This window comes from Lolium rigidum, chromosome 2 (genome assembly GCF_022539505.1).
Source record: "Lolium rigidum isolate FL_2022 chromosome 2, APGP_CSIRO_Lrig_0.1, whole genome shotgun sequence".
Classification (NCBI taxonomy): domain Eukaryota; kingdom Viridiplantae; phylum Streptophyta; class Magnoliopsida; order Poales; family Poaceae; genus Lolium; species Lolium rigidum.
Window position 1 is genome coordinate 196,286,852 of NC_061509.1, and position 72,089 is coordinate 196,358,940.

Here is a 72,089-nt window from a genome sequence, read left to right on the forward strand (position 1 = left end):
CACAAACTGAAGCCTCCGTGTTTTTTTTTTTTTGAATGGTAAGCCTCCGTGTTTCTGCTTTTGGCAATAACCTGGCACTTACCTCATGGATCAACCGCCCACTAATATTGTTTAAGGTGCCTGCCGGGAACCTTGACTTCTAAAGTTATGGAAATTCCAAAAGCAGTTTCTCCCATGACTGCGAAAGAAACATGTGTCTCCAAAATCAGTTGCTATCTTGTTTGATACAGTATATTATATGTCCATCAACTTCTTATGTGGGCTCAATCAATTTCATCACTTCCCTGGATAGTTAAGTAAACTTTGTATTTAAAGAGGTATTGTCCAATCATTAAGAAAAAGAGAGCTGGTGTGCAGGAACACATGACACGTCATAAGAGGACCTGAATTACAATTTTGCAGGTGGACTCTTGCCACATCTCATGGATGCCGTTCATTAATTCGCGGCGAAAATAAATCGCACCCAATGGTGATGCTTCGAACAATGGGTGATATGGGCAATAAAAATGTAATATTCCCATGCATACTATAATACAAGATGTTATTACAACAAGGGACCGAAAGAATATTTAATTTGTGCTTGAACTTATTTTCAGTAGTATCATTCAAGTAGTTGTTGGATAGTTAGCCACGATTTTCATGATTAAATCTAGAATATTAAGCATGCCAACAACAACTACTAACATATGAAACTCGAATATACTAGATGCATTAATCAACATGAATAGTAGCAAGGTAAAAGGTACAACATCTATCGCTAAACAAATCGAGATATGCCGTATGTGCCGCTCTGGTGGAGTTGGTGGAGGTGTAGCAGTTGCCATTGCAGCGGTAACATTGTTGCTGAAAAAGTTGTTAACGACGGATCGAAGTAGACGGCGTTGAAGGTGACGCTGGCAGCATCGTCCGACTTGGACGGAAGACGACCCGTGATGAAGACCTTGAGAAGTTGCATAGAGTACTTCCCAAAAACCTAATTCGCCTTCTCCCGTACAGGATCGCAAAGGCAAGCGATTCCGTACACCTGCTCTCCCGTTCGCCGGTGCATGCCGGCGGGCGGGTATTTCTGCGGTAGCCGGGCAAAAGATTATATAGGCTCACTAAACCCTAGGCAACGTGAGCCACGTCCATGTCTCACGTTTCGAGTTGGTTACAGATAGCCCACGATTCGGGAGCGGCCCGAATCGACTAATTGGGATGCGTCCATCTAGGACTCTATTTGTTTTCCTGAACTACAAAAATAAAGTAAAGTCTCGACTTGAGGCTCAACTCACTCACCACTCACCACGATCGTGTCGCGGCGCGTCGTGATGAGACAAGCGAGGAGGAGGAGGAGGAGGAGGAGCGCGCTTGTACCACTACTCTTCTCACTCACTTACTAGTGATGGAACAACCTACCTTATAAGGTGGTCTAATTTTCTCCCAACTTTTCATGTGGGACTAAACTTTTCACCTCTTGCCACTCCCTTGTGAGCTGCCATCAACTTGGGTTCAAACTCACATGGGCTGCCACGTATGTGGGCTTTCAGATTTATGGAAAAATCTGAAATCTAATATGGGCCACTCATATGGGCCTATATTTCAACAATCTCCGACCAGATCTCAAATTCTCATTTAGAGATTTACCAATACTCGCCGCTTGTTTATATACAAGTGTTACAGCAGAGACTGTTAAGTTGAACTTCCGCCTAGAACTTTAAGCTACATCTAATCACACTTAAACAATGGACTAAGCCTTGAGTTACAAGTTTTATGTGAACAGGTTTGACTCAAAGTCATAATCGGTACATGAATGCCAGTAGCCTACCTCGCGAGTGAAGTATATACATCATACTACCTCCGTTCTTTTTTAATCGACGCCCTGACATACATGCATGTAGTACTTGCTAAGCATGGCTTGGCGTCGATTATTTCGGTCCGGGGGGAGTACTTCTTATTCTCTTCATGAGTTTAGTAGATCACCCAAATCTCATAGATTGTGATATTTAACAGTTGAACTCATATAGGTGTATTCTTTTAAGAATGCTTTGTAGGGCGGGCAGGGGTGGACATAAAAATCGAAACCCGAACACCGATGTATCGACGTGTCACGTATACATGGCCGTTTCTAGGAGTAGTGGTGTGTGTTGTGTGCATGGTCGCAACTCAGTGGGCAACGTTGTGGTCTAGCTATCTAGTTATTTCCTATCACTTTGTCAAGGTTTCTCAATTCGATTTAAAACCAAACACCGAATCAAATTACTGATTAACCAAATTATTGGTTAACTAGAAAACCGATATAATTTCGGTTCTCATTTCCTATTACCTGGATTACTTAAAAAATCGAACCGAATACCCAAGCCTACTTACATTCATTGAGAGTTGTGCATCTTCATAGATAGGATTACATAATAATCTCCTCAGTTAAACCACTAGGTCGATGTTGTCTAGGTCTTCCTCCTTTAGCTTGACAATCCGCCTAGCACATAGGAGAATTTCGTTCGTGACGTGCTCTCCTTTTGCGTCGTATAGCTAGACTTGGTCGTTGTCGGGACTGCCACAAAGGCGGACAGCCCGTAGTCCTTGCTGGTGATAGGCTTGTTCTTCATGTAGAAGAGTGATCATCCCTAGAATTTCACTGAATCATGGTCGGGTATCTCCGGGTACGTACGTTACGTGCGGATTTTAAAACTAATGCTATCGCATGTAGCTAACTCACCGCCTTTCTCTATAGTCAGACGCTTGACGTGGTAAAGGTATAAAAAAATCTAAGCTCGGCTTAAATTCGAGTTGCCCTTCGCAGAGAGAGAGAGAGAGAGACTAATCCGCTAAGCCAAAGAATATTGTTGGGCGGCAAGTGATGGGGCTAGATGTCGAAGTGACGGAGTACCTCGATGAAGAACTCCGAAATCGGGAGCGACGAACTGCACTCGACTTGGGTCTTAATCAAGATGCACTCTCCACATTGAGGATTGGGGCGCTCCTCCTTCTCCACCACCCACCAAGAGGTTGCCTCAATGAAGCCACATGCCTCCAAATTTTGTAGGTCAGCCAGCTTCAGTTTGCAACGGTGGCGGGAGCCTTTCTCCAAGGCGTCCTAGCTCGATGCGTCTTCTCCCTCTTCACCTACCTCCTCTTCAAGGGTGGCCTCAGATTTCTCTGGCACCTCCACCTCTTCCATCTCCTTGCGCCATGGCGGCAAATAAGCTGATTGGCACTCTAAGCTCTTCTCTGGTGGTGTTGGGGAAGCAGTCGTGCTTTTGCCACCTCCGGCGGATGGCGGTGCCTTGGCCATCTCTGGTTCGGCCTAGCTTGCGAGAGGGATCTGATTCTACGCCTTCAATCCGGTGAGGAAGCTCGGCGGCGCATGCTGGGTTGAGATTATGTCGATATGCCGGTGAAGATGACCTTAAACGGGCGATGCGATGAGCGGCGGCAGCGGCTAGGGTTTTCTCGTTTGGAGTGTGCTGCAAAGATGGGGCAAGAGTGGAAGTGAGGAATCAATAATGGACACGCCTATTTGTAGGGAACCTATCCTCGGTGGGAGAGGAAATAGACCGCCATGTTTCAAAGATGTATCCCAAGCATTCAATCAGCGGATTTGTTTCCTCGTGTGTTTTACTTGGAAACTACATAGAGATTGCTCCTTCCAGAGAAAAGGGTGGGAGAAAGGCACTGAAGAGTCATGACAACTTTATAGTTGTAATGATGGTGAATGATTCCTCTAACATCATGCCTGCTCGAAGCCGACTACAATTCTGCATGGGAGAATGTAACTGTTGGCTAACTATCTTGCTAGTCAGCTGTCGTTGCCTAATCGACGGTACTTCGGAGGAGGGATCCTCACGAGGGGGAGAAGAAGTAGGGGCCATAGGGCGGAGAGTCCTCAGGGCGGTGGTACGCGATTTACCCAGCTTCAGAACACCTGCTCGAAGACAGGGCCTACTGCTGCTTGTCTAGAATTATCTGGGCGCTTTTGCGTTGTTACAATGAGTTGTGGTTGTGTCTCTAGGGCTCCCAGGATCCGGCTTATAAAGTCGCACGGATCTAGGGTTTACATTGGAGAGTCCTAGCCGGAATACAAGTTACCTAACTACGGTAAAATATCTTGCCATGTACGTCAAGGATCCGCCTTCCTCCAAGGTAGTACTGGATCCGGATACTTCATGGTCCTTCACGAATCCGGCCTCCTTCGTAGGCCGGCTAAGATCCGGCTCCTTGCTCATGGGCTGGTCTTCATCCATCTTGATCTACAAGACTGGGCCGCCCGATGGGCCATATCACCATCTGTGGGCCACCCGGGCTTGCCGGATGTCGACCATGCCGTTGATATACCCATAAAGTATACCCACAACAGTAGCCCCCGAAGTTCTCCGAGATTCATCATTCCTCCGACTTCATTCAACCGGATCCGAAGAGAATCTTGAAGAGCTTCCAAAACTTTCCTTGTTTCCGATCCCATTCAACCGGAAATCATTGTCCTTCTATAACGATATCTTCAGCGGATTTTTCGCGCACGTTGCACTGAACTTCCTTTTTTCCCGCGCTAAATTTTCGGAGATGCAAATCTTCAGCCGGAAATTTTGGAGCTTGCCCAGTTCTAGTTACCGCTGCCTCGATTTCACCGTTTTAACCTAAGACACGTGGCGGCCATCCAACGGTGTGACCGTTCCGTTTCCGCCGTTGGATCCGGCTCACGAATCTCTGCGCGTGGTCTATAAATACCCGCCGCGTCGGTAACTTTCCCATTCGTTTCACCGCTTATCCACTTCATATTCCTCCTCCCGACAGCGCCGCCCACCGGATCTGAACTCCGGCGAGCTTGCCCATGGAGAGCTCCGTCTGCCGCCACTCCAAGACCATCCTTGACCTGAGATCGCCATGGTTGATCGGGAAATCCGATCCGCCACCGATTCATGGTCAAGCGGAACTCAATGCGCTCTGTCCGGCGACCTCTTCCTCGCTGGCGCGACGAAGCACTGCCGCGCCATTAACGGTACGTCCGCCGAACCCGTAGAAGAAGAAGTAGTTTAGACGTAGATTACTCCCGGTTACTCAGCTTAGTTTATCACATGGGTGCAGCCGGAAGCATGTCACCTAGTTCACCAAACTATACTGCTAGTTCTCCGAGTAGCCCAGAGCCCAGTTCATTAGAACCAAGCTGTCCGGAACCACTAGCGTTCATGCCACTGCATATTTCCAACACAAGGTTAGCTCAACCATTCTCCGCATCTTCCATCAACGCATTAGGCCGGATCCCAACTGTCCAAGAGATCCAAGAAGAACTTGAAGGCCAAGCAAGAATGGCTGGGAAAGTGCAAGAGGCGGAGTTGAAGAAGGCTTCCAAGGCCCGGATCCGGGAGGGCGAGAAAGGGCAATGGTGGCCTTGCGAGGTCAAGGATTCGGAGCTCAGGGACCTCCAGAGCGAAGGCATGATTTCTCTGCACTGGAGTTTCATGAAAGATTCCGTTACTCCCAAGCCGGATGCGGACGAACGAGTCCTTACGAAGGCCTGGGTAGAGCGCGGTCTATCGCTCCCCTGCTCAGAGTTTTTCCTATCCGTCCTTTCCACCTACAGCCTTCAGCCTCACAACATCTGTCCCAATTCATACCTGCTCCTTTCGAATTTCGTGACGCTCTGCGAAGGGCATCTCGGAATTCGTCCCGGCGTCCGCCTGTGGCAGTTTTTCTTTCGAGTTAAGAAGGAAACAAAGGACAAAGCTATGGTGAACTGCGGAAGCATGACCTTCATGCTCCGCCCAGGTAGGATGTATCCGCCTCACTCCTCCCACGAGTCCGTCCGGTACTGGAACGTCAGATGGTTCTACGTAAAGAATATCACAGTTTCGGGTGTCCACGAGGGGCTGCCCAAATTCATCAACAAGCCTCCGGAAGAACTTGATAGCTGGAGCTTCATCCCCACCCTGGCCCACTTCCCGATCTTGGAGAAGGCTGCACGAAGGATTTCTTGGTTAGTCCACGATGGGCTAACCGGAACTGAGCTTACGTTGAGCTGGTTTTCTCACCGGATCCAGCCGCTGCGGTATAACTCGCGCTTAATCTGCACGTACACCGGGGCGAATGATCTTCTCCGAGTCACCCGCCACGACCTGCCAGCGGATTCTCTCAAGAGGAGGATCAAAACACTTGTGAAGATTGGTCGGGGCCAGCCAGTCCCGGAATTAGTGAAGGACATCAAGACCAATGAACAGTGTCCTCCGGTAAGCATCTGTACTTTGCTATTTTTAACTTCTCATTTTGTGAAGTGTTCTAACTTTTTCTTGTTTTCCTCTCCAGCTCGATTCTTTGGCGGAGGAGGACTTCCGCACCGTGCTCAGAGTCCCCGTCAGCAGCGAAGCGGCGGAGGAGGATCCGGAGGACGATGATGAGGAAGAGGAGCAACCACCCAAGAAGGTTGCCCCTCGACCCACCAAGCGTCCCCGCGCCAGGATTTCTGGCTCCGAAGCCGGAGCCAGCGGCGAGGCCTCCGCCAAGAAAGCCAAAACCAAGCCCCCTCCTCTTGACTCCAAGAAGGCGGAGCACGAGCGCCTTAAACTGCTGTCCACAACAGGAAAAATTCGCGCCCGCTCATTCCCGGCGCTACGTAAGTTTCCGAGATCGATGCTTCTTTTTTAACTTGTACAACTTGTTACTTATTTCCTTCACTTGCTTGTAGAAACCCGACTACCACCACCACATGGACCAACGTCCAAAAGTCCATCACGAAGTACATGCAAAAATCTCCGGCTGTTGGTCCACCTACTCTAGCTCCACCAAGCACTTCGCATGCTACTCCCCAACTGTCTCCGCCCCGAGCTGATCCTTCTCCCCCTCCTGCTACCGAGGCTCATGTGGAAATAATTCCACTGAATAGCGAGAGGGTGGGCGGAGAAATCTCCGGAACAAAACGACCTGCTCCCGAAGAGGCTCAGGTACAAGGCCAGGAAGAAGTGGAACATAACTCTTCAGGAAAGGCTGAAGCTGCGGCTAGTGATGCCGTAGGTTTTCCGGAGAACTTCGGCGATCCGACCAACCTTACCTCCACCCCCAAGGATTATGCGACCAAGTTCTTCAAGAAACTTACTAAGGCGGAAAATTGGGATCTGGAACAAGATCTACTCAACGCCGTGCTGAACAATGCCTGGGGGAAGCCTGATGTTGAATCGTCGGAGATTCAGAACTTCAAAAAGGAGGTCGGACAATTCTGTGACCAGCTCCTCTGCAAGCGCGAGGTACTTCCCAGTAGCCCCCAAGTATGTAGGCGGAAACTAGTCAATTGTTAGCACCTAAATACTTAGAAAAAAAATCAAACTGAAGAAGATTTTAAAGTGCCGTAGTAGCCCCCAAGCGTTATGGCGGAAAATTTTCCGGCAATAATGCTTCGAAAGGATCCACTTTTGTATAACGTAACCGGAATTTACTCCTACTCTGCGTCTGTTACAGGAACAGCAAGCGTTGCATTATGAGCTACATAAGAACATCGCCCTGCAACGCCGCGTCACCCTGAGCCAGGCGGAGAACATTCAGGCTGGTAAAGAAGAGAACGCAAAACTGAAGAAACAGCTGGCGGAAGCCCAAGGTTGGTTTCCGGCCAAACTTACCATTAATTCAAATTCCGACTATTAAATTGATTTTAACTTAACCTTGGGTAGGTGCATCTTCTTCCCTCGCCACAGCCTCTTCTGAGCTCGAGAACCTGTGCTCCTCTTACCAAGATCTAGAGACGAAGCTTGCGGAGGCGGAACAGAAACGGGAGCAAGCGGAAAAGCAGGTGGCGGAGAAGAACTCCGAACTTATCAAGAAAGAGGGCGAATTCGCCATGAAAAGAATGGTTGACAGTGACACTATTCAAAAGCTGCAGAAAGAACAGAACGGGCTTCGGAAGTACATGGACACGGCGGAGAAACACTGGGACTTACTCAACGCGGATGTCATGGGTACGTACCTGGAATTTGCCAAATAAAATTTATCCTGTTGAATTCAATCTTATGCTTATCTCCAATTATCTCATGCAGAGCCTCTCGGATATGACGAAGAACATCGGAGCCAGTTTCCCCGCGATGACCTTCTCCAGCTCGCCGGAGAGGACTGCAAAGACCTCATCTCAACCTGCCGGAAGATTTGCCATAATTTGGCGATTAAAAAGAGCCGTACTTGCGACGTCCGCCAGCTTATTCAAAGAATGGACTTTCTTCCGGAACTGGTTGTAGATCTGCAATCTTCATCAGCCCGAGGCGCTGCAGCTATGTCCTTGGCCATGTGCCTGGCGCACAACCCGGAGCTTGATATAGAGAGGGTCACTTCCGGTGTTCCTCCATCTTCGGATTTCAATGCGCTCCTGAATGCAGTTAGCCGCTACGACACCCGCATCGCTAGAAGCATCCGTCATGATGAATTTTATGACAAGGTAGTACTTCCTGCCGACGAGCCTCTTGAAGTGGAGCTTCATAAGGAACACGAGGCGGAGACTCGACCTACCGAATCAGGCGACATGAGCCAATATACCTGGACCAGCTCCAAGGAGGCCAAGAAGGGCAAATCCAAGGACAGCGCGGCGTCTCCGAGCGAAGATGATGATGAGAGTGATGATGATGACGCATCTTCTCCGCCTCAAGACGAGCCAGAAGCAAGTATCGAGGGCCGTTCTTCTCCAGCTGTGGAGAATTGAAAAACTTATTCCTGCGAGAAGAAAACACTGCATCATTTTGGCCGCATCGAGGGTTTGTAAAATAACTTAAATATTATTAAGTAGCTAGGGACAAAACGACTGCATGTGGGCGGAAAACTTATCCTGCGATCCTTTTATATGTTATGAATGCATGTTTCGTTCATTGAAAAAGCAAGTGCTAGTTTCTAAGTTTTCCGGCTTGCTCACTTGATGTTCCACGAGCCGGAAGATCTTTAGCCGGAAACACTCGCCTGCGGCGACGAAGCCCAATGGCGATCCTTCAATAACCGCGGAAACAAGCCCCCAGGCAAGGTGTCGGAAGTCGCTACCAGGAATCCATGAGTTCGCAACGAAAAATTTGTCCACCAGAAAACTTAAGCTTACGTCCTAAAGGACGATTTTGAAAATCACAACTTTCATACACGCCTAGGCGGAAATATCCAGCTCTGCGGTTTTAGTCGGAAAACATACACGATCCAAAAATGAACAAGTAAAGGAGGTAAAAGACTCAAAGAGTGAACCATATGGTTTATTTCATTGATCATGTATAACTATTACAGAGTATGTAATGCGAAAAAATTGCTAATTGTGGAAAGGACGTAGCTGTGTTATATTCCAGGGACGATCTGTCTCATCATAGATGTCATCCGGATCCTCTCATTTTCGTTTCCTGTACCAATTTGCAGGTCTATCATTTTTCTCGCGGAAATCAACGAGGTAATAAAATCCGTTGTGTAGCGCTTTGCTGACGACAACGGGTCCTTCCCATGGAGATTGCAATTTATGCTCTTTCACCTGGCGAAGGCGGAGGACCAGGTCACCTACCCTAAACGAGCGATTCCGAACTCGAAGGCTGTGGTAGCGTCGGAGTTTTTGCTGGTAATGGTGGAGCGCTGGTCAGCTAAATTCCGAGCTTCTTCGATCAGGTCCACAGATAGATGTCTGGCCTCGTCAGATGTATCTTCGCTATAGGCGGAAACTCGCGGGGAGTCGTGGATGATGTCGGAGGAAATCACACCTTCAGATTTGTATACTAGGAAGAAGGGTAAACCCTGTTGATCTATTAGGGGTAGTTCGTAAATTCCACAGAACAGCATCTAACTCCTATGCCCAAGCTTCGGCTGCGCGACGCAGCGGTTCTTCGAGGCAAGGTTTGACTCCGGCTAGTATGAGGCCATTGGCTCGCTCGACCTGCCCATTGGACTGTGGATGCGCCACAGATGCTAGATCAAGCCGGATCCCAACGTCATGACAATAATCCTTCAGTTCTCCTTGAGCAAAGTTCGTGCCATTATCTGTGATTATGCTGTGTGGGATGCCGTATCTCACTACAAGGCTGCAGATGAATTTTAGTGCCGTAGCACCATCGGCTTTTCTCACTGGCTTTGCCTCGATCCACTTACTGAACTTGTCAATATCGACCAAGAGGTACTCAAAACCGCCAGGAGATGATTTTTTCAGCTTCCCAACCATATCAAGCCCCCAGACCGCGAAAGGCCATGTGATAGGGTTGGTTTTGAGCTCCTGAGCTGGAGCATTTGGTTGAGTAACGTAATACTGACAGCCTCAATAGGTTTTTACTAATTTCTCAGCATCTTCTTTAGCTGTGAGCCAGTAAAATTCTTGCCGAAAAGCTTTTGCAACGAGGGATCTGGGAGCGGCGTGATGCCCGCAATCACCAGCATGAATCTCTCTGAGGATCTCAATGCCATCTTGATTTGAGACACATTTCATAAATACCCCGTTTGCATTTCGTTTGTAGAGCTGTCCATCAACTATTGTGTAGGATCTTGCTCGTCTGACAACCTGTCGCACGAGGACCTCATCCTCTGGCAACTTATTGCGGTCCATAAGGTAATCCAGGAAAGGCTTAGTCCAGGCTGGAGTGATTACCATCACCTCCTTAGCCGGAGATACTGCCACATCTGGGTTTTCCGGGTTAGCGCCCTTTACTGAGGGTATCCGTAAGTGCTCAAGGAAAATTCTGGGAGGAATGGGTTTCCTGCCGGATCCAAGCTTGGATAGCATATCTGCCGCTGTGTTATCATCTCTCCGGACGTACTTTACTTTGTATCTGAGGAAGCACTTGGCGATCTCATCAACTTCGTCTCTATAGGCCGCCATAACGGAGTTTCTGGCGTTCCAGGTTCCGGCTAAGTGTTGTGCCAACAAGTCGGAATCTCCACAGCATATGATGTGTTTGATCCCAATTTCCTTAGCGATGCGCAGACCGTGTAGTAGAGCCTCGTATTCCGCCATGTTGTTGGTAGCTTCGAAGTGAATCTGCAGAACATACTGCAGTACTTATCCGGTTGGGGACTTCAGGGTGACTCCGGCTCCTGAGCCTTGATGCTGCTTGGATCCTTCAAAGTGCATGACCCAAATTTCAGGTTCCGGCTCCAGTTCGGCATCCGGAGCTTCTGTCCAGTCAGCGACGAAAATCCGCCAGAATCTGGGACTTGATCACAGTCCTGGCTTTGTAAGTGATGTTGAAGGCAGATAATTCTATGCCCCACTTTGTTGTGTGTCCTATCGCGTCAGCGTTGTTAAGAATCGTTGACAGTGGAGCCTTGCTCACAACTGTCATGGGGTGCTCTTGAAAGTAGTGTCTCAACTTCCTGCCACCTAGGAATACACCGTAGGCTAGCTTCTGAAAGTGAGGATATCTTTGTTTGGATTCCGTCGCATCCTCGCTAATGTAATACACTGGCCTCTGGACTCCATATTCGTGACCTTCTTCCTTTCGCTCCACCACGATGACGAGACTGATAACTTTGTTGGAAGCTGCCAGGTAGAGGAGCATAGGCTCTGACTCTTCCGGAGCTGCTAGAATAGGTGGGGAGACGAGTATTTCCTTTAATCCCTGAAGCGCTGCGTCTGCTGCGTCGTCCCAGGCAAATTTGTTTGTTTTCTTCAGCAGTTTGTACAGAGGTAGTGCCTTTTCTCCAAGACGGCTAACAAACCTATTGATTGCTGCAACACAACCAGTTAGTCGTTGCACATCTTTGAGACAAGTTGGCCTTTTGATGCACAGGATTACCTTGATTTTTTCCGGGTTAACTTCAATGCCTCTATGAGAGACGATGAAGCCAAGGAGTTTTCCGGCTGGTACGCCAAAGACGCACTTTAGCGGATTTAACATCATCTTGTACCTTCGGAGATTCTCAAAGGTTTCTGTGAGGTCGCTGATCAAGTCGGATCCTTTCCGGGTCATGACCGCGATGTCGTCGACATAAGCGTGTACGTTCCGGCCAATCTGGTCCTTCAAGCACCGCTGCATCATACGTTGGTAAGTGGCACCTGCATTTTTCAAACCAAAAGGCATGGTGACATAGCAGTAAGTGCCGAACGGAGTGATGAATGAGGTCGCCTTTTGGTCAGATTTCTTCATCCGGATCTGGTGATACCCGAAATATGCGTCAAGAAAACACAGAAGTTCCGCCCCTGACGGCGAGTCAATGACTTGGTCAATGCGCGGCAAAGGGAACGGATCCTTCAGACAATGCTTATTCAAGCCGGAGTAATCGATGCACATTCTTAGTATTTCAGAATTATTTTTGGGTACAAGGACGGGGTTTGCGACCCAATCAGTGTGGATAACTTCTACTATAAAACCTGCCTCTAGTAACTTTGCTAATTCCATCCCTATGGCGCGGCGCTTCTTATCTCCAAAGCGCTGCATAGCTTGCTTCACCGGTTTAGCCCCCGGATTTATATTGAGGTAGTGATCGGCGAGTTCCCTTGGTACTCCGGACATGTCAGAAGGTTGCCATGCAAAGATATCCATGTTCGCGCGGAGGAACTCGACGAACGCGTCTTCCTATTTTGGGTCCATGTTGGCTCCGACCGACACCTGCTTTGAGCTATCTCCTACCTTGAGGTCGATCTTCTTGGTGTCTATCGCGGCCTTGAACGAAGTTTTCTGTTCGGAGATCTGCTTCTTGGTGGTATGAATCTCTTTGGATCCACCGCGGCTCTGTAGCCTTGCAGCTCCTCTCCAGATATCATAGATTCTGCGAAGGCGGCTTCGCCTAACTCGCACTCGTGAGCTTTCTTATAGTCTCCGGATATGGTGATCATACCATTGGGACCCGGAATCTTGAGCTTGTTGTAGATGTAGCATGCTCTTGCGTGAATCTTGTGGTAGGTGGGCCTGCCGAAGATGACGTGGTAGGAGCTCTTGAAGGGCACGACCTCAAATGTGGTCATCTCTTCGTGCAAATTGTTAACATCGCCGAAGGCCACGGGAACTCTGATGTTGCCCAGGGAGTTTGCTTTCTTACCCGGAACCACGCCGTGAAACTCGGTGTTGCTGTGTTTGAGCTGTTCCTTGGTAAGCTTCATTCTCTCCAGAGTCTCCAGGTACATGTTGTTCAAGCTGGCTCCGCCATCCATAAGGCACTTGGAGAAATCATACCCGTCAATGCGGGGACTTACAACCAAAGTGTAGCACTCCTTCGGAATGACGGTGGGGTGATCCGACCTATCAAACGTACACGGAGTTTCCGACCATCTGACATACTGCGGCACAGCCGGAACTGTGGCGTTCATGATCCGGAGCGCTGATTTTCTGGCGTGGACTGTCGGGGTTCCGAGGAAGGTGTGGTATGCACCAGCACTCTTTTTGACGAAGGGATTGGATTTGTGAGCTGCGGAACCCTCCTTGGGATCCGGCGAAGCGGCATCCTCGTCCATCGCCTCGGAACTGTCCTCGTTCTTTTCCTTGTTCTTGCCCTTGTCTCCTTTGCCGCGTGGGCGGTGCTTCCAGGCTCGCTTGTAGCCTGCTTCCGGGTCGACCTTCAGGTCATTGACCCACTTGAAGTTGCGGTTACTATGAGAGATTTCCCGGTAGCCGGATCCATATGTGCCAGGCACGACATGTCTCTGTATTCTTCGTAGGTTTGGGGAGCGCGAAACCCAGCAGCTGTAACCTTATCAGCACGCTGTTGGCCCCTGCCGGCTCCGCCCCCACGCCCGCGGCCTCTTCCGCCTCCCTGACCTCCGCGTTGGAACACCACGGCGACCATGTCGGATCCGCCGCTTTTCTGGTCTTCGGGATGATTCTTCCGCTTGTTGCTGTTGCTGGTGCCGCCATTATCGCGGTTTTTCTTCTGCTGATGAAGGGGTATGGTTGTGGCAGCAAGTTCTCCACCTGCGTCGTTGTCAGTGGCGGTGTGATTGCTTGCAATGCCGATCATGTCATCCAATGTAAGATTGTTTTCATTAATCAGGCAGGTGAGCTTGTGCCGGAGCAATCCTCCTCTCTGCAGTCCACCAATGAAGGCGTGCATAGTTGTGCGATTATCCACATTTTCGCACTCGTTCCTGGTTGCCAACCATCGTGTGAGGAAGTTTCGTGATGTTTCGCCTTTCTTCTGAATACATGCTTGCAGGTCGCTTGTTGTGGCAGGCCTCTTGTACGTACCCCTGAAGTGCTTCTCGAAGGCGATCTTCAAGTCGAACCAGCAAAAGATGGTGTTCTCCGGGCGGTCACCAAGCCAGATTCGAACTGGACCAATAAGGTACAACTGAAGCATGCGGCAGGCTATTCTTTGGTTCCCTCCGGCGAAGCTTACTTCATTGAAGTAATTCTCGATCCAGGTATCGGGTCTTTCACTGCCATCATAGTGCTTCAGATTTCCGGGTAGCTTAAGGTTCAAGCCCTTTGGATAAGGCTCCGCTCGGATCATCCTGCCAAAGCATTTTGGGCCAATGTATTCAAATTTGTACTCATTGAGACGTTCCCTTGCGTCGCATGAGCCATTCGGGGGGGGCTTTTGAGCAGGAACGGGATCTCCGGCCTCCGCCTCCGCCTCCACCTCCTCCACTAGGTGGTGGGGAGGGAGATCTGCGAGGGGGCCTGTTGGACCTCTTGCTTCCGCCTTCAGATTCTCCACGCCCTTCCCGGTGCTGGCTCCAGCTTCGGTGGCTGCCCTCGCAATGATGGCGGACGCCGCCTGATACGTCTCAAACGTATCTATAATTTCTTATGTTCCATGCTAGTTTTATGACAATACTCACATGATTTACATACACTTTATATCATTTTGATGCATTTTCCGATACTAACCTATTAACAAGATGCCGAAGCGCCAGTTCCTGTTTTCTGTTGTTTTTGGTTTCAGAAATCTTACACAGGAAATATTCTCGGAATTGGACGAAACAAAAGGCCACGTTCTTATTTTTCCAGGGGCTTCACGGAGTCCGAAGGAGAGACGAAGGGGGGCCACGAGGAGCCCACACCCTAGGGGGGCGCGGGCCACCCCTTGGCCGCGCCGCCAGGTGGGGACCCCACCTCGGGACTCCACCGACATCGCCCCTTCGCCTATATATGCTCCCAGATGTGAAAACCCTAAAACACCCGACGATATTCCACGAAGAGTTCCGTAGCCACCGCCATCACGAAGACAAGTTTCGGGGGACAGAAGTCTATCTCCATCGACACCACCGCCATCTTCATCGCCATTGCTGTCTCCCATGATGAGGAGGGAGTAGTTCTCCCCCGAGGCTGAGGGCTCTACCGGTAGCTATGTGGTTCATCTCTCTCTCCCATGGTGTGATCTTTATGTGATCATGAGCTTTGTATCACTATTAATCTATGTGCTACTCTAGTGATGTTATTAAAGTAGTCTATTCCCCTCCATGATGTAAAGTTGACAGTGTGTGCATCATGTAGTACTTGGCGTAGGTTATGATTGTAATCTCTTGTAGATTATGAAGTTAACTATTACTATGATGGTATTGAAGTGATCTATTCCCCCTTTCGTAGCTATTGTTGACAGAGTGTATTCTATGTTAGTACTCGGTCTAAATTGCAACGGTATTGTCTTGGATTATGATTTGATGAGGATATCCCTATGAGTGGTGTTTGTCAAGTACTTGATGAACTTTGAGCGGAGCTTTTGTAGCCACTACATGATTAGTGATTCCAATAGGAGAGTAATTCAGAGTAGCACAAGTGAGGAGAAGTTATTTATTTATTTTGTGATCATTGTTGAGAGTCTCCACTAGTGAAAGTATGATCCCTAGGCCTTGTTTCTAAGCATTGAAACACCGTTTCCAACAAGTTCTGTTACATGTTCGCTTGCTGCCATTTTTATTTCAGATTGCAATTACTACTTACAATCATCCATATTACTTGTATTTCACTATCTCTTCGCCGAACTAGTGCACCTATACATCTGACAAGTGTATTAGGTGTGTTGGGGACACAAGAGACTTCTTGTATTTTAATTGCAGGGTTGCTTGAGAGGGATATCTTTGACCTCTACCTCCCCGAGTTCGATAAACCTTGGGTGATTCACTTAAGGGAAACTTGCTCGCTGTTCTACAAACCTCTCGCTCTTGGAGGCCCAATACTACCTACGGGAATAGAAGCGTGCGTAGACATCAAGCTATTTTCTGGCGCCGTTGCCGGGGAGGTAAGGTAAAAGGTATTCACATCCTCCGACTACTAAGCTATTTACTAGCATTGTTGCCGGTGTGTGAGTGCTCGAAGCTATTTCCTTTAGATCCTGCAATTATATCTTTTTGTTTCTTGTTTTTATTTTTCACTAGTTAGGCTTAATGGAAAACAACAAAAATATTAGAGATCTTTATAGTATTTATATTGAATTAGGACATGAGGTGTTTGAAGAGAAAATTAAAAAACCCATGGAACTTTGTTTGCAAAATAGTTGTAGCAATGTTATTAGCATGAACTCTTTGAACACTATTATTGCTAATGCTATGGAAGAATTTAAGCTTGGGGAAGCTGGTTGTGATATTTTTAGTCCCCCAAGTTTTGAGGAGAAAATTTTCTTTGATGATACTTTGCCTCCCATTTATGATGATTATAATGATAGTGGTATTTTGGTGCCACCTACTATGGAGGATAAAGTTTATTATGATTATACCATGCCTGCAATTTATGATGATTACAATGATGGTTATGATAGTTTTACTCCCACTATTACTAATAAAATTGATTATGCTTATGTGGAGAGTAATGATACTTTTATGCATGTGAATAAGAATGTTTCATGTGATAGTTATATTGTTGAGTTTGTTCATGATGCTACTGAAAGTTATTATGAGAGAGGGAAACATGGTTATATGCATCTTAATAATATTAAGTTTCCCCTCTTTATGTTGAGAATCTTGAAGTTGCGCTTGTGTTGCCTTTCTATGCTTATTGCATTATGCTTACATGACTTGTTTATTTACAAGATTCCTTTTCATAGGAAGTGAGTTAGGCTTAAATTTGTTTCTTATTTGCTTTTGATGCTCTCTTTTGCTTCAACTCTTATTTCTTGCGAGAGCATCATTAAAATTACTGAGCCCATCTTAATGGCTATAAAGAAAGCACTTCTTGGGAGATAACCCATGTTTTTATTTTGCTACTGTTTTGTTGTGTCTTGAAAGTTTTTACTACTGTAGCAACCTCTCCTTATCTTTATTTTATTGCATTGTTGTGCCAAGTAAAGTCTTTGATAGTAAGGTTGATACTAGATTTGGATTTCTGCGCAGAAACAGATTTCTAGCTATCGCGAATTTGAGTAGATCTCTCTGTAGGAGAGTCTAAAAAATCTGCGAAAATTCATGAGTGATCCTCAGATATGTACGAAACTTTCATTCAATTTGAGCTTCTTCATCTGAGCATGTTAAGTGCCTCTAAAAAATTCGTCTTTACGGACTGTTCTGTTTTGACAGATTCTGCCTTTTATTTCACATTGCCTCTTTTACTGTGTTGAGTGGATTTCTTTGCTCCATTAACTTTCAGTAGCCTTGGGTAATGTCCAGAAGTGTTGGGAATGATCGTGTCCTCTTTGAACATGTGAATTTTTGATTATGCACTAACCCTCTAATGAGTTTGTTTTGAGTTTGATGTGGAGGAAGTTTTCAAGGATCAAGAGAGGAGGATGATATAATATGATCAAGAAGAGTGAAAAGTCTAAGCTTGGGGATGCCCCCGTGGTTCATCCCTGCATATTTCAAGAAGACTCAAGCATCTAAGCTTGGGGATGCCCAAGGCATCCCCTTCTTCATCGACAACTTATCGGGTCACCTCTAGTGAAACTATATTTTTATTCCGTCACATCTTATGTGCTTTACTTGGAGCGTCTGTGTGCTTTTATTTTTGTTTGTGTTTGAATAAATTCGGATCCTAGCAATCCATGTGTGGGAGAGAGACACGCTCCGCTTTTTCATATGAACACTTGTGTTCTTAGTTTTACTTTTAATGTTCATGGCTAAAGTTAAAAGCTCGCTGCATTTATTGCTATTTGGTTGGAAACAGAAAATGCTTCATGTGGTAATTGGTATATTGTCTTGAATAATTTGATACTTGGAAATTGTTTTGAGCTCTCAAGTAGATCATGTTTAAGCTCTTGCATCATGTAGTTTAAACCTATTAATGAAGAACTACCGTAGATCTTGTTGAAATTTGGTTTGCATCATTGGTCTCTCTAAATTCTAGATATATTCTGGTAAAAGTGTTTGAACAACAAGGAAGACAGTGTAGAGTCTTATAATGCTTGCAATATGTTATTATGTAAGTCTTGCTGTACCGGTTCATACTTGTGTTTGCTTCAAACAACCTTGCTAGCCAAAGCCTTGTGCGAGAGGGAATGCTGCTCGTGCATCCAAAACCTTGAGCCAAAACCCATGCCATTTGTGTCCACCATAACTAGCTACTATGTGGTATTTCTCTGCCATTCCAAGTAAATTGCTTGCGTGCTACCTTTAAAATTTCATTCCTTGTCTTTGCAATACATAGCTCATGGGAAAATAGCTTAAAAAACTATTGTGGTATTGAATATGTTGCTTATGTATCTTATTTCTTATAAGTTCACTAGTAGGAAAACCCTTATAGGCGAAGCTTAGTTCTGTGGCGCACCGTTTTGAGTGCGCCACAGAAACTTATTTTGTGGCGCACGAAGCTCGGTGCGCCACAGAAATAGCTTAATTTTGTGGCGCACTACTAAACCGTGCGCCACAAAAACTTGGTGGGCCCCACACCCTGTCACCCCCAACCATTGGTTTTACAATTTCTACGGCGCACAAACCTTGGTGCGCCACAGAAATTACTTCTTCTGTGGCGCACGGCGACAGTGCGCCACAAAAATAATGTTTTCTGTGGCGCACTTGTCTCGGTGCGCCACAGAAATACCGTGTACTATATCAAGGCCGTACCCCTCCCTCGCCACAGAAGTTCCTCTCCCCTCTCTCCCCGCGCGCCGCCTTCCATGGCGAGCGATGCCGCTCGTCGCCGCCGCCGCGCGCCTTCCTCCGCGAGGGCCGGATGCCGCCACGCTCCACCCATCCCCGCCACCAGCAGCACAAGCCGCTGCGGCGTGGAGGAGGAGGGCCGGCGCGGCGTCAAGGTGGAGGAGCCGCCGCCGCGTCAAGGTGGAAGAGCCGCCGCGACCTCCACCCTCGCCGTCGTCGTCGGTGAGCTCCTCCACTAGCCTGTCCAAATCGTCGGTAAGCTCCCTCCCTCCCCTCCTCTTCCTCCCGCGCGAGCACAACGTGCTCGACGAAATGCTCGCTCGGTTGGCTCTGGATGCATTGCCGCTAGTGATGCTTAGTCTGTTAATCTTGATGCTACTTGGTTCATTTGTTGGCTGCGGATGATTGCCTTGCTAGTGATGCATTGCTACTCGGTTGGTTCATTTGATGCTACTTGGTTCATTTGTTGTGCTCAGTGAGGTTAACTCGTTAATCTTGATGGCTTATTACTATCTGGTTCATTTGTTGTGCTCGAGTGAGGTTAGCTGTTAACAATTTTCTTGATGGGTTCATAGGAATTTGATGCTACTTGTTCATTTAAATGCTTGTTGTGCTCAGGTGAGGTTAAGCTGGTTCATAGGAATTTAAATGCATGAAATGCTACTGCAGTGGGCTTGTATACATACATATTTATAGTTGCTCTTGGTTGGCCTGGGATTAGTTTTACTGGACCCCAAGTAATTCTCTGTTGGGATTAGTTTTCCGGACCCCAAGTTTTTTGGACCCCCGATGATTTACTTGATGGATTCTTGTGAGCTTATGGTATGCTTATAATGCTGCGATTAGTGGGGATGCTTACTGGATCATGTGCATATAGTTCATATAGTTCCCTAAAAATAAAGAATGCTCCCTGGCCAGAAGCTTGATGTCTTAGCTCAGCCAATGATGCAAAGGTTGAGGCAAAAACTTGGATAAGAACATATACTAAAATGTGTGATTTAAATGGAATGCTTATGATGGTTACTACCAAGTGATGAATAATCCCTTATGGTACCCCAGCTTTGTTTTGAACTCAACTGAGTAATGATAAATTTCTATTTCTTGTGTTGGCTTTGATGAAAATAGAGATATCCACTGATAGGGGATCATGTAAATGAATGCCGCTTGTGGTATCCTTTGAAGAAAAGGACGGTTTCGATGGTTTTAAAAGGCTAGGTGGTGCTGGGTGATTCGGTTGGTACCAAGACTTGTCTCATCTAGTTGGTTGGGATATGCTATGTGTTGTTGCTTGTTTAGGCATATCTATCACTTGCTGGATTCTTGGTTCTTGATTGGCCTCTCTTTTGCAGCATCACTTGGTCTATATACCAAGTGATGAATAATCCACTTTGGACATCTCGCTCCATGCATGCTATGTGTGTTTGAGCATCTTGACTTATGTCCCTATGATAATGGATCATCAAATGTTTCCCTTTGTCCACCAGTTCGCCTCCTTAATTGATGCCTTATGATCCAAATGATCCAAGTCCCTTGCATGATCCCATTTGTCCCTAATGTTGCTTAATTAAGATGAATAAATTCCCTCTAATCACCATTTGGAGATCAAGACTAGTTTCTTGATATCCATTAGTCTTGTCAACTTGCATGTGTTTGCATGTATGTGTGAGCTGTGGTATGAGTGTCACTTGACTATTCAAGTTTCAATATTGGTTACTTTTCCTCTAGTGCAAGAAATGGTTGAGCGAGTGTTTATCCACTTGTTGGCCTTTATTCTTGGGTAGCTCAAAGTGTCATGCCTTCTGCTGGATCATCAAATGTTTCCCTTAATTTGTCCCTGGTTGCCTCCTTAATTGATGCCTTATGATCCAAATTACTATATTATTGGATTGAGTGATATAGCTCTTGCTTGTTTTTGCTCTCCAAATGCTATATATGTGTATTTGACCATGCTTATAGTGGATTTCTTTTAAGGACTCTAGCTAGATTAGGGGAAAAAGTTGTTGCTTTGTTTACCTATGATAATGGATCATCGTCATTCCCTTTGTCCGCCAGTTGCCTCCTTAATTGATGCCTTATGATCCAAATGACCCGAGTCCCTTGCATGATCCCATTTGTCCCTAATGTTGCTTAAGATGAATAAATTCCCTCTAATCACCATTTGGAATCAAGACTAGTTCTTGATTTCCATTAGTAGACTCCAATATTAAAAGTGTCTCCCAAATATGGAGACAAACATTTTAACATTACCCCAAGTGATTTGCCTGTCGCATTGATTAGATGGTTGGTCGATCACTCGTACACTCGGGGGTGGAGCAAGTGAGGCTTGGTGTGATGGCACAAATATCAATATCTTGTGCATCCTACCTGGCCTCACTTGCTCCATCTCTGGATGTTAATAATGTTGTTTCGACCAACAAAGTATGAGGCATTCCATTTAGTTGATACCACTTGGCTCTTTCTTCCATTTTAGTGTCGATGATTAGAATGTTCGGTCAGTACTACTCATGAGTGTAGGCTAGTGAGCCTGGTGTGATGGCACAAATATCAATCTCTTGTGCATCCTACACGGCCTCACTAAGCATCCGGGATGTTCGTATTTGTTTCAGACCAACAAAGTATGAGGCATTCCATTTAGTTCATGCATACTAGCTTCTTAATTGCATTGGCCTTTCTTCCATTTTTAGTGCCGATGATTAGAATGTTTGGTCACCTATACGCGCAATATACTTTGTAAGCAGAGCCCCCCCTACCCAGCGCGGGTTCGGTGAGCGAGTCCTTGATGAGACAACAACGCCGACATGCCTCTCCGGCGCAGCACCACTTTTTCTCTCGCCGTCCGGTACGTGAGCAGGTCCTTAATGCCAAGACGGTGCCGGCCTCCCTAGCATCATGCCGACCCCAGTTGTCGCGCTTCGAACCGTATCGATCATGCGTCCCTGCACTCTTCGCCTTCTTGCCGGTGAACGAATAGACTAATCGTTGGAATAAGGAAGCCGATGACGGCCGTCGCAGTTTAATCTGCGGCCAGAAGCTGTCATCGGTTTCCTTATTCCAACGATCAACCTATTGGTTCACCGAACCAGAAGGCGACAGTGCAGGAGGCGCAGGACACCACGGCCCGGAGAGCGCGGCTCGCACGGCCCGGCATAATGCGGGCAGGCAGACAACCTGATCCTTGCATCAAGGACTCGTTCAGCACCGGACAGCGAGGGCTAGGCGTAGTTCTGCGGAGGAGATATGGATCGAGCGTTGTTGTGTCGTCAAGCACCGGGTGTGAACGCCGGCGGGGAAGGGGCCCTTATGCAAAGTATTTGTGTTGACCAACAATAGCAAGAGGGCAGATATTCTATTTGTCATTCCATTTGCTTTGAGAGTTTTCAAAATGCCGATGATTAAAATGTTTGGTCACCGTACACTCGGGGGTGGCGTAAGTAGAGCCTGGTAAGATAGCACAAATATCAATCTCTTGTGCATCCTAGCTGGCGCTAAACGCACCATCCCTAAATGTTAATACTTGTGTTGACCAACAATGTATGAGGCACTTATTCCATTTTGTCCTTCCATTTGCTTTGATATTTTCAAAATGCCGATGATTAAAATGCTTGGTCACCGTACACTCGGGGGCGGTGTTAGTGAGCCTCGTGTGATTGCACTGAGTATCAATCTCTTGTGCATCCTACATTTCGCTAACTCAGATCCCAGGAATGTTAATGTTGTTTCGACCAACAAAGTATGAGGCCCTTGTCATTCCATTTTGCTTTGGTATTTTCAAAATGCTGATGATTAAAATGTTGGTCATAGTACACTTGGGGGTGGCGTAAGTGAGCCTGGTAAGATAGCTACAAATATCAATCTCTTGTGCATCGGACTTGGTCTCGCAACGACGCCATCCCTAAATGTTAATATTTGTGTTGACCAACAATGTATGAGGCACTTGTTCCATTTTGTCGTTCCATTTGCTTTGACATTTTCAAAATGCGGAGTGAGTTAAAATGTTTGGTCACGCGTACACTCGGGGGCGGCGTAAGTGAGCCACGGTAAAGATAGCACAAATATCAATCTCTTGTGCATCGGACTTGGTCTCCCTTACACCGTCCACGAATGTTAATATTTGTGTTGACCAATAATGTATGAGGCATTTATTCCATTTCTCTTGTGCATCGGATACTTGTTGGTCTCACTTTCTTCCATTTTCATCATAGTAGGGAGGCCCCGGATGGAAGGACCACCGATGCTAGCGAGCCTGGTAGGGTAGAGATGACGGAGCCAAAGGAGGAACGGGATGAAGACTACTTTGTATCTCGAAATTGTGAACTTCGGATGAATTAGAGAGTTGTATGCAAAAACATTTGACACTTGCCACTATATATGTATCTCGATCGGGCTCTAAGTAATGTGATGATGATGTCCATGATATATACGTGCAATGTACATGATATTTATATTATATACTGAATGTTCTTTTGTATATAACACTGTGTATACGTATTGTGTGTGTACGTAATTAGCTGTGTATAAAGCGCATATGTGTAGCGAGACGACACAAAATCGTGTATAATACAAGCAGAATGCGTAGGCGCACTGAGACGCAATTACGTAGGCGCACGCTTTTAATGAGCGCACCTGTTCAATGCTTATTGTTAAATGTATTAACACTTGTCAAATGAAATCAATTTCCCCAAATCAACAAGTTACAAAAGAGATCATGTCGAAATTTCCCTAGCTCACATTGCCTAACCCTAAGTGCAAAATGAGAGAGAACCTCGATCCCTCTTAGGTTTAGTTGCAATAAAGCGCGAAAATTTCCCCCGTTTTGCGATGAAATGCACATCCCATTTCTAAATCTACCCTTCGTTGTTCCTATGTTCTGGGTTATTACACCGGATCCCAAGGCAGGGTCCGCAGGTAAATCCAACCCATTCGATAAAAAGAGTGTGGGCGCGTACCACACCTTCCTCGGAACCCCAACAGTCTGCGCTACCAAGTCAGCTATCCAGATCCTGAACGCCACAGTTCCGGCTGTGCCGTAGTATGTCAGGTGGTCGGAAGTCCCGTGCACATTTGACAGGGAGGATCACCCTACCATTGTGCCAAAAGAGTACGCCTTGGTTGTAAGTCCCCGCATAGACGGGTATGACTTCTCCAAGTGCCTCATGGATGGCGGAGCCAGCTTGAACATCATTTACCTGGAGACTCTAGAGCGGATGAACCTTACCAAGGAACAGCTCAAACACAGCAACACTGAGTTTCATGGCGTAGTTCCGGGTAAAAAGGCGAATTCCCTCGACAGCATCACACTTCCCGTGGCCTTCGGCGATGTTCACAATTTCCGCGAAGAGAAGATCACGTTTGAAGTTGTGCCCTTCAAGAGCTCCTACCACGTCATCTTCGGCAGGCCCACCTACCACAAGTTTCACGCAAGGGCGTGCTACATTGATGTCTACTCACGCTTCTTTTCCTGTAGACAGTGTTGGGCCTCCAAGAGCAGAGGTTTGTAGAACAGCAGCAAGTTTCCCTTAAGTGGATCACCCAAGGTTTATCGAACTCAGGGAGGAAGAGGTCAAAGATATCCCTCTCAAGCAACCCTGCAACCACAAAGTAAGAAGTCTCTTGTGTCCCCAACACACCTAATAGGTGCACTAGTTCCGCGAAGAGATAGTGAAATACAGGTGGTATGAATGTATATGAGCAGTAGTAACGGCACCAGAAAATAGCTTGATGCTACAACTGGCGTGTGGTTGATGGTGGAAATATTGCAGGAAGTACAGATGCAGTAGAACAGTAAACAAGCAGTGATAACAGTATTTGGGAACAAGGCCTAGGGATCATACTTTCAGTAGTGGACTCTCTCAACATTGATCACATAACAGAATAAATAGATAAATGCTATACTCTACACTCTCTTGTTGGATGATGAACACCACTAATTGTGTAGGATTACACGAACCCTCAATGCCGGAGTTAACAAGCTCCACAATATTCGATATTCATGTTTAAATAACCTTAGAGTGCACGACAGATCAACACAACCAAAACAAGTACTAACATAGCATGCACACTGTCACCATCACACTATGAAGGAGGCATAGATCACATCAATACTATCATAGCAATAGTTAACTTCATAATCTACAAGAGATCACAATCATAACCTACGCCAAGTACTACACGATGCACACACTCGTCACCTTTACACCGTGCGGGAGGAATAGACTACTTTAATAACATCACTAGAGTAGCACACAGATAAATTGTGATACAAAACACATTGCAATCATAAAGGGATATAAATAAGCACTTCACTATGCCATTCATAATAGTGAATAAGTATTCCGTGAAATATAGCCTAAGAGACCCACACGGTGCACACACTGTCACCTTTACACACGTGGGACAAGGAGTCTCCGGAGATCACATAAGTAAAATCCACTTGACTAGCATAATGACATCTAGATTACAAGCATCATCATATGAATCTCAATCATGTAAGGCAACTCATGAGATTATTGTATTGAAGTACATAGGAGAGAGATTAACCACATAGCTACCGGTACAACCCTTAGCCTCGATGGAGAACTACTCCCTCCTCATGGGAGATAGCAGCGGTGATGAAGATGGCGGTGGTGTCGATGGAGGAGCCTTCCGGGGCACTTCCCCGTCCCGGCGGCGTGCCGGAACAGATACTCCTGTCCCCCAGATCTTGGCTTCGCGATGGCGGCGGCTCTGGAAGGTTTCTCGTACCGTGGCTTTTCCGTATTGAAGTTTTAGGTCAGGGACCTTTAAATAGGCGAAGAGGCGGAGTCGGAGGGGCAACGAGGCGGTGACACACAGGGCGCGGCCAAGGCCTGGGCCGCGCCACCCTATCATCTGGTGGCCCTGTGGCCCCCCTCTGGCGGCTCTCGGGTGTTCTGGAAGCTTCGTGGGATTCTAAGATGCTGGGCGTTGATTTCGTCCAATTCCGAGAATATTTCCTTACTAGGATTTCTGAAACCAAAAACAGCAGAAAATAGGAACTGGCACTTCGGCATCTCGTCAATAGGTTAGTTCCGGAAAACGCATAAAATCATCATAAAGTATGAACAAAACATGTAGGTATTGTCATAAAACAAGCATGGAACATAAGAAATTATCGATACGTCGGAGACGTATCATACATCTACAACAAGCTCAAGATTCCGGGTCCTAATGTTATGATCACCGTATCCGGAGACTACAAAAAGGCTCATGAGTGCGAGTTGGGCGAAGCCGCCTTCGCAGAGTCTGTGATATATGGAGAGGAGCTAAAAGGCTACAGAGCCGCGGTGGATCCGACTGAAATGCAGACCACCAAGAAGCAGATCTCCGAGCATAAAAACTCCTTCAAGGCCGCGATAGAGACCAAGAAAGTCAGCTTCAAGGATGGAGACGATTCCAAACAGGTCTCAGTCGGAGCCAACATGGACCCCAAATAGGAAGACGCGCTCGTCGAGTTCCTCCGCGCTAACATGGATATCTTCGCGTGGCGGCCTTTTGACATGTCCGGAGTACCAAGGGAACTCGCCGAGCACTACCTCAACATAAACCTGGGCGCTAAAACAGTAAAGCAAGCTATGTGACGCTTTGGAGATAAGAAGCGTCGCGCCATAGGAATGGAATTAGCGAAGTTACTAGAGGCAGGTTTTGTAATAGAAGTTATCCACACTGATTGGGTCACAAATCCCGTCCTTGTACCCAAAAAGAATTCTGAAATACTAAAAATGTGCATCGATTACTCTGGCTTGAACAAACATTGCCTGAAAGATCCGTTTCCCTGCCGCGCATTGACCAAGTCATTGATTCGACGGCAGGGGCGGAACTTCTGTGTTTTCTTGATGCGTATTCCGGGTATCATCAGATCCGGATGAAAGATTCCGACCAAAAGGCGACTTCGTTCATCACCCCATTTGGCACTTACTGCTATGTTACTATGTGTTGGCGTCCGAAACCCACTGGCGAGTAGCGACGGGCAACACGTAGAGCCGGGAGGCTCCCAGAACTGCGGCTGGCCCTGGTCCCTCGAGCGACGGCCCGCAAAGCTCCGGCACGCACGCCGATGCTGGTGCAAGGGCGTGCCACCTGACCTATACCTGGTCAGGAAGGTGATGGATTTGCTTCGCTTAGTTTCCTGCATGGCGTACACGTAAACATTAAATACGAGCCTCGATCGGCTCTCAGGTTGTCCTGTGAATCGGCTCAAGGAGCCGATCCACCCATGATTCGTATGAGGTCTACGATAACATGGTGGTCCTGCTTGATCAATATTAAGCTAAAACGACCTACGACGATTTAGGGTTTTCACCACATAATCGGAACATCCTACACGTGATTGAGCCTGGCAGCCACGCAAGATGATAATAAACCAGCCCTAGATAAGGCCTAAAAACCAACATGAAGTTGATTCCCGGAACATCTTATCTAGGGCTAGTAAACTACACCCTATGTGCTACTGGATCCTTCAACCCGTTTGCAAGGCCTAACTATGTAGATATTAAACTAATCCTTGAAGAACAAGGAGCAATCATAACGGATCGGATCTACTAAACAAGGATCAAGCAAGGTGCTGCCCTTACACCTAAGATAGATGTAAAGGCAGCTAGACGTCTAAGGGTTGCATGGATAAAAGCATATAACACGGTAAAACAATGCTAACCCTAACACATCTATGATAACTACGTTGCTCGCCATCAACAAGGCTTCAGCACGAGCAATGCATGAACAACGAATAAACGTATACTGCCTAGATCGCAAGATGCGATCTAGGCAGCATGATGCTTACCCGGAAGAAACCCTCGAAACAAGGGGTTGGCGATGCGCCTAGATTGGTTTGTTGTGAACGTGATTGTTGTTTTCCTCAATAACCCTAGATACATATTTATAGTCCGTAGACTTTCTAACGTGGGAATAATCCCAACCGTGTACGAGCCAAATTCTACCTAACCGACACGTATCCTACTATATTTACAGATACACGGGCAAACTAGCCCAAATTTCTTGTACAAGGCCGATTCATGTATATTTTCCGTGTATATTCTTCAAGCCCATCTTAATCACGGCCCACCTCTGATCCGGTCAAATTCTGGTGATAACACATGCCCCCCTGGTTTTGGAAATGATAATTCCGAAACCACTCTGCTTTTTCTTCGTCGGGTCATGTCGTGGCAGAGCAGAACCGTCGCAGTATCTTTCATCATGATGCCTTGCCTTCTCAACTTCTCTGCAAGATTTGATAGCTTTAGCATCACTTCCTCGGAAACTGTAATGGCATTAAATCTCCACTATGCTCCCCTTATTTAACTGTGCCGAACAGTTCGCCTCTTCATCCCCTTGTTCTGTTCTAGCCACCGGCACCAAAAAACCCTCTTTCCCTGTAGCAATGTCTTCCTCTTCCTCCGTCTCATCGGGCCTCTCTTTCCAGTCCTCCTTCTCCAGCGACGACTTTCCCCCAGCCGCCATTAGTTCAGACGACGACCTGTCCATGACCCACGGGGAGGCGGACCTCCGGTTCCTTATCGAAGGGGAACTGGAGAGCGAGAGCGAGGACGACCTCCACTCCTGGGCGAACTTCACCTCCTCCGACGCGGAGGAGGAAGAAGAAGAAGAGGAGGAAGAGGAGGAAAAGGAGGAAGAGGAGGAGGATGAATCCTCCTCCTCCGCTGGGTATCCGCCGGCAAAGCGCTTCTGCGCTTGGGCGGACAGCGACGATGACGATGATGACGAGGAGGAAGAAGCTCCGGCCGAGGGCTGGGGCAGCAGCGACGATGAATTCTCCGGAAGCAGCGCCGACGGCAGCTACGATGCCGACGACGAGGCCAGCGAGGATTAGTAGTATAGGATTAGTAGTTCTTGAGCAATCGGCTCTTCTTTTGTTCCTCCTTCCTTTGAGCAATCGGCTCTTCATTGTAAAAAACCCCTCTTATTAATGAAGAAGTGCGTCCAATCAATTTTTGCCGATAGTCAAAGTCAGATAATCCCCAAAAGAGCCGATGGCATCGCACAGGCCTTTACCATAAAACGCGAGAAAGGCCAACCCAGTTGCCCCTCCAAACGGTAACCTGCGACCTCCGTCTGAGAAAGCAAACTCAGATCCCCAAATCGCTGCCCGAGCAGCTCCACCTCACGGCCACACGAATCTCAGATCTCAACCGCGCCATCCCAACTCCACAACGCATCTAATGGCGGAATCATCCAACGCCAACGCCATGGTCTCCGGTCTGAAGGTAATCCTTAACCGCCTCTCACCATTCGAATCAATGTTAGGATTAACAGCAAACACCTGAATTAATGTCCTATTCCGTTATTAATTTTAGGTTTCAGACATCCTACTGCCGCATCCTTCTCTCCCAAATTCTATGTGTCTTGGCCCCCGTTCTTCCGAGAGTCCCGCTCATTTAATCTCATGCGAGGCCAACAGAATCCCCTTCGTGAACCAAAATTTAGATCTGACTTCCTGGGCCGACTGCCTGCGAGCATGGCCTAATCCTCCTGAGGGTTGGGTGGCATGGTACAGTAGAGTGTCTAAAACCCATTATGGCACCTGGGAAATGATAGGGATAGCCGATGCTTTGTCATTATCATTGTCTCCTCTTGAAAAGAATGAGAACATTCTGAAAACCATCGGCTACTTCTGGTCTGATGCACTGAATTGCTTCATGTTCGGTCATGGCCCTATGACACCAACTCTGTTGGACGTGGCCATGATCACAGGCCTAGACATTGCATCCTCAAGCCCTTCTGCTTTTAAGCTGCCAAAGGTCCCTTTCACCCTTTCCTCCAAAACAGAGTGTACAAGCTGGGGTGCCTACCTCAGACGTTACATGAAAACCAAAGGCCCTGTGACAGAGAGAGAACACACGGCCTTCTTGAACTTCTGGTTGGAGCACTTCATATTCTGTGGCCCCTCACTTGCCCCAACCAAGAATTACCTCTCCCTGGCCTATGAACTTGCCAAAGGCACTCAGCTTGGCATCGGCAAGGTATTCCTTGGAGAGGTCTATCGATCTCTTCAACTGATGTCTGTCAAACTGTTCTCCCAAAAGACAGTTAAAACAGGAGGCCTCTAGTGGTTTATTCAGTTATGGGCTCAGCTGTACTTCCAGAACTAGATCCCAAACTTCCCACCTTTGGCCACCTGCACCTTCCCAGATGCTAATGGGAAGGAGATCCGATGCACTAGCTACGGCCAAGCTCTATATAGCCTCCCAGGCAGCAGGCTGATCCCTAAGGAAGCATCAGAGTGGTTCAGGATTTTCTTCCAAGGCTTGGACAACCCCCTGTTCTTTCCTTATACTGAGTCTGAGAACTTTGAGAATCCAGTCTCCTTTAGATTAGACAGCTTTGCCGATGACCTCAGCACTCGGCACTTGTACTCTATCATGATTCGTCCTTGCTTTCTCCCAGTTGGCATGAGTACCTCAAACAGGATCATCAAGCCTGGTTATGAGTCTTACCAACCGGTGGTAGTAGCCCGGCAGTTTGGTCTCGGGCAAGTGTCTCCACACTTCTTTCTTCACCACCTGACAGCAAGCAGAGCTGAACTGCCTGACATCCTTACTGGCCAAAGGTGTTATTCCTTCTTTGACGCCCTGGCCATTCCAATTCCTCACAACCTCCGTTTTACCACCACTACCGATGGTTTTGAGACTTGGTGGTCCATGTGGAAGACCCACGTCTTCAGAAGAGCTCTAGGACCGTTGCTGAAGCAACTTGATGCCGAATACGATGTTCCTGCAGATCAGGTACCATTACTTATAAATTTCTTGCAATGGCTCATGATGATTGTTTGTAACCTAGCTCTATTTCTTTGCAGCAGCAAGATGGTCCAGAACCCATGCAAGCCGATGGCTCCCCTTTCAAATTCCTTCCACCAGCCCCGGTGGTTCTCTTCTGCCAGAGCTCGCCACCCCTGAAGAAGGTCATAATGCAGAGTCAGCCGATTTCACCGAAATCGGCTCCCAAGAGTAAAGCATCCTCGGGGCCAGTTGCCCCCCGAGCCTCAATCCAGGCGAGGAAGGCAGTGAGGAAAGTGGCTGCCAAGAAGACCCTGAAGCGCAAAGCCCCTATTCCCGCTCAAGAAAGCTTGCACGTAAGCTGATTTGTGCCTTGACTAATTTCATATGTCCTCCCAGGCTTTGCAACATGCTTGTACTTCTCTTTTACATACCTCCACCGAGGAGAATTCCAGCGGGGAGGCACAGTCCAGCCGAAGGGACTCGAGCCCAGGCAACTCCGGGAGAACCACCACATAGAGCCAGACGGACTCGCCCGCGTCGGCTTCTAGGAAAAGGTCGACTCCCGAACCTGATGCTTTTCAAGCTCCGATCAGAGCAGGGACACGCGTGAAGCGTCGATGCGTCAAGAGGGCTCGCAAAGTCCCACGAGCTTCCTCGCCAAGCCAGGAGGTTTCAAATGTAATTACTCCACTGGTTCATATTTCATGTCGTCCCATTGCTACTCGGATCGGCTAACCATTTCCATTGCAGACTAATGAGACCTCTAGCGGGGACGTGATACGTCTCCGACGTATCGATAATTTCTTATGTTCCATGCCACATTATTGATGTTATCTACATGTTTTATGCACACTTTATGTCATATTCGTACATTTTCTGGAACTAACCTATTAACAAGATGCCGAAGTGCCGATTGTCTGTTTCTGCTGTTTTTGGTTTCAGAAATCCTAGTAACGAAATATTCTCGGAATTGGACGAAATCAACGCCCAGGGTCCTATTTTGCCACGAAGCTTCCAGAAGACCGAAGAGTCAACGAAGTGGGGCCACGGGGTGCCCAAACCCTAGGGCGGCGCGGCCCCCCCTTGGCCGCGCCGGCCTGTGGTGTGGGGCCCTCGTGCCCCCTCCTGACTTGCCCTTCTTCCTACTTAAAGCCTCCGTGACGAAACCCCCAGTACCGAGAGCCACGATACGGAAACCTTCCAGAGACGCCGCCAACGCCGATCCCATCTCGGGGGATCCAAGAGATCGCCTCCGGCACCCTGCCGGAGAGGGGAATCATCTCCCGGAGGACTCTACGCCGCCATGGTCGCCTCCGGTGTGATGTGTGAGTAGTCTACCCCTGGACTATGGGTCCATAGCAGTAGCTAGATGGTTGTCTTCTCCCAATTGTGCAATCATTGTCGGATCTTGTGAGCTGCCTAACATGATCAAGATCATCTATCTGTAATTCTATATGTTGCGTTTGTTGGGATCCGATGAATAGAGAATACTTGTTATGTTGATTATCAAAGTTATGTCTATGTGTTGTTTATGATCTTGCATGATCTCCATTATTAGTAGATGCTCTGGCCAAGTTGATGCTAGTAACTCCAAGAGGGAGTACTTATGCTCGATAGTGGGTTCATGTCTCCGTGAATCTGGAGGGGTGACAAGAACCTCTAAGGTTATGGATGTGCTGTTGCCACTAGGGATAAAACATTGGTGCTATGTTCAAGGATGTAGTCACTAGTTACATTACGCGCAATACTTAATGCAATTGTCTCGTTGTTAGCAACTTAATACTCGGAGGGGTTCGGATGATAACCTCGAAGGTGGACTTTTTAGGCATAGATGCGCTTGGATGGCGGTCTATGTACTTTGTCGTAATGCCCAATTAAATCTCACTATACTCATCATAATATGTATGTGCATGGTCATGCCCTCTTTATTTGTCAATTGCCCAACTGTAATTTGTTCACCCAACATGCTGTTTATCTTATGGGAGAGACACCTCTAGTGAACTGTGGACCCCGGTCCAATTCTCTTTACCGAAATACAATCTACTGCAATACTTGTTCTACTGTTTTCTGCAAACAACCATCTTCCACACAATACGGTTAATCCTTTGTTACAGCAAGCCGGTGAGATTGACAACCTCACTGTTTCGTTGGGGCAAAGTACTTTGGTTGTGTTGTGCAGGTTCCACGTTGGCGCCGGAATCCCTGGTGTTGCGCCGCACTACATCCCGCCGCCATCAACCTTCAACGTGCTTCTTGGCTCCTCCTGGTTCGATAAACCTTGGTTTCTTTCTGAGGGAAAACTTGCTGCTGTGCGCATCATACCTTCCTCTTGGGGTTCCCATCGAACGTGTGAGTTACAAGCCATCAAGCTCTTTTTTTGGCGCCGTTGCCCGGGAGATCAAGACACGCTGCAAGGGGAGTCTCCACTTCTCAATCTCTTTACTTTTTTTTTGTCTTGCTTAGTTTTATTTACTACTTTGTTTGCTGCACTAAATCAAAATACAAAAAAAATTAGTTGCTAGATTTACTTTATTTGCTATCTTGTTTGCTATATCGAAAACACAAAAAAATTAGTTACTTGCATTTACTTTATCTAGTTTGCTTTATTTACTACTACTAAGATGAGTAATCCTGAAGTTGAAGTTCGTACGTTTAAGCAACAAGGGGGAGAATGTTTAAGAGATGCTTGGTATAGAATTAGTAATGCCCATAATAAGTGCACTAAGAAACACTCCACCACTATTTTACTCAGGAATTTTTATGTTGGTATCTCTAGCTGGAATAGGTATGTTCTTGATTGCCTCGCAGGAGGTAACTTCTTAAGTACTCCTGCATTAGAAGCTAGCTGCATTATTGAGAGTTTATTTGGAATACCCCTGTTGATAAAGTTAAAACTGAAATCTCTCTTGAAGATGTTATGAAAAAAATGGAAACCATAGAGAAATATTTTCCAAATATTGAAGCTAAATTGGAAATGTTACTTGATAAAACTGATGAACTTGATAAATCCTTAGAAGGAATTGATGAAAGAATTAGTGTCCTAGGAACTTGTGTTGACCATGATGATCAAATCAATAGGATTGATGAACTTGAAAAAGCTATGGGAACCTTGGGTTCAACATTTTCTTCTCTTAAATATAAGGATAAAGCTTATGTGGGTAAGGAGCAAAAGTTTATGTATGTTTCTAAAGTGCCTAAACCAAAGAAGTATTATTATAGGCCTAAAATTGACAAAGCCCTTAGTACCACTACGGATGGGGGAGCTCATAATAACGATACACCACCCTCCGATAATACTTGATACACACTTTCTGCGCCTAGCTGAAAGGCGTTAAAGAAAAGCGCTTATGGGAGACAACCCATGTTTTTACCTACAGTACTTTGTTTTCATTTTGTGTCTTGGAAGTTGTTTACTACTGTAGCAACCTCTCCTTATCTTAGTTTAGTGTTTTATTGTGCCAAGTTAAGCCGTTGATAGAAAAGTTCATACTAGATTTGGATTACTGCGCAGAAACAGATTTCTTTGTTGTCACGAATCTGGGCTGTTTTCCCCTGTAGGTAACTCAGAAAATTATGCCAATTTACGTGAGTGATCCTCAGATATGTACGCAACTTTCATTCAATTTGGGCATTTTCATTTGAGCAAGTCTGGTGCCATTTTAAAATTCGTCAATACGAACTATTCTTTTTGACAGATTCTGCCTTTTATTTCGCATTGCCTCTTTTGCTATGTTGGATGAATTTCTTTCATCCATTAATGTCCAGTAGCTTTATGCAATGTCCAGAAGTGTTAAGAATGATTGTGTCACCTCTGAATATGTTAATTTTTATTGTGCACTAACCCTCTAATGAGTTGTTCTAAGTTTGGTGTGGAGGAAGTTTTCAAGGATCAAGAGAGGAGTATGATGCAACATGATCAAGGAGAGTGAAAGCTCTAAGCTTGGGGATGCCCCGGTGGTTCACCCCTGCATATATCAAGAAGACTCAAGCGTCTAATCTTGGGGATGCCCAAGGAATCCCCTTCTTCATCGACAATATTATCAGGTTCCTCCCCTGAAACTATATTTTTATTCCATCACATCTTATGTGCTTTTCTTGGAGCGTCGGTTTGTTTTTGTTTTTTGTTTTGTTTGAATAAAATGGATCCTAGCATTCACTTTATGGGAGAGAGACACGCTCCGCTGTAGCATATGGACAAGTATGTCCTTGGTTTCTACTCATAGTATAAATGGCGAAGTTTCTCCTTCGTTAAATTGTTATATGGTTGGAATTGGAAAATGATACATGTAGTAATTGCTATTAATGTCTTGGGTAATGTGATACTTGGAAATTGTTGTGCTCATGTTTAAGCTCTTGCATCATATGCTTTGCACCCATTAATGAAGAAATACATAGAGCATGCTAAAATTTGGTTTGCATATTTGGTTTCTCTAAGGTCTAGATAATTTCTAGTATTGAGTTTGAACAACAAGGAAGACGGTGTAGAGTCTTATAATGTTTTCAATATGTCTTTTATGTGAGTTTTGCTGCACCGGTTCATCCTTGTGTTTGTTTCAAATAAGCCTTGCTAGCCTAAACCTTGTATCGAGAGGGAATACTTCTCATGCATCCAAAATAATTGAGCCAACCACTATGCCATTTGTGTCCACTGATGTCTACGTTCCCCCTCCTTTCCTGTAGACAGTGTTGGGCCTCCAAGAGCAGAGGTTTGTAGAACAGCAGCAAGTTTTCCCTTAAGTGGATCACCCAACGTTTATCGAACTCAGGGAGGAAGAGGTCAAAGATATCCCAATCATGCAACCCTGCAACCACAAAGCAAGAAGTCTCTTGTGTCCCCAACACACCTAATAGGTGCACTAGTTCGGCGAAGAGATAGTGAAATACAGGTGGTATGAATAAGTATGAGTAGTAGCAACGGTGCCAGAAAATAGCTTGCTGGCGTGTAGTTGATGGTGGTAGTATTGCAGCAGTAGTAACACAGTAAAACAGTAAACAAACAGCGATAGCAGTATTTAGGAACAAGGCCTAGGGATTACACTTTCACTAGTGGACACTCTCAACATTGATCACATAACAGAATAGATAAATGCATACTCTACACTTTTGTTGGATGATGAACACATTGCGTAGGATTACACGAACCCTCAATGCCGGAGTTAACAAGCTCCACAATAATGCTCATGTTTTAGTAACCTTATAGTGTAAGATAGATCAACAGACTAAACCAAGTACTAACATAGCATGCACACTGTCACCTTCATGCATATGTAGGAGGAATAGATCACATCAATACCATCATAGCAATAATTAACTTCATAATCTACAAGAGATCGTGATCATAGCATAAACCAAGTACTAACACGGTGCACACACTGTCACCTTTACACGTGCAGGAGGAATAACACTACTTTAATAACATTGCTAGAGTAGCACATAGATAAATTGTGATACAAACTCGTATGAATCTCAATCATGTAAAGCAGCTCATGAGATTATTGTATTGAGGTACATGGGAGAGATGAACCACATAGCTACCGGTACAGCCCCGAGCCTCGATGGAGAACTACTCCCTCCTCATGGGAGCAGCAGCGGTGATGAAGATGGCGGTGGAGATGGCAGCGGTGTCGATGGAGAAGCCTTCCGGGGGCACTTCCCCGTTCCGGCGGCGTTCCGGAACAGAGACTCCTGTCCCCCAGATCTTGGCTTCGCGATGGCGGCGGCTCTGGAAGGTTTCTGTGGGTTTCGTCGAACGTATCAGGGTTTTCGCGACGGAGGCTTTATATAGGCGAAGAGGCGGCGCAGGAGGGTCGAAGGGGCGACGACACCATAGGGCGGCGCGGCCAGGGCCTGGGCCGCGCCGGCCTATGGTCCGGGGGCCCAGTGCCCCCCTCCGGTCCTTCCCGGGTGTTCGGATGCTTCCGGTGAAAATAGGAACTTGGGCGTTGATTTCGTCCGATTCCGAGAATATTTCGTTACTAGGATTTCTGAAACCAAAAACAACGAAAACAGCAACTGGCACTTCGGCATCTTGTTAATAGGTTAGTTCCAGAAAATGCACGAATATGACATAAAGTGTGCATAAAACATGTAGATAACATCAATAATGTGGCATGGAACACAAGAAATTATCGATACATTGGAGACGTATCAGCATCCCCAAGCTTAGTTCTGCTCGTCCCGAGCAGGTAAAACGATAACAAAGATAATTTCTGGAGTGACATGCCATCATAACCTTGATCATACTATTTGTAAACCATATGTAGTGAATGCAGCGATCAAAACAATGTATATGACATGAGTAAACAAGTGAATCATAAAGCAAAGACTTTTCATGAATAGCACTTCAAGACAAGCATCAATAAGTCTTGCATAAGAGTTAACTCATAAAGCAATAATTCATAGTAAAGGCATTGAAGCAACACAAAGGAAGATGAAGTTTCAGCGGTTGCTTTTAACTTGTAACATGTATATCTCATGGATATTGTCAACATAGAGTAATATAACAAATGCAATTTGCAAGTATGTAGGAATCAATGCACAGTTCACACAAGTGTTTGCTTCTTGAGGTGGAGAGAAATAGGTGAACTGACTCAACAATAAAAGTAAAAGAACGGTCCTCCATAGAGGAAAAGGATCGATTGCTATATTTGTGCTAGAGCTTTGATTTTGAAAACATATAGAGAGCATAAAAGTAAAATTTTGAGAGGTGCTTGTTGTTGTCAACGAATGGTAGCGGGTACTCTAACCCCTTGCCGGACAAACCTTCAAAGAGCGGCTCCCATTTTATTTTATTTTGGGTGGCACTCCTTCCAACCTTTCTTTCACAAACCATGGCTAACCGAATCCTCGGGTGCCCGCCAACAATCTCATACCATGAAGGAGTGCCTTTTTATTTTAGTTTTATTATGATGACACTCCTCCCAACCTTTGCTTACACAAGCCATGGCTAACCGAATCCTTCGGGTGCCGTCCAACAATCACATACCATGGAGGAGTGTCTATTTAAGTTAATTAATTTGGGACTGGGAATCCCATTGCCAGCTCTTTTTGCAAATTATTGGATAAGCGGATGAAGCCACTAGTCCATTGGTGAAAGTTGCCCAACAAGATTGAAAGATAAACACCACATACTTCCTCATGAGCTATAAAACATTGACACAAATCAGAGGTGATAAATTTTGAATTGTTTAAAGGTAGCACTCAAGCAATTTACTTTGGAATGGTGGAAAATACCATGTAGTAGGTAGGTATGGTGGACACAAATGGCATAGTGGTTGGCTCAAGTATTTTGGATGCATGAGAAGTATTCCCTCTCGATACAAGGTTTAGGCTAGCAAGGCTTATTTGAAACAAACACAAGGATGAACCGGTGCAGAAAAACTCACATAAAATACATATTGAAAACATTATAAGACTCTACACCGTCTTCCTTGTTGTTCAAACTCAATACTAGAAATTATCTAGACCTTAGAGAAACCAAATATGCAAACCAATTTTTAGCATGCTCTATGTATTTCTTCATTAATGGGTGCAAAGCATATGATGCAAGATCTTAATCATGAGCACAACAATTGCCAAGTATCACATTACCCAAGACATTTATAGCAATTACTACATGTATCATTTTCCAATTCCAACCATATAACAATTTAACGCAGAAGAAACTTCGCCATGAATACTAAAAGCTAAGAACACATGTGTTCATACGAACCAGCGGAGCGTGTCTCTCTCCCACACAAGCATTTATTCAAACAAAAATAAAAATAGAAACAAACAAACAGACGCTCCAAGTAAAGCACATAAGATGTGACTGAATAAAAATATAGTTTCAGGGGAGGAACCTGATAATGTTGTCGATGAAGAAGGGGATGCCTTGGGCATCCCCAAGCTTAGACGCTTGAGTCTTCTTAGAATATGCAGGGGTGAACCACCGGGGCATCTCCAAGCTTAGATCTTTCACTCTTCTTGATCATAGTATATCATCCTCCTCTCTTGACCCTTGAAAACTTCCTTCACACCAAACTTCTCATAAACTTCATTAGAGGGGTTAGTACATAATCAAAAACTCACCTGTTCAGAGGTGATACAATCATTCTTAACACTTCTGGACATTGCTCAAAGCTACTGGAAGGTAATGGAACAAAGAAATCCACCAAACACAGCGAAAGAAGCAATGTGAAATAAAAGGCAGAATCTGTCAAAACAGAACAGTCCGTAAAGACGAATTTTTATTAAATACTTCCGTTGCTCAGATCAGAAAACTCAAAACTAATGAAAGTTGCGTACATATCTGAGGAACACGCACGTAAATTGGCATATTTTTCTGATTTTTCTACAGAGAAAAAAGCCCAGATTCGTGACAGATAGAAATCTGTTTCTGCGCATAAATCCAAATCTAGTATCAACCTTCGATTAGAGGCTTTACTTGGCACAACAAAACACAAAACTAAGATAAGGAGAGGTTGCTACAGTAGTAAACAACTTCCAAGACACAAATATAAAACAAAGTACTGTAGCAAAATAACACATGGGTTATCTCCCAAGAAGTTCTTTCTTTATAGCCATTAAGATGGGCTCAGCGGTTTTAATGATGCACTCGCAAGAAATAGTATTTCAAGCAAAAGAGAGCATCAAGAGGCAAATTCAAAACACATTTAAGTCTAACATGCTTCCTATGCATAGGAATCTTGTAAATAAACAAGTTCATGAAGAGCAAAGTAACAAGCATAGGAAGATAAAACAAGTGTAGTTTCAAAAATTTCAGCACATAGAGAGGTGTTTTAGTAACATGAAAATTTCTACAACCATATTTTCCTCTCTCATAATAACTTTCAGTAGCAAAATGAGCAAACTCAACAATATAACTATCAAATGAAACATTCTTATCATGAGTCTCATGCATAAAATTATTGCTCTCCACATAGGCATAATCAATTTTATTAGTTGTAGTGGGAGCAAATTCAACAAAGTAGCTATCATTATTATTCTCATCAAGTGTAGGAGGCATAGTATAATCACAACAAAATTTACTCTCCATAGTAGGTGGTACCAAAAGACCACTATCATTATAATCATCATAAATAGGAGGTAAAGTATCATCAAAGAAAATTTTCTCCTCAATGCTTGGGGGACTAAAAAGATCATGAAAACCAGACTTCCCCAAGCTTAGAACTTTCTATATTATTATCAACAATGGTGTTCAAAGCGTTCATACTAATATTACTACCAGCATGCAAATAAGATTCCATAGGTTTTTTAATTTTCGCATCAAACAATCCATGTTTTAAATCAGGAAATAGAATAAGAAGATCATTCTTGTCCATTATGCCAAACTAGTGTAAACAAGAAACAAAAAGATGCAATTGCAGGATCTAAAGAAAATAGCTTTGAGTACTTACGGCACCGGGAAATAGCTTAGTAGCCGAGATCCGGAGTGTGAGTACCTTTTACCTTTCCTCCCCGGAAACGGCGCCAGAAAATAGCTTGATGTCTACGTTCCCCCTCCTTTCCTGTAGACAGTGTTGGGCCTCCAAGAGCAGAGGTTTGTAGAACAGCAACAAGTTTTCCCTTAAGTGGATCACCCAAGGTTTATCGAACTCAGGGAGGAAGAGGTCAAAGATATCCCTCTCATGCAACCCTGCAACCACAAAGCAAGAAGTCTCTTGTGTCCCCAACACACCTAATAGGTGCACTAGTTCGGCGAAGAGATAGTGAAATACAGGTGGTATGAATAAGTATGAGTAGTAGCAACGGGGCCAGAAAATAGCTTGCTGGCGTGTAGTTGATGGTGGTAGTATTGCAGCAGTAGTAACACTGTAAAATAGTAAACAAACAGCGATAGCAGTATTTAGGAATAAGGCCTAGGGATTACACTTTCACTAGTGGACACTCTCAACATTGATCACATAACAGAATAGATAAATGCATACTCTACACTTTTGTTGGATGATGAACACATTGCGTAGGATTACACGAACCCTCAATGCCGGAGTTAACAAGCTCCACAATAATGCTCATGTTTTAGTAACCTTATAGTGTAAGATAGATCAACAGACTAAACCAAGTACTAACATAGCATGCACACTTGTCACCTTCATGCATATGTAGGAGGAATAGATCACATCAATACCATCATAGCAATAATTAACTTCATAATCTACAAGAGATCATGATCATAGCATAAACCAAGTACTAACACGGTGCACACACTGTCACCTTTACACACGTGCAGGAGGAATAAAACTACTTTAATAACATTGCTAGAGTAGCACATAGATAAATTTTGATACAAACTCGTATGAATCTCAATCATGTAAAGCAGCTCATGAGATTATTGTATTGAGGTACATGGGAGAGATGAACCACATAGCTACCGGTACAGCCCCGAGCCTTGATGGAGAACTACTCCCTCCTCATGGGAGCAGCAGCGGTGATGAAGATGGCGGTGGAGATGGCAGCGGTGTCGATGGAGAAGCCTTCCGGGGGCACTTCCCCGTTCCGGCGGCGTGCCGGAACAGAGACTCCTGTCCCCCAGATCTTGGCTTCGCGATGGCGGCGGCTCTGGAAGGTTTCTGTGGATTTCGTCGAACGTATCAGGGTTTTCGCGATGGAGGCTTTATATAGGCGAAGAGGCGGCGCAGGAGGGTCGAAGGGGCGACGACACCATAGGGCGGCGCGGCCAGGGCCTGGGCCGCACCGGCCTATGGTCTGGGGGCCCAGTGCCCCCTCTCGGTCCTTCTCGGGTGTTCTGGATGCTTCCGGTGAAAATAGGAACTTGGGCGTTGATTTCGTCCGATTCCGAGAATATTTCGTTACTAGGATTTCTGAAACCAAAAACAACAGAAAACAGCAACTGGCACTTCGGCATCTTGTTAATAGGTTAGTTCCAGAAAATGCACGAATATGACATAAAGTGTGCATAAAACATGTAGATAACATCAATAATGTGGCATGGAACACAAGAAATTATCGATACGTCAGAGACGTATCATCCACCATGCCTACCTACTACATGGTATTTTCCGCCATTCCAAAGTAAATTGCTTGAGTGCTACCTTTAAAATTCCATCATCACCTTTGCAATATATAGCTCATGGGACAAATAGCTTAAAAACTATTGTGGTATTGAATATGTAATTATGCACTTTATCTCTTATTAAGTTGCTTGTTGTGCGATAACCATGTTCATCGGGGACGCCATCAACTATTCATTGTTGAATTTCATGTGAGTTGATATGCATGTTCGTCTTGTCTCGAAGTAAGAGCGATCTACCACCCTATGGTTAAGCATGCATATTGTTAGAGAAGAACATTGGGCCGCTAACTAAAGCCATGATCCATGGTGGAAGTTTCAGTTTTGGACATATATCCTCAATCTCAAATGAGAAAATTATTAATTGTTGTTACATGCTTATGCATAAAAGAGGAGTCCATTATCTGTTGTCTATGTTGTCCCGGTATGGATGTCTAAGTTGAAGAATAATCAATAGCGAGAAATCCAATGCGAGCTTTCTCCTTAGACCTTTGTACAGGTGGCATAGAGGTACCCCTTTGTGACACTTGGTTAAAACATGTGCATTGTGATGATCCGGTAGTCCAAGCTAATTAGGACAAGGTGCGGGCACTATTAGTATACTATGCATGAGGCTTGCAACTTATAAGATATAATTTACATGATACATATACTTTATTACTACCGTTGACAAAATTGTTTCATGTTTTCAAAATCAAAGCTCTAGCACAAATATAGCAATCGATGCTTTTCCTCTATGGAGGACCATTCTTTTACTTTCAATGTTGAGTCAGTTCACCTATTTCTCTCCACCTCAAGAAGCAAACACTTGTGTGAACTGTGCATTGATTCCTACATACTTGCTTATTGCACTTATTATATTACTCTATGTTGACAATATCCATGAGATATACATGTTACAAGTTGAAAGCAACCGCTGAAACTTAATCTTCCTTTGTGTTGCTTCAATGCTTTTACTATGAATTATTGCTTTATGAGTTAACTCTTATGCAAGACTTATTGATGCTTGTCTTGAAGTGCTATTCATGAAAAGTCTTTGCTATATGATTCACTTGTTTACTCATGTCATATACATTGTTTTGATCGCTGCATTCACTACATATGCTTTACAAATAGTATGATCAAGGTTATGATGGCATGTCACTCCAGAAATTATCCGTGTTATCGTTTTACCGCTCGGGACGAGCAGAACTAAGCTTGGGGATGCTGATACGTCTCCGACGTATCGATAATTTCTTATGTTCCATGCCACATTATTGATGTTATCTACATGTTTTATGCACACTTTATGTCATATTCGTGCATTTTCCGGAACTAACCTATTAACAAGATGCCGAAGTGCCGGTTGTTGTTTTCTCGCTGTTTTTGGTTTCAGAAATCCTAGTAACGAAATATTCTCGGAATTGGACGAAATCAACGCCCAGGGTCCTATTTTGCCACGAAGCTTCCAGAAGACCGAAGAGTCAACGAAGTGGGGCCACGGGGTGCCCAAACCCTAGGGCGGTCCCCCCCCTTGGCCGCGCCGGCCTGTGGTGTGGGGCCCTCGTGCCGCCTCCTGACTTGCCCTTCCGCCTACTTAAAGCCTCCGTGACGAAACCCCCAGTACCGAGAGCCACGATACGGAAAACCTTCCGGAGACGCCGCCAACGCCGATCCCATCTCGGGGGATCCAGGAGATCGCCTCCGGCACCCTGCCGGAGAGGGGAATCATCTCCCGGAGGACTCTACGCCGCCATGGTCGCCTCCGGTGTGATGTGTGAGTAGTCTACCCCTGGACTATGGGTCCATAGCAGTAGCTAGATGGTTGTCTTCTCCCCATTGTGCTATCATTGTCGGATCTTGTGAGCTGCCTAACATGATCAAGATCATCTATCCGTAATTCTATATGTTGCGTTTGTTGGGATCCGATGAATAGAGAATACTTGTTATGTTGATTATCAAAGTTATGTCTATGTGTTGTTTATGATCTTGCATGCTCTCCGTTATTAGTAGATGCTTCGGCCAAGTTGATGCTAGTAACTCCAAGAGGGAGTACTTATGCTCGATAGTGGGTTCATGTCTCCATGAATCCGGAGGGGTGACAAGAACCTCTAAGGTTATGGATGTGCTTGTTGCCACTAGGGATAAAACATTGGTGCTATGTTCAAGTATGTAGTCACTAGTTACATTACGCGCAATACTTAATGCAATTGTCTCGTTGTTAGCAACTTAATACTGGAGGGGGTTCGGATGATAACTCTGAAGGTGGACTTTTTAGGCATAGATGCGGTTGGATGGCGGTCTATGTACTTTGTCGTAATGCCCAATTAAATCTCACTATACTCATCATAATATGTATGTGCATGGTCATGCCCTCTTTATTTGTCAATTGCCCAACCGTAATTTGTTCACCCAACATGTCGTTTATCTTATGGGAGAGACACCTCTAGTGAACTGTGGACCCCGGTCCAATTCTCTTTATCGAAATACAATCTACTTGCAATACTTGTTCTACTTGTTTTCCGCAAACAACCATCTTCCACACAATACGGTTAATCCTTTGTTACAGCAAGCCGGTGAGATTGACAACCTCACTCGTTTCGTTGGGGCAAAGTACTTTGGTTGTGTTGTGCAGGTTCCACGTTGGCGCCGGAATCCCTAGTGTTGCGCCGCACTACATCCCGCCGCCATCAACCTTCAACGTGCTTCTTGGCTCCTCCTGGTTCGATAAACCTTGGTTTCTTTCTGAGGGAAAACTTGCTGCTGTGCGCATCATACCTTCCTCTTGGGGTTCCCAACGAACGTTGAGTTACACGCCATCAGGACGTTGAAGAGGTACTGATGCCATCCGCCACGCTAGACCTAGCAACCTGAACGGGCGTGGCTGACAAAGTGGCTAACCTAGCCAAGTCCACGGAAAAGCCAATCATCACAACATCGGCTGTTCCTCCTACTTTGGGAGAGGTAAACTCCACTCCCTTGGCTCTACCATTTTCTTTGCTGTATACTAAAGCTATTCTTGTTCGTCTGTCAGGGTTGTGATCTCTCAAGCTTGCTGACGTTCGACCCTGAATCCATCGAACCAGCTACTTCCAAGGCAGGTGAAGAGCCAAGTCCTAGCACGGCCCATGGTCCACTCTAGCGTCTCAAGGCTCTGCTCTCCTCCTCAGTTGAGACCCTAGTTGAAAACCCCGAGGAAGTAAAGGGCATCCTCGAAGACATTCAGCCCCATCTCCCAGTGACACTGCAGGTGAAACTTTGGCCAGCTGTGACTCTGTCGGTCTTCAGGTCCAGGGTGCAGTCGGCTCGTCAAAGAATTAACCTTCGCCACGCCCAGCTACCGTTGAGAGCCGATATTGCAGACAAGTGTCAACGGCTCAGCGAGAAAAAGGCCGCCTTGGACGCCAAAACTGACACCTCCGCCAACAGTGCTGAACTCGAAACCCTGCGTAAGGAACTGGAGAACCTTGAAGAGAGGGTCAGGGTGACCAAGCAGCTTATCCAAGACAAGGAAGCCCTTATTGCATGCTCTCAAGAGGAAGCAAAAGGCCTCACAGCTGATCTGAAGACCGATCAGGCTGAAATTCGTGCCCTGAGCAGTCAGCTGGTGACGGGCAAAGACGAGGACGACGAGGCTGAGATCGCCGAGGTGGATCATATCCGTGCTGACGCCCTTCATTCCCTCAACGCGTTTCTTCAGTAGAGCCTCTCTGTGTAAACTGATAAATGCTTTGCTGAACTTGTACCTCTAGAGTCGATGGCTGTGCATCAGCTTTTTATTCTGAAGTCGATGTCTTTGCATCAGTTGTACTTGTATACTGTTGTCTTCGGATATTTTCTCAAGTCGATGTCTGTGCATCGGCTGTGACTTGCATGTACATTTTTTTTATTGGCCGATTTTTCTATCGGCCCCCCATATTTCACTGCCCATGTATCGCACATGTTCGTCTGATTAGGTGCCCCCCCCCCGAGCTGAATCTGTCAGGTTACTGCAGATATCGGCTTTGCAGTCATCCAAAGAATTATACCTGAACATCGGCTCTATCATGACCAATGTCGACTTCTTCTAGCTCATCAGCCGGTGTAAACCCAAACCCTATCTTTCCATCTCCTGTCAGATCGATGCTAAGCACAGGCAAAACGTATGGTGAGGCTAATATGGGCCGATAGCTGGAATCGGCCCCCATTTTGATTGCATTGCTCAATGAAGGTTTACATCTCGTTCGTGCTTTACTATGACTACATGACATGCTTGAGACAAGATCATTACTTTTTATTTTTTGGGGCCGATCGCAGGGATCGGCCTTGCCACGTATGTCCATATCCTTTGCTCTTGTTACACGGTCAGGCCGGTGGATAAGACCAGCCTCACCCCGTTTTTTGTCACGTCGATGCGCTCGCAGTCGTCCAAAGTAACTCCGGAAAGTGGCTCTTGGCCTGCCGCCTCCCAAACATTCATGCCAGCCGTTGAGATCTCAGCTGAGTCATCTGCGTGGACGATCTCTACTTCATCTCCATCCCACTGTATTAAGCATTGGTGCATAGTGGATGGAATGCAACAGTTGGCGTGGATCCAATCTCTCCCTAGCAGGACAGCATAGGTGCTCTTGCTATCGACGATGATGAATGTCGTAGGGATGGTTTTCCTTCCTACGGTCAGATCCATGTTCAGAACACCTTGTGCTTCTGATGCTTGGCCATTGAAATCGCTCAGTGTGACGTTGGTCTTGATCAGATCCGAGCTAGAGCGTCCCAACCGAAGTAGCATGGAGTATGGCATGATGTTGACTGCCGCTCCGGTGTCCACCAGCATCTTATTGACAGGCTGCCCATTGATATAACCTCGTAAGTACAGGTCCTTCAGGTGTCTGTAGCTTCTTTCTCGTGGCTTCTCAAAGATAACTAGCCATGGGCCGCAGTCAAGTTGTGCCACAGGTGCCTCGTCTATTCCAGGAGCACAAAACTCCGCTGGAAGGATGAACACCATGTTTGTGCCAGCCGATGTCTCATCATCGGCTTTCTTTTGTTTGGGGCGCCACTCTTTCTTCTGTGGTCGACCCTCTTCGTCCAGAGTTCGCTGAATTTTCGCGGCTAGATCAGGCCGCGCCTTTCTTAACGTGTGCAGGTATAACCTTTCGGCTTCCTCTAAGCCACGTAGTCGCTGAACCCTATGCTTTTGGGAACGGCTGAGTCCATCAGGGCACCACCTTGGCCGGTGGTACTTGTCTTCTTCTTCTTCATCGTCATCTTCTAACTCCTCGAGATCTTCCACCCGAGAGGACTCAGCTTGCTTGTTCCGAGATGGGAGGGGCCCTAGACGTTTGAACACCGACACGTCTCCTGCACCCTTCTTCTTCTGTCTACATTCTGGGCAGTTGCCGATTGTAGAAAATCGGCTCATTCCTGAATCCCAGCAGTGTTTGAAGAAGGGACAGTCCCAGTGCCTGTCCATGTCATCTTGCTCTCTTGAATTTTCCTTGGCATGGCGCTCATATCTCTCCTCGTCGCGATCATGCCGACGATATCTCCTAGCGTCCCTGCTAGCCAGACGATCTCTTTCGTCGTCGTCGTTGTATCGCCGGCGCCGGTCGTACTGACGCACATATTTGTTGAGGAGATGATCAGAGAGAGGTCGTTGATATCGCACATTCTTCACTTCTCCCTCTGTGATGTAGCGCTTGCCATCGTGTCGGAGCCGATCGCGTGGAGTGATACGTCCAAAACGTATCTACTTTCCCGAACACTTTTGCTATTGTTTTGCCTCTAATTTGTGTATTTTGGATGCAACTAACACGGACTAACGCTGTTTTCAGCAGAACTGTTCCGGTGTCTCGTTTTTGTGCAGAAATCCAACTTTCGGGAAAATCCTCGGAATTTATGCAGAAGGCCCTATTTTCCCAGAAAACTGACGGAGCCAGAAGGACAAACCAGGTGGAGGCCCGAGGGCCCCACACCATAGGGCGGCGCGGCCCAGGGGGGCCCGCGCGGCCATGTGGTGTGGCCCCCTCGGCCGGCCTCCGACGCCCTCCTTCGGACTATTTATCGGCCTCGACCTAAAAACGCACGGAGAGAAGTCGAAGTCGCCAGAAACCCTCCAGAACGCCGCCACATCGCGAAACTCCGTCGCGGGAGCCAGAAGTCTCCGTTCTGGCACTCCGCCGGGACGGGGAATTGGAGGAGATCATCGCCATCATCACCGCCAACGCCTCTACATCAACCAGCCATGTTTCCCCCATCCATGTGTGAGTAATTCCCCCGCTGTAGGCCGAAGGGGATGGTAGGGATTGGATGAGATTGGTCATGTAATAGCATAAGATTGTTAGGGCATGCATAGTGCCTAGTGTCCGTAATTGGTACTTTGATGATATTGTTGCAACTTGTTATGCTTAATGCTTGTCACTAGGGCCCGAGTGCCATGATCTCAGATCTGAACATGTTATTGTTTCATCAAGATATTCATTGTTTATGGTCTTACCTATAAGTTGTATACACATGTCGCTGTCCGGAACCGATGGCCCCGAAGTGACGAAATCGGGACAACCGGAGGGAATGGTAGTGATGTGAGGATCACATGTGTTCACGGAGTGTTAATGCTTTGCTCCGGTACTCTATTAAAAGGAGTACCTTAATATCCGAGTAGTTTCCCTTGAGGCCCGGCTGCCACCGGCTGGTAGGACAAAAGATGTTGTGCAAGTTTCTCATTGCGAGCACGCACGACTATATATGGAACACATGCCTATTGATTGCTTTGTGCTTGGACACCGTTTTATTATTATCTGCAAATGCCCTGCTATGATTGTTACATGAGTTTCTCTCATCCATGCAACGCCCGTCATCCGTCCCCGTGCCTACGGTATTTTAATCCTGCTCGTTTACTAAAATCACTACTCGCTGTCTCTGTTACTGCCGCACTGTTATTTCACTACTGCTACTGCTATAAAACTGTTACTACTGATAAACTCTTGCGAGCAAGTCTATTTCCAGGTGCAGCTGAATTGACAACTCCGCTGTTAAGGCTTCCAAGTGTTCTTTGTCTCCCCTTGTGTCGAATCAATAAATTGGGTTTTACTTCCCTCGAAGACTGTTGCGATCCCCTATACTTGTGGGTCATCAAGACTATTTTCTGGCGCCGTTGCCGGGGAGCATAGCTTTATTTGGAAGTTCACTTGGATTAATATTATTCGCTGCAAATTCTCCATCATGGGTAAACCTCGCGATACTAAGGTCGCCATATTACCATCCACTACAATAAAAGGTACAATTCTGAATACCTCCGCTACACTTGATTCACCATCTGTGATTGATAAACTTGTTTCACCGCCACAAGCTGGTACTTCTGCTGAATCTGAAAACTCTCATAATATTGATAATATTTCTGCTGTGCTTGATGATAGTGGTTCATTGGGATCCTTTCTAGATGCTACGATTGCTAGGTCTAGACAAATTGAAAATACTGAAACTCCTAATGCTACTACACCTGTTAGTTCACCTGAACTTGATTATTTTAGTGATGATCCTGATGAAGATTATGTGGAGCTTAATGATGATTTTATTGAAAAATGCAATGCTACTACCGATGCAAGAAAAATTAAAAAGTTGCTTGCGGAACATGCTCGTTAGATATAAACTCGTCTCCCGATCCTAAGTTTGCCACATCTCCCATAAACATTAAGGATAAAGATTATGATTTTTCTCTTGATCTATCTCATATAGCTATTGTTGAGAAAAACACCCTTTTGTGGTACTGAAAAAGAAAGTGTTGTTGAACACATGACTGAGTTATCTACTCTAAGTAGCTTGTTTTCTGATGATGTCAAGATGTGTACTTACTTTGTTGCTAAAATCTTTCCATTCTCATTGAAGGATGACGCTAAAACTTGGTATAATAATTTGCCACCTAATTCTATTAAAAGTCCGAAAGAATTGCTTGATGTTTTCTTCCGTAAATACTTTCCTGCTAGTGCTCAACATATTGCTTTGCAGAGAATTTATAATTTTGACCAGGAAGATGGAGAGAAATTGCCTGAGGCTTGGGCGAGATTTTGCTCTCTTATTAGAGCTCGGCCTGATCATGATCTGGAAAAGCATGATTTACTTGATATATTTTATAGCGGACTAACCATTGAGTCTAGGGCATACCTGGATAGTTGTGCTGGTTGTGTTTTCAGGAAAAGAACTCCAGACGACGCTGAAGAATTATTGGCTAAAATAAGCCGGAATCATGATGATTAGACTACGCCTGAACCAACTCCAACGCCAATATTAAAGAAGAGGGGTTTAATTAAATTGAATGATGAAGATATGAGGGAAGCCAAGAAGTCTCTCAAAGAGAAAGGTATTAAATCTGAAGATGTGAAGAATCTTCCTCCCATAGAAGATATATGTGAGATAATTCCCCCTTCATCCATGATTGAGGTAAACTCCCTTCAACGCTTTACTAGGGAGGATATTCCGTATTCGAAACCTCCTGCACAATGCTTAGATGAGTTTGATAATTATATTGTTAAGCAAGAAAATTTTAATATGAGAGTAGAGAATCATTTAATGGAAAATTCTCGAGCTATTAGTGAATTGCATGATATTGTAGAGAGAACCTCCAATGATGTTAAGATGCTTGTTAAACATTTTCATATGGTTCAACTCAAATTGATCAACTCACTAAAGTGCAAAATGACTTGTTAGGGAATAATTCTAAAGAGAAACATGCTTATGAAGTAACAACTAGAGGTGGTGTCTCTACCCAGGATCCTCTATATCCTGAAGGGCATCCCAAAAGAATTGAACAAGATTCTCAACGCATTGAACCTAGTGCTCCTTCTAAGAAGAAAAAGAAGAAGAAACATAAAAATGTTGTAGAATCCTCTGAACTCCGTTAATGATCCTAATAGTATTTCTATTTCCGATGCTCGAAACCGAAAGTGGTAATGAACGTGATAAAGATAATGATAAGAATGATGCTTCGATAAAGAAGAGGTAGAAGATGAACCTGAAAAGCATGCTAAAAATAAAAAGTACACTAAAGAAGATTTTATTGCTGAGAAACATGGTAATGAAAGAGAACCTTGGGTGCAAAAGCAAATGCCTTTTCCTGCTAAGAAACTAAAATCAAAGGAAGAAGAACACTATAATAAATTTTGTGATTGGATGAAACCTTTATTCTTGCAAATCCCTTTGATCGATGCTATTAAATTGCCTCCTTATTCAAAGTATATGAAAGATATTGTTACTAACAAAAGGAAAATCCCCAATGAGGAAATTTCCACTATGCTTGCTAATTACTCTTTCAATGGCAAAGTTCCAAAGAAGTTGGGCGATCCAGGTATACCTACTATTCCTTGTTCTATTAAGAATAATTATGTTAAAACTGCTCTATGTGACTTGGGAGCCGGTGTTATTGTTATGCCTTTTTCTCTTTATAAGAGAAATTATTTAGATAAGTTGATACCTACTGATATATCTTTGCAAATGGCTGATAAATCTATGCTATTCCTGTTGGTATATGTGAGGATGTTCCTGTTCAAGTTACTACTAACTGCTTGATATTAACTGATTTTGTTGTGTTGGAAATGCCTGAAGATGATAATATGTCTATTATTCTTGGGAGACCTTTTCTTAACACCGCAGGGGCTATTATTGATTGCAATAAAGGAAAGGTTACTTTCAATGTTGATGATAGGGAGCATACCGTTTATTTTCCCAAGAGGATTGAGAAAGCGTGCGGAGTTAATACTATTTCTAATGTGAGAACTATCAAAGTGGGAACTATTGATTGTCCTATATATGAGCCTAAGGAAGAATATCAAACTCTTGTGATTGGATCCATATCAATACAATTCAAGGTAACATGATTGATTTGAGGTTTATTTCTTCTTATGCTATGTAAAATTTATTTGGTGACAAGACTTGATCAACCTTGTTAACGAATACTTTTTATATGCATAGAGGAGGTAAACAACATCTCTTTCTTCCTCCACTTGCTCTAGTTGCTGTAACACTTTTAATTTGCAAAGTTCCTTAGTTAATTAGAGATTTCAAAAAAATTCCTGGCCAGTAATAATAAATTAAATACCCAGAAATGTGCATTTTTCAAAGTTTTCAAAAATTCACAAAAATTATACCGTTGGTCCTATTTTTCGACGAGGCACTGGGAGCACCGGAGGATGACCTGTGGGGCACCGAGAGGGTGCCACACCACAGGCCGGCGCGGCCAAGGAGGGGCGCGCCACCCCGTGGTGTGGGCCCCTCCTTGCCCCACTTTGCCATCTCTTTCTCCCAAAGACCTTCTCTCTCCCGAAAAAACTCGTACCAAGTTCCTCTCACTCGCGTTTTTGCTCAAGAGCTCCAGATTTCTCGATCTCTTTGCTCAGCCCAGATTTCCTCCTGAAATTTGGCACAATTGCTCCTTGGTATGTGACTCCTCCACCCATCCAAGTAGAATTTTGTTTGGTTGAGTATATCTTGAATATTTTGCTGCAGTAGGTAACATGTTTAGTGAGCTTGCATGCTTGTTCTAAGTGGTAGAAACTAGTTTTGATGCATGATTAGTACTCTAGCAAGTTCCTATAGTAGTTCCCCATGATTATATGTCACCAAATCAAATTTTATATTGTTTGTTGAAAATTTCAGAGAAAGGATGAAGAAGTTCAACTTTGGAGAGTTGTTCAAGAAAGGAACAACCAGCACCGGGAGGCCTTCTGGGGCCGCCACCCGGATTAGGCGATCGTACAATGAGGATATCATCGCGCCTAGCTTCGCGCCCGAAGAGGACAACGGGGCTCCTAATGCTTCATCCTTCCCATGTTATGATTTTCTGACAAATGCAGGGATATTGGATGATTTCTTCACCCTTGTCAACAAGGCGGGCTTAACCACCTACGTGGGAGACGAAAGGGAGCAATACTACATGCTCACCAAAATTTTCGTCGAGAGCTTCAGGTTCAACAACACGCAATACGAGCCGACAGTTGCATTCAAGATCTATGGTAATCCTGTTACTATGAAATTGGAAGATTTTTGTCGTGCATTGGATATTGCCCCTGTAGGTACAGCAAGTAGGATTGATGACAACCCCCGGGACTTGTTGGAGCTCTATCGAGGGATCACCGATGATGATTGCCGCACCAATCAGCGTGGCAAGATAAGGAACATTCAACTCCCCGCCATTAAGTATTTTGCATACTATATTGCTACTAGCATTCTTGGTAGGGAGAACACTAGCAATATTTCTAGTTACCATCTTGCTTTCTTGAATATTGCACTTACTGGTCAGACATCTTATCATCTTGGTTCTCTTATTGCTCGCCGCCTGACTAACAGGGGGCCTATTTTTGGAGGAACTATTGCACTGCGCGTTTTAACATATTTAAGACTTCCTCTTGATCCTAATGATGTGCCATTGATCCCTAGGAGAATCGATATTGCTGCTATGAAGAGTCATCATTTTGTTACCACTGATTCTACTTTAGATAATATGGTCTATAGAATGTTGTTTGCTGACGGGGAGGAGAAGGAAATCCCTCTTCCCCAACCAGGTTTGTTCAGTATTGACAGGCAATCATGGTCGTGCACTAAGGAGGAGGTGGATGAACATATGAAGATACAAGACTTCCACCAGCGGCATGACTCCGAGGACGCCGAGGCTTCCCACGACTACACCGTCACTTATCCGGGTGCTTCTTCTAGCACATACCCGGAAGATGATCCATCTTCGTCGTACTACGGAGATACTACCTCATGGGATCGATGGGATTGAACTCCACTTAGGCCAAAAGCCTAAGCTTGGGGGGAGGTATACCGGCATCACTCATTCTTTGCATATTATGATTGCTGGATACTTGTACATACTTGTGTAGTCTCTTTGAGTGGTTTTCTAATGAGAGGAAGATGATATTTGGTGAAGTGCTGCCTGAAAACAGATTCTGGACTGTTACTAGAAAAATTCGTGCGCACAGCCAGAACGTTATTTTGAGCTGCCAATTTTTTTGCAGGTTCCCCAGGTTGTTATCTAACTTTCATTAGTTGAACACTTTTCGATCTGAGCAACGTAAGATTTTTGTAAAAATCGCTTTCTGTACTGTTGTCAGGTTTTGGCAGATTTCTGCTATCTGGCTTTTCTGTGTTTTTTCTTTTAGTTTCCTATTTCTTGTTCTTGCTTTGTTTCTTTCCTAAAATACAAAAAGACCAAAAATATTTCTGTTGTTTCTCTTCATAATTTATTTGCTTTGGTTTCTTGCATTTGTTTCGCTTTATTTGCTATTGCCAGTTTGCTATAAGAAAACCCAAAAAGATTTTGCTTTGTTCGCTTGTTTCCTTTTGTTCTTGTTCTCAAATTCGAAAACACCAAAAATATTTGCTGTTCTTCTTTGGTTTTGTAAAGTTCATCTTGAGTTCAATGGTCTTCGGTGGCTGGAGCATGGTTTCCATTTTATATTATCCAAGCTACACAAGTGAAAGGCAATAATGACGATCTACGACAATCTGATTGTGGTGAGAGGCTAGTATGAACTCTATTTGTTTTCATTTTTGTACATATACTCATCCATGTGAGCATGCTTAGTTGGTTCATGTGAGGTATATGTTATTTGAGAAAGTCTAGTAGTTCATGATCTCTCATGTTTAGTTCCAATCTATTAATATGAGTAGCATGTCATGGATGTTTGCTTGCATTGTTTTATTCATAAGTAAGTATGGCATTGTGGTATCCTCCTCTCGAATAATTCATTTATATCGACTTGGCACATGCTCACGCATGCATATGACTGAACAAAAACTCAATTAAGCCTCGATGATCTATATTGCTTCGTAGTTCTTGTATCATTTTTATGCTTCCGTTAATTTATTTTGCCGCAAGCATGATTATGACGAGCTATCGCTCTCTTGATTTGTCGCTCCCTAGTCTATTGCTAGCCTTCACTTGTACTGAGCGGGAACGCTGCTCGTGCTTCCAACCACATGAAAACCAAGTTATTCCAGAGTGTCCACCATAAATACCTATGCATGGCATTTCAAACCATTCCAAGTAAATTCTCATGCGCTGCCTTTAAAACCTTCAAAATATTTCTCAATTTGTGTTTATGTTTCATACCTCATGAGGAAGTATGTGGTGTTTATCTTTCAACCTTGTCATTTACTTTTGACGGACTCTCATATGGACTAGTGGCACATCCGCTTATCCAATAACTTTGCAAAAAGAGCTGCCAATGGGATTCCCAGTCCCGAATTAATTAACTTAAATAGACACTCCTCCATGGTTTGTGATTGTTGGACGGCACCCGAAGGATTTGGTTAGCCATGGCTTGTGTAAGCAAAGGTTGGGGGGAGTGTCATCATCATAATAAAACTAAAATAAAAAGGCACTCCTTCATGGTATGAGATTGTTGGCAGGCACCCGAGGATTCGGTTAGCCATGGTTTGTGTAAGAAAGGTTGGAAGGAGTGCCAAATAAATATGCAATAATTCATGGGAGCCGCTCTTGAAAGTCCGGTTGGCGAGGTAGTTGGTGTACCCATTACCATTCGTTGACAACAACAAACACCTCTCAAAATAATTTTACTCCTGATTTCAAAAATGAAAAGCTCTAGCGCATGTTAATCCCCTGCTTCCCTCTCGCGAAGGGTCAATCTTTTACTTTTATGTTGTGTCTCCATTATTTCTTTGAGCACTATCTTGAGAGCACAACTGTCATTCTTAGTATAATATGCTTGTCTCAAAATATGATTGATTGTGGTATAACTTTGATGCTTTTATCTTTGACAATCACTACTTCTAGTCTTTCTATGAACTCCAGAGGTGCCCGGGCATTTATGTTTTGCCAATCAAATATAGTCAAGCGAGATACCACTTTATCATACTCTCTTATGAACATTGCAATCCTGCTTACATACATGATTCATGATGCTTACTATTAATTGTTGGTACCTCTCCATGATTGACATAGCTGTTAGATGATCTTATTTGCATGTATCTCATTACGAACTGCTTAAGTATTAGCCATAGCATGAGAATATATACATCATATGAGCAAATGTGTTTGTGAAAGTTCTTTTATCGCTCAGTTGTTAACTGAATTGCTTGAGGACAAGCAATAAGCTAAGCTTGGGGGGAGTTGATACGTCCAAAACGTATCTACTTTCCCGAACACTTTTGCTATTGTTTTGCCTCTAATTTGTGTATTTTGGATGCAACTAACACGGACTAACGCTGTTTTCAGCAGAACTGTTCTGGTGTCTCGTTTTTGTGCAGTAAATCCAACTTTCGGGAAAATCCTCGGAATTTATGCGAAGGCCCTATTTTCCCGTAAAACTGACGGAGCCAGAAGGACAAACCAGGTGGAGGCCCGAGGGCCCCACACCATAGGGCGGCGCGGCCCAGGGGGGCCCGCGCGGCCATGTGGTGTGGCCCCCTTGGCCGGCCTCCGACGCCCTCCTTCGGACTATTTATCGGCCTCGACCTAAAAACGCACGGAGAGAAGTCGAAGTCGCCAGAAACCCTCCAGAACGCCGCCACATCGCGAAACTCCGTCGCGGGAGCCAGAAGTCTCCGTTCTGGCACTCCGCCGGGACGGGGAATTGGATGAGATCATCGCCATCATCACCGCCAATGCCTCTACATCAACCAGCCATGTTTCCCCCATCCATGTGTGAGTAATTCCCCCGCTGTAGACCGAAGGGGATGGTAGGGATTGGATGAGATTGGTCATGTAATAGCATAAGATTGTTAGGGCATTGTGCCTAGTGTCCGTAATTGGTACTTTGATGATATTGTTGCAACTTGTTATGCTTAATGCTTGTCACTAGGGCCCGAGTGCCATGATCTCAGATCTGAACATGTTATTGTTTCATCAAGATATTCATTGTTTATGGTCTTACCTATAAGTTGTATACACATGTCGCTGTCCGGAACCGATGGCCCCGAAGTGACAGAAATCGGGACAACCGGAGGGAATGGTAGTGATGTGAGGATCACATGTGTTCACGGAGTGTTAATGCTTTGCTCCGGTACTCTATTAAAAGGAGTACCTTAATATAAAGTAGTTTCCCTTGAGGCCCGGCTGCCACCGGCTGGTAGGACAAAAGATGTTGTGCAAGTTTCTCATTGCGAGCACGCACGACTATATATGGAACACATGCCTATTGATTGCTTTGTGCTTGGACACCGTTTTATTATTATCTGCAAATGCCCTGCTATGATTGTTACATGAGTTTCTCTCATCCATGCAACGCCCGTCATCCGTCCCCGTGCCTATAGTATTTTAATCCTGCTGTTTACTAAAATCACTACTGCTGTCTCTGTTACTCCGCCGCTGTTATTTCACTACTGCTACTGCTATAAAACTGTTACTACTGATAAACTCTTGCAAGCAAGTCTGTTTCCAATTGCAGCTGAATTGACAACTCCGTTGTTAAGGCTTCCAAGTGTTCTTTGTCTCCCCTTGTGTCGAATCAATAAATTGGGTTTTACTTCCCTCGAAGACTGTTGCGATCCCCTATACTTGTGGGTCATCATGGAGCGGCTTCCTCTTTGTCCTTGCCACGAGAGCGGCTGCCCTCGTCTCTGTCCTTACCAGAGTGGTGCACAGGCCCGACCATGTTAATGCTGAACGAAAAACCTAGCTGGCACCCCCCGGGGTAAGCGTACTCCACCATGTTAACGGCGGGCAAGGGGTGTGTGTCGACTTTCATGGCGTATTGGCTGAAAATTAGACGCCCTTGTTCTATCGCCATTTGAATCTGCTGACGCCACACCCTGCAGTCGTTGGTGGTATGGGTGAACGTGTTTTGCCACTTGCAATATGGCTTTCCGTTCAGCTCCTGTGCCGTGGGGATTTTGTGGCCTTCGGGTAACTTTAGCTGCTTCTCCTTGAGTAAGAGGTCGAAAATTTGCTCAGCTTTGGTCACGTCGAAGTCAAACCCTCTTGGAGGACCTTGTGGCTTAACCCACTTGCAGGACACGGGGCTTTCCCCCCGAGTCCATTCAGCCACTGCTACCTCTTGATCTCCCGCAGAGCCTTCATCTTCCTCTGTCTCAACCAGGACTACCGCACGCTTGAATTCGTCCTGGTACAACTCTAGGGTTCTTCCAGGGGCTTTATACGGCTCGGTACCATGCCCCGTCACGCAGCTGAGCAAGGAGATGTCGACAGCGACGAGGAGAAGCTTGCCACGATGTCTTGTTGTCCTCCATGCGCGAGGAAGGGATGAGGACGACCTCCTCTCGTTGATATTTCAATGAAGGGGTATGGTGGGTTGGGCCAGGCTGCAATGGAGGTGGTGCTGGGCTGATGCGGCCAGTGTGAGCCGGGTAAGTCCTTTTCTATTTTCTCTTTTATTTCCTGTTTTATAATTCTATTTTGAATTCAGATTTTAACTCTGTTCTATTTCACAGATGTCTCAATTATGTTAGTTCAATGAAGATGTAGTGCAATGACTATTTCACCACTCTCCCAATTGAAGAAAGTATTTTATATTTGATTAAATTTCATATATGTGGGCTTATTCAAAATAGCAATTAGACATGATTTTGTATTCTCATTTTAATTTCTTTTTTCTATATGAATCAAATCTGTTTGGAATTAATAGAGTTGATAATTTCAACTCATAGTATTTTAGAGGTTGTTATTAAGATTTGGTTTCTATTTGAGGAGTGGATGACTTACATATGATTTTATGTGAGCCCAACTTATTAGGGTTTAATAATTGAGGCATAGAATTTTAATAAGAATGCAATTCTGGGTTATAGAGATGAGATGCACTCTCTTGTATTGGCTAAGGTTAGTCTCCCCTAAGCATGATAAAATAGTTACTTGTTTAATATTTCATGTCCTCCTCTAGTTACTAAGGATCTAAGAGTTGGTTTTATCTTATACCAGTAGTCTTCTACTATTATCCTTAATTTATCATTAAAGTAACTAAAGTGGCTATGGTTCTTTTTATAGTTAACTTTGGTTATAATGGGAATGGTTTCTCACCATATAAAGTATAGGTTTTGACTGTAAGGTTTTCTTGTGTTCTTTAATTGAGGAATGAGTGAAATTTAGATGTGGTAGGATTCTACTTACGATCACCAAGTGATTCACAAGTTAAGATTGAGATATAAGCCTAGGGTTGCTTATTAGTGATTTCCCTATAATTTCATGTGGTGAATGATATCTACTTATCATATAGGGTTTAACTTATTGCTTATTCTTCTATTTCTCCATAGCATGATCATGGCATTATCATGAGCAACTTGTTCTTAATATCTTCTACCTTAAGTTCTTAGGGTTTATGATCATTACCCAATGGCGATGATCATGCATGGTATGGGCTTCCTAAAGTATCTCTAGAAATATTTGGATATGATTATACCAATTACCTCTCTCACTCCACAAGGACTTAGATTATAATCTAGGGTTCTACTCGAAGGAATGATGATGTGATTATCTGATTATGTGGTCTTCCTAAGAATTCTACCTTGCTATCTTTTGTAGCTTGTTCTTCAGAATTCCGATAAACCCGCTCGTAAGGGTACATTGCCCCTATGTGTGGTTTTGGTAATTAATGACAACCCCTATGGACTAATGTTTTCATTGAGTTTATATGAAGGAATATTCCATAGGTTCTACTTGTATTCCATGTGTAGGATTCAAGTATGGATGCCGTGTAAATAAAGATACATCTTGTGTATTGGCATCAAGATCTGATGTCTACGCACACTCCTTTTCCTGTAGATAGTGTTGGGCCTCCAAGAGCAGAGGTTTGTAGAACAGCAGCAAGTTTTCCCTTAAGTGGATCACCCAAGGTTTGTCGAACTCAGGGAGGAAGAGGTCAAAGATAACCCAAGGACACTCTCAACATTGATCACATAACAGAATAAATAGATAAATGCTATACTCTACACTCTCTTGTTGGATGATGAACACCACTAATTGTGTAGGATTACACGAACCCTCAATGCCGGAGTTAACAAGCTCCACAATATTCGATATTCATGTTTAAATAACTTTAGAGTGCACGATAGATCAACACAACTAAACCAAGTACTAACATAGCATGCACACTGTCACCATCACACTATGAAGGAGGAATAGATCACATCAATACTATCATAGCAATAGTTAACTTCATAATCTACAAGAGATCACAATCATAACCTACGCCAAGTACTACACGATGCACACACTGTCACCATTACAACGTGGAGGAGGAATAGAGTACTTCAATAACATCACTAGAGTAACATAGATGAATAGTGATACAAAACTCATATGAATCTCAATCATGTAAGGGAGCTCATGAGATCATTGTATTGAAGTACATAGGAGAGAGATTAACCACATAGCTACCGGTACAACCCCTTAGCCTCGATGGAGAACTACTCCCTCCTCATGGGAGACAGCAGCGGTGATGAAGATGGCGGTGGTGTTGATGGAGGAGCCTTCCGGGGGCATTTCCCCGTCCCGGCGGCGTGCCGGAACAGAGAGTCCTATCCCCCAGATCTTGGCTTCGCGATGGCGGCGGCTCTGGAAGGTTTCTCGTGCCGTGGCTTTTTCGTATCAAAGATTTAGGTCAGGGACCTTTAAATAGGCGAAGAGGCGGAGTCGGAAGGTCGACGAGGCGGCGACATAGTAGGGGAGCGCGGCCCACCCCCTGGCCGCGCCGCCCTGTCATCTGGGGCCCATAGGGCCCTCCTCTAGTGGCTCCCAGGTGTTCTGGAAGCTTCATGGGATTCTAAGATGCTGGGCGTTGATTTCGTCCAATTCCGAGAATATTTCCTTACTAGGATTTCTGAAACCAAAAACAGCAGAAAACAGGAACTGGCACTTCAGCATCTCATCAATAGGTTAGTTCTATAAAATGCATAAAAACGATATAAAGTGTGAACAAAACGTGTAGGTATTGTCATAAAACAAGCATGGAACATCAGAAATTATAGATACGTCGGAGACGTATCAGCATCCCCAAGCTTAGTTCCTACTCGTCCTCGAGTAGGTAAACGATAAAAGATAATTTATGAAGTGACATGCTACCAACATGATCTTAATCATACTATTGTAAAGCATATGAGATGAGTGCAGCGATTCAAAGCAATGGTAAAGACAATGATTAAACAATTGAATCATATAGCAAAGACTTTTCATGAATAGTACTTTCGAGACAAGCATCAATAAGTCTTGCATAAGAGTTAACTCATAAAGCAATAGATTCAAAGTAAAGGCATTGAAGCAACACAAAGGAAGATTAAGTTTCAGCGGTTGCTTTCAACTTGTAACATGTATATCTCATGGATAGTTGTCAATGCAAAGCAATATAACAAGTGCAATAAGCAAGCATGTAAGAATCAATGCACAGTTAACACAAGTGTTTGCTTATAAGATAGAGAGAAATGGGTAAACTGACTCAACATAAAAGTAGAAGAATGGCCCTTCGCAGAGGGAAGCATTGATTGCTATATTTGTGCTAGAGCTTTGGTTTTGAAAACAAGAAACAATTTTGTCAACGGTAGTAATAAAGCATAAGCATTATGTAAATTATATCCTACAAGTTGCAAGCCTCATGCATAGTATACTAATAGTGCCCGCACCTTGTCCTAATTAGCTCTGGATTACCCGGATTATCATCGCAATACATATGTTTTAACCAAGTGTCACAAAGGGGTACCTCTATGCCGCCTCGTACAAAGGTCTAAGGAGAAAGCTCGCATTGGATTTCTCGCTTTTGATTATTCTCAACTTAGACATCCATACCGGGACAACATAGACAACGTGATAATGGACTCCTCTTTACCGCATAAGCAATTAGCAACAATTAATGTTCTCATATGAGATTGAGGATATTTGTCCAAAACTCGAAACTTCCACCATGATTCATGGCTTTAGTTAGCGGCCCAATGTTCTTCTCTAACAGTATGCATGCTCTAACCATTCAACTAGTGGTAAATCTCCCTTGCTTCGTACAAGACTGGACATGCATAGCAACTCACATGATATTCAACAAAGTGTCGATGGCGTCCCCAGAAACATGGTTATCGCACAACAAGCAACTTAATAAGAGATAAAGTGCATAAGTACATACTCAATACCACAATAGTTTTTAGGCTATTTGTCCCATGAGCTATATATTGCAAAGATAAAGAATAGAAATTTAAAGGTAGCACTCAAGCAATTTACTTTGGAATGGCGGAGAAATACCATGTAGTAGGTAGGTATGGTGGACACAAATGGCATAGTGTTTGGCTCAAAGATTTGGATGCACGAGAAGTATTCCCTCTCAGTACAAGGCTTAGGCTAGCAAGGTTGTTTGAAGCAAACTCAAGTATGAACCGGTACAGCAAAACTCACATAAAAACATATTGCAAGCATTATAAGACTATACATTGTCTTCCTTGTTGTTCAAACCCTTACTAGAAACTATCTAGACTTTAGAGAGACCAATCATGCAAACCAAATTTTAGCAAGCTCTATGTATTTCTTCACTAATAGGTGCAAAGTACATGATGCAAGAGCTTAAACATGAGAACAACAATTGCCAAGTATCACATTATTCAATACATCATACCAATTACTACATGTAGCATTTCCCGTTTCCAACCATATAACAATTAACGAAGCAGTTTCAACCTTCGCCATGAAAATTAAAAGCTAAGAACACATGTGTTCATATGAACCAGCGGAGCGTGTCTCTCTCCCACACAATCATTTATTCAAACAAAAACAAAAACAAACAGACGCTCCAAGTAAAGTACATAAGATGTGACCGAATAAAAATATAGTTTCAAGAGAAGTGACCTGATAAGTTGTCGATGAAGAAGGGGATGCCTTGGGCATCCCCAAGCTTAGATGCTTGAGTCTTCTTGAAATATGCAGGGATGAACCACCGGGGCATCCCCAAGCTTAGACTTTTCACTCTTCTTGATCGTAGTATATCATCCTCATCTCTTGACCCTTGAAAACTTCCTCCACATCAAACTCAAAACAACTCATTAGAGGGTTAGTGCATAATCAAAAACTCACATGTTCAGAGGTGACACAATCATTCTTAACACTTCTGGACATTGCCCAAAGCTACTGGAAGTTAATGGAACAAAGAAATCCATCCCACATAGCAAAAGAGGCAATGCGAAATAAAAGGCAGAATCTGTCAAACAGAACAGTCCGTAAAGACGAATTTTAAAGAGGCACCAGACTTGCTCAAATGAAAATGCTAAAATTTAATGAAAGTTGCATACATATCTAAGGATCACACACACAAAATTTGGCAGATTTTTCTGAGTTATCTACAGAGAACTCTACCCAAATTCGTGACAGACAGAAATCTGTTTCTGCGCAGTAATCCAAATCTAGTATCAACCTTTCTATCAAAGACTTTACTTGGCACAACAATGCAACAAAACTAAGATAAGAGAGGTTGCTACAGTAGTAACAACTTCCAAGAAACAAATATAAAACAAAATACTGTAGTAAAATAAACACATGGGTTATCTCCCAAGAAGTTCTTTCTTTATAGCCATTAAGATGGGCTCAGTAATTTCAATGATGCACTCGCAAGAAATAGTATTTGAAGCAAAAGAGAGCATCAAGAGGAAAATTCAAAACACATTTAAGCCTAACATGCTTCCTATGCATAGGAATCTTGTCAATAAACAAGTTCATGAAGAGTAAAGTGACAAGCATAGGAAGATAAAACAAGTGTAGCTTCAAGATTCTCAACATAAAGAGGGGAAACTTAATATTGTAAAGATGCATATAACCATGTTTCCCTCTCTCATAATAACTTTTAGTAGTATCATGAGCAAACTCAACAATATAACTATCACATAAAGCATTCTTATCATGAGTCTCATGCATAAAATTATTACTCTCCACATAAGCATAATCAATTTTATTAGTTGTAGTGGGAGCAAATTCAACAAAGTAGCTATCATTATTATTCTCATCAAGTGTAGGAGGCATATTGTAATCATAATCAAATTTATCCTCCATAACAGGCGGCACCAAAAGACCACTATCATTATAATCATCATAAATAGGAGGCAAAGTATCATCAAAGTAAATTTTCTCCTCAATGCTTGGGGGACTAAAAAGATCATACTCATCAATACTAGCTTCCCCAAGCTTAGAATTTTCCATATCATTAGCAACAATGGTATTCAAAGTGTTCATACTAACATGTTCCATGGGTTTTTTAATTTTCCATCAAACCATCCATGTCTTAACTCAGGAAATAACTTTAAAAGCTCACTGTTGCTTTCCATTATGCCTAACTAGTGTAAAACAAGAAACAAAAATATGCAATTGCAGGATCTAAAGGAAATAGCTTCGAGTACTTACAACGGTACCGGAAAATAGCTTAGTAGCCGAGATCCGAAGTGTGAGTACCTTTTACCTTTCCTCCCCGGCAACGGCGCCAGAAAAGTGCTTGATGTCTACGCACACTCCTTTTCCTGTAGACAGTGTTGGACCTCCAAGAGCAGAGGTTTGTAGAACAGCAGCAAGTTTTCCCTTAAGTGGATCACCCAAGGTTTATCGAACTCAGGGAGGAAGAGGTCAAAGATATCCCTCTCATGCAACCCTGCAACCACAAAGAAAGAAGTCTCTTGTGTCCCCAACACACCTAATAAACATGGCAGAAAAAAGTTCCAAAACCTGAAGTCTCACGACTGCCACGTGATAATGACGCAATTGCTTCCGATTGCTTTGAGGGGGCTCCTACCGGAAAATGTTCGAGTAGCCATTGTGAAGCTATGTGCATTCCTCAATGCAATCTCTTAGAAGGTAATCAATCCATAAGATCTACCACGGCTACAGAACGATGTGGTCCAATGTCTTGTCAGTTTCGAGTTGGTGTTCCCGCCATCCTTCTTCAATATTATGACGCACCTCCTGGTTCACCTAGTCAAAGAGATTTCCATCCTCGGTCCTGTATTCCTACACAATATGTTCCCCTTTGAGAGGTTCATGGGAGTATTAAAGAAATATGTTTGTAACCGTGCTAGGCCAGAAGGAAGCATTGCCAAGGGCTATGGAAATGAGGAGGTAATTGAGTTTTGTGTTGACTTTGTTCCTGACCTTAAGACGATCGGTCTTCCTCTATCGCGGCACGAGGGGAGACTAAGTGGAAAAGGCACGATCGGAAGGAAATCAACGATATGTATGGACGGCCATTCTATGACTGAAGCACACCACACAGTTCTGACCAATTCCAGCTTGGTGGCTCCGTACTTTGAGAAACACAAGAATATTTTACGCTCGGACAACCCGAGGAAGCCTGAATCCTGGATTAGGAAGGCCCACATGGAGAATTTTGGCAGTTGGTTGAGAAGACATTTAATGAATGACAATGATGTTGGAGATTAGCTGTACATGTTGGCCAAGACACCATCTTCGACTATAATGACTTCCCAAGGGTACGAGATAAATGGGAATACAATTTACACGATCGCCCAAGATAAAAAGAGCACCAACCAAAACAGTGGTGTCCGCTTTGATGCAAGAATCGAGAATGGGCAAAAGGTCACATATTATGGTTACATAGAGGAGATATGGGAACTTGACTATGGACCCTCCTTTAAGGTCCCTTTGTTCCGGTGCAAATGGTTCAAGCTAACAGAAGGTGGGGTAAAGGTGGACCAGCAATACGGAATGACAATGGTGGATTTCAACAATCTTGGTTACCTTGACGAACCATTCGTCCTAGCCAAAGATGTCGCTCAGGTTTTCTATGTGAAGGACATGAGTAGCAAACCGAGGAAACGAAAAGATAAGAAAACGATCAGTACATCATGTGATGATCCAAAGCTCCACATTGTTCTTTCAGGGAAAAGAAAAATCGTGGGAGTGGAGGACAAGACAGACATGTCAGAAGATTATAATATGTTTGGTGAAACTCCGCCCTTCAAAGTGAACACTGACCCAAGCATTAAGTTAAATTACGACGATGCTCCATGGATACGACACAATCGTAAGCAAGCAGGGACACAAGGGAACAAATGATGTGTAATAATTTATTGTACCAAACTTTGTTGAATGGATCATGTGAATTATATTATCTGTGATGCGTTTGGTGTCCATTTTCAAATGATTCGATTGATTTGAGATACCACTGATGATACATGAAATTTGGAGTGACTTAGTCATACTCCTACCTAGGCATATAATATGCATACTCGTAGTCTTCATAGTCGCCGCCATTGTACTGGTAGTCGCCGCCTTCTAAGTTGTCGTCGTCGTCGTCGTCGTCGTTGCCGTCGTTGCTATCATCGGGAGGCGCTCGTGGCTCGAACTGAGGGTAGCGCAGGCGAGGGATATCGCCGGCCGTGATGTAGTCCATGACGCTCTGTAGAGTCCGCCCGTACCACCATAGCCGATGGCCGGCCTCGTGGAAGTTCCCAGGAGGCAGACCGTCCTCCTCATACCTGGCAAGCGCCCTGTCACGCCGATTGATGAAGAAGGCGTCCCAAGTATGCTGGTTATTAGGATGCCAGCGGGGATTCATCCGCTGCTCCGGCGTGAGGTCGAGGTAGTAGTGGTTCGTGATGGCCGCCAGGCGCGCAGTACCCTGAGGGACGGGAGAGACCGGCACGCCTCCAGTGCTTAGGCTCCAGCCGGCGGGGACGCGGTAGCCCGGTGGGCAAGGGTAGTTCGAGGCGCAAAGCACCTCCACCTGCTGGTAGGTTAGAGTGGGTACGGTGGAAGCCATGAGAGAGTGATGAGAGATTGTAGAGATGTGATCATAATGCTGGCCAAGCCGGGGTACATATATGTAGTGACAAATGGCGGGAAAAACGGGAGCGGGAAGACAGGAGGCGGGAAGAAAGAGACGGGAAAAAAGAGGCAGGAAGACAGGGAAGAAATGGCGGGAAGAAGAGGAATCCAGAGCTGGTCATCTAACCTTTAGTCCCAGCTGGTGGGTGCAACCGGGACTAAAGGTGGTTTTGTATCATCTAACAAAACTGTCGGTGGGATAAGGACGTCTGGGTAAGCTTTAATCCCGGCTGGTGGGTGCAACCGGGACTAAAGCTGTCGGCAGGATAAGGACGCGTGGGTGGACAAACTTCTCGATGAGATAAAGCATGTAGCGCACGACGCCCTGTCGGAGGAACAAGACAAAGCAGCAGCGGCGCCGTGCCTATAAAAGGAGCATCAATACGCCTTGGAAAGCAGACCAACAAGCCAACCTAGCAGGTAGGGAGAGTTTCATCCCCATGGATGGAGTAAAGGGTTGGAAAATCTCCCGTGGCGCAACTTCTCGAAGATGTCGTCGGTGCACACGCCCTACGACATCTTCGGAAGTTACTCAGGCCCGGCCCTGAGGGGGGGCGAGCGGGGCGGCCGCCCCGGGCCCCCGAGTTAGAGGGGCCCCAAATCACAGCTTTCTCTTAGGTTTATGTATGCAGCAAAAGAGATGCAGCTGATGTGCGGCCGCGCCATCAGAGCGAACGGGAATTCCTTTCCTACGATTTGAGGAAGAAGACAACCAAACGTTACTGTTTCCTAGTGGGCTGCAAGATGGGCCTTTCTTCCTTAGGTTTCCTTGGGCTTTTCTCTCTTTCAGTTAGCTTGGGCTTTCTATACTTAGTTAACTATAATTGGATTAACTGAGTGGCACCATTGTCTCAAAAAAAAAAAACTGAGTGGCACCAGTGCGATAGACTCTTTTTTTGATGTAAAGTGCGATAGAATCTTGGGATGGATACTGGTCAATAGATTGATCCAGGAAATGTAGCACCCAATCGACACATTTTTTTTAAGTCAGGCACGATTGATTGATTTGTTTGATCATTTGCTAGTATACTTGTTATGTCTATGTTTTCTCCGTGCGGTGTGCATCGTTCTGACACTTTTTGGACAAGAATGGAGGATGATTTGTCGTTGACATTGCGTGGCTATGCAGAGAAGCGAGAGGAGAGCGTACCGCGTCCACCGCTATTCCTTGTACGATGTAAGCTTTAGGTCATAAAGGATGGCAAAAAATTACGTGACCCAATAAAAAGTTGTGAGGTGCTGGCAGGAATTCGGAAATCACGTCTTCTTATTCCAAAATTCGACGATCTGGATTATGTCGCGCCTTTGTACGGAGTGCCCCCAATAAAGTGCCCCCAATAAAAATTCCTGAAGTTTTATTGGCCATAGGGCCTTAAATTTTTATTTCGCCCCGGGCCCCAAAAATCTCAGGACCGGCCCTGAAGTTACTCCTCAGGAAAAATTTCCTGCAAGACCGTGAAAGACTCCATCTCCTCTAACAGTGTTGGGTAAAGGGTTGGAAAATCTCCCGTGGTGCAGCTTCTCGAAGATGTCGTCGGTGCACACGCCCTACGACATCTTCGTAAGTTGCTCCTCGGGAAAATTTTCCTGCAAGCCCGTGAAAGACTCCATCTCCTCTAACAGTGTTGGGTAAAGGGTTGGAAAATCTCCCGTGGCGCAACTTCTCGAAGATGTCGTCGATGCACACGCCCTACGACATCTTCGGAAGTTGCTCCTCGGAATTTTTGGCTGCAAACCCGTGAAAGAGGGGGGCGGGAAGACAGAGGCGGCCGGGAAGAACTGCTGGGAAGAGGGGGCGAAAAGACAGAGGCAGGAAGAACTGGCGGGAAGAGGGGGCGGCAAGACAGAGGTAGCCGGGAAGAACTAGTGGAAAGAGGGAGGCGGAAAGACAGAGGCGGGAAGAAATTTATTTTTCTGAATTTTTTGATGTATTTTTTGTATTTTTAAGATTTTGAAATGAATTTGGTTTATTTTTCTGAATTTTTTGATATATTATTTGTATTTTGAAGATTTTGAAATGAATTGGTTTTATTTTTCTGAATTTTTTGATGTATTATTTGTATTTTGAAGATTTTGAAATGAATTAGTTTTATTTTTCTGAATTTTTTGATGTATTATTTGTATTTTGAAGATTTTGAAATGAATTAGTTTTATTTTTCTGAATTTTTTGATGTATTATGGAGCTGAAGTTATTAATAACTTTTAATTTAAACTAATATTGGACTTGGCATTTTGTTATTTTTTAAAAATTAATAATTAAGACCATTGGATTTAATAAGTTATCAAATAAAGAAATTTAGTTTTAATGTTTTCTTTATTTACTTACTGGTTTTTATTTAATTCGGAACTTTTCTTAATTTCTTAATTTTAATTGCATTTACAATTAAAAGAAAAAGTTTAATTTAATAGGATTAAACAATATTTTTATTTAACATAAAAATTTCATATTATATTTTTTTATTGTATAGAGTTTATTTTTATGAACATTTAAATATCTCATTTTTATTTTTCTGAGCTAAGATGAATTTTATAAGTTCATGTGAAGTTTCAGCAATTTAGGGGATTTAAATTAAAACTGGAAAGGCTAACTACACCCGGACTAAACCTACCCATAGACACTGACATGTGGGCCAGTGTCCACGTCAGTGCCATGGTGGCGACGATGTGGCAAGGGGAGCTGCCGGCCGGCGGCCAGTTGCCGATGACGGCAGCGTTCCGAGGTTCCCGCGGGGTCACGCAGGTGCGCGTTGGAATGAGCACGCCAAGACAACATAATGGTGGCGGCGCCGCTCGGGTATGGTCACCGGAGCGTGGCCGGCGGCGATGGTCTGCGGCGGTGCCCACGGGCCTACGATGTGGGGCATGCTAGGAGACGTTAGAGGAGGAGCTAGGATGCTCAGGAGAGTCAGTGACTCACCACGAGCACGACGGGCGTGTCGGCGAGGCTAGAGGTGGTCGGCATCGCCGGAATTCGTCACTCCCGACGTTAGGGAAGACAAGCTCGTCAGAGACGATTCCAAGCGCGGCGGCTCGATTCCTCTTGCAGGAAGAGCAAGTCGAGGACGGCGATGCTGATGGTGGCCACGGCGATAGGCGATGGCCGGCTTAGCTAGGGTTTCGGCATGGAGAGAAATTGAGCAGAGAGGGAAGAAAATCGGGGCTAGGGTTCTTCCAGGGGCTTTATACGGCTCGGTACCATGCCTCGTCACGCAGCTGAGCAAGGAGATGTCGACAGCGACAAGGAGAAGCTGGCCACGATGTCTTGTTGTCCTCCATGCGCGAGGAAGGGATGAGGACGACCTCCTCTCGTTGATATTTCAATGAAGGGGTATGGTGGGTTGGGCCAGGCTGCAATGGAGGTGGTGCTGGGCTGATGCGGCCAGGTGAGCCAGGTAAGTCCTTTTCTATTTTCTCTTTTATTTCCTGTTTTATAATTCTATTTTGAATTCAGATTTTAACTCTGTTCTATTTCACAGATGTCTCAATTATGTTAGTTCAATGAAGATGTAGTGCAATGACTATTTCACCACTCTCCGAATTGAAGAAAGTATTTTATATTTGATTAAATTTCATATATGTGGGCTTATTCAAAATAGCAATTAGACATGATTTTGTATTCTCATTTTAATTTCTTTTTTCTATATGAATCAAATCTGTTTGGAATTAATAGAGTTGATAATTTCAACTCATAGTATTTCAGAGGTTGTTATTAAGATTTGGTTTCTATTTGAGGAGTGGATGACTTACATATGATTTTATGTGAGCCCAACTTATTAGGGTTTAATAATTAAGGCATAGAATTTTAATAAGAATGCAATTCTGGGTTATAGAGATGAGATGACACTCTCTTGTATTGGCTAAGGTTTAGTCTCCCCTAAGCATGATAAAATAGTTACTTGTTTAATATTTCATGTCCTCCTCTAGTTACTAAGGATCTAAGAGTTGGTTTTATCTTATACCAGTAGTCTTCTATTATTATCCTTAATTTATCATTAAAGTAACTAAAGTGGCTATGGTTCTTTTTATAGTTAACTTTGGTTATAATGAGGAATGGTTTCTCACCATATAAAGTATAGGTTTTGACTATAAGGTTTTCTTGTGTTCTTTAATTGAGGAATGAGTGAAATTTAGATGTGGTAGGATTCTACTTACGATCACCAAGTGATTCACAAGTTAAGATTGAGATATAAGCCTAGGGTTGCTTATTAGTGATTTCCCTATAATTTCATGTGGTGAATGATATCTACTTATCATATAGGGTTTAACTTATTGCTTATTCTTCTATTTCTCCATAGCATGATCATGGCATTATCATGAGCAACTTGTTCTTAATATCTTCTACCTTAAGTTCTTAGGGTTTATGATCATTACCCAATGGCGATGATCATGCATGGTATGGGCTTCCTAAAGTATCTCTAGAAATATTTGGATATGATTATACCAATTACCTCTCTCACTCCACAAGGACTTAGATTATAATCTAGGGTTCTACTGAAGGAATGATGATGTGATTGTCTGATTATGTGGTCTTCCTAAGAATTCTACCTTGCTATCTTTTGTAGCTTGTTCTTCAGGAATTCTGATAAACCTGCTGTAAGGGTACATTGCCCCTATGTGTGGTTTTGGTAATTAATGACAACCCCTATGGACTAATGTTTTCATTGAGTTTATATGAAGGAATATTCCATAGGTTCTACTTGTATTCCATGTGTAGGATTCAAGTATGGATGCCGTGTAAATAAAGATACATCTTGTGTATTGGCATCAAGATCTGATGTCTACGCACACTCCTTTTCCTGTAGATAGTGTTGGGCCTCCAAGAGCAGAGGTTTGTAGAACAGCAGCAAGTTTTCCCTTAAGTGGATCACCCAAGGTTTGTCGAACTCAGGGAGGAAGAGGTCAAAGATATCCCTCTCATGCAACCCTGCAACCACAAAGCAAGAAGTCTCTTGTGTCCCCAACACACATAATAGGTGCACTAGTTCGGCGAAGAGATACTGAAATACAGGTGGTATGAATAAATATGAGCAGTAGTAACGGCGCCAGAAAATACTTGATGCTACAACTGGCGTGTGGTTGATGGTGGGAATATTGCAGGCAGTACAGATGCAGTAAAACAGTAAACAAGCAGTGATAGCAGTATTTGGGAACAAGGCCTAGGGATCATACTTTCACTAGTGGACACTCTCAACATTGATCACATAACAGAATAAATAGATAAATGCTATACTCTACACTCTCTTCTTGGATGATGAACACCACTAATTGTGTAGGATTACACGAACCCTCAATGTCGGAGTTAACAAGCTCCACAATATTCGATATTCATGTTTAAATAATTTTAGAGTGCACGATAGATCAACACAACTAAACCAAGTACTAACATAGCATGCACACTGTCACCATCACACTATGAAGGAGGAATAGATCACATCAATACTATCATAGCAATAGTTAACTTCATAATCTACAAGAGATCACAATCATAACCTACGCCAAGTACTACACGATGCACACACTATCACCATTACAACGTGGAGGAGGAATAGAGTACTTTAATAACATCACTAGAGTAACATAGATGAATAGTGATACAAAACTCATATGAATCTCAATCATGTAAGGCAGCTCATGAGATCATTGTATTGAAGTACATAGGAGAGAGATTAACCACATAGCTACCGGTACAGCCCCTTAGCCTCGATGGAGAACTACTCCCTCCTCATGGGAGACAAG